General features: G+C 37.8%; 3 protein-coding genes and 1 pseudogene across 4 annotated transcripts; 2 read left to right on the top strand and 2 right to left on the bottom strand.

Annotated features, from left to right (window-relative positions):
• The first annotated feature begins 18,020 nt into the window (after window positions 1-18,020).
• LOC126628825 (glycine-rich protein A3-like) lies at window positions 18,021-28,922 on the top strand (annotated as a pseudogene).
• A 4,894-nt stretch (window positions 28,923-33,816) lies between these two features.
• On the top strand, window positions 33,817-39,076 carry LOC126628822 (uncharacterized). 2 transcript variants are annotated; one of them, XM_050298661.1, is made up of 4 exons: window positions 33,817-34,264; window positions 36,569-36,655; window positions 36,986-37,647; window positions 38,239-39,076. In XM_050298661.1, the coding sequence occupies exons 3-4, from the start codon at window positions 37,037-37,039 to the stop codon at window positions 38,930-38,932; spliced, it is 1,305 nt and encodes a 434-aa protein (XP_050154618.1). In that variant the 5' UTR covers window positions 33,817-34,264; window positions 36,569-36,655; window positions 36,986-37,036; the 3' UTR covers window positions 38,933-39,076. The 2 variants fall into 2 exon arrangements, with proteins under 2 accessions (XP_050154618.1, XP_050154619.1); XM_050298662.1 differs by lacking the exon at window positions 36,569-36,655.
• Window positions 39,077-39,529: 453 nt separating this feature from the next.
• LOC126628823 (tubulin-folding cofactor A-like) lies at window positions 39,530-42,272 on the bottom strand. The gene is made up of 4 exons (XM_050298663.1): window positions 42,111-42,272; window positions 41,178-41,336; window positions 39,908-39,994; window positions 39,530-39,830 (listed from the first exon to the last, which is right to left on the bottom strand). Exons 2-4 carry the CDS (start codon window positions 41,328-41,330, stop codon window positions 39,726-39,728), a joined length of 345 nt encoding a protein of 114 aa, XP_050154620.1. The 5' UTR covers window positions 41,331-41,336; window positions 42,111-42,272; the 3' UTR covers window positions 39,530-39,725.
• Window positions 42,273-48,913: 6,641 nt separating this feature from the next.
• On the bottom strand, window positions 48,914-66,123 carry LOC126628824 (glutamate receptor 1.4-like). The gene is made up of 6 exons (XM_050298664.1): window positions 65,842-66,123; window positions 64,594-64,797; window positions 50,689-51,995; window positions 50,056-50,359; window positions 49,532-49,902; window positions 48,914-49,308 (listed from the first exon to the last, which is right to left on the bottom strand). The coding sequence occupies exons 1-6, from the start codon at window positions 66,119-66,121 to the stop codon at window positions 48,955-48,957; spliced, it is 2,820 nt and encodes a 939-aa protein (XP_050154621.1). The 5' UTR covers window positions 66,122-66,123; the 3' UTR covers window positions 48,914-48,954.
• Window positions 66,124-72,089: the final 5,966 nt, after the last annotated feature.

Here is a 72,089-nt window from a genome sequence, read left to right as displayed (position 1 = left end):
CACGACCCGTTAAGATAACAGGTGTTACACGAAAATGACACAAACATGACAGACACGACCTGTTTGCCAGGCCTAGTATAAACCCAGTTACATCCCACAGGTTTCTTGCTAGCTGGCAAGTCTGTGATCTCCCAGGTAGCATTCTTCTTCAAATACTCATTGTTGCTTGCCAATATGGATCAGCTAATGTAACAACCCGTCCCGATTTTATTGGAATGAAGGAGGTATTTTCGTTAAATTTGACCTTGGGCTAGATCTTTTTCTTTTAAAATTGTTTTTGGATCTTAATAGGTGAGCCCAAGGGGCCCACCTCCTGATTTGTCCCTCGGTTCCCTTCCCATTTTCTTTCTTTTTATGATTTTTATAACTATTTCTCTCTCTCATCTCTCTTCTCCCCGTAACCTCATATTTCTCTCCCTCTTCTTCTGCTTTCTTTCACTCTCATATATGACTCTCGGACCTCTCTCTTCCTCTGTCATCTCTCTCTCTCTTCTTAAGTTTGTCACTCACATAAGCAACAACAACCCCAAACCCACACCACTGGACGTAGGAACCTCGAGAAAACTTAAGCAAACCTTCATGGAACCCCAACAATGACGGTGTCACTGTTCATCTTCTCCGACGTGTTTCGTGTTTTTCCAACATTGGTAAGCTTCTAGAAACCCTTGGGTTATGTTATAAGGTTATATCAAAGGTTGTTTTAAGTGGTGTATATGTGTGAACCGCAGAAAATAACTCGGAGTAGCTTTTCCAAATTTTTCGGCAAGCACCACCCTTTTTGAGGCAATTTTCAGCCAAACCACAGTGAGTTGGCAGACATGTAAGGTATCAATCTCTTTATCTCGTTGAGTACTACAACTTTTCTTTTTGAATCACCCAATTTCGTTGAGTATTGAAGAAGTTATGTTCATTTGAATCTTACCTAGTTTTCGGCGACCTCCGAGGCTTTCAAGGCATTTGCCGGCCAAACCACAGCGAGTTAGCCGTTGTACGAAGTACCATTCTCTTCGTCTCGTCGAGAACTATGAATTTTGAATCCCTCGATTTGGTTGAGTAACGAATTAGTTATGAGCCTTGGAAAATCAACTTAGAAACCAGCAAAAACTTGGCCTGAAAACTGATCACCCCAACCCGTTAACACCCAAAGCCCTTAACCCAATTATTAAAACCCATCAGAAAACCTTCAGAGCCTAGCCCATTTTTCCCTAACCCAAAAAACTTTTAGTTTAGGCATTTGGGCCTTGGAACCCAGCCACTTTTAGGACCATAACCCAAGCCCAAAACCCAGTTGGAACCTTCCAAGAATAATCTCGTGTTGACTTTTGTTGACTTCTTCAAAATTTACCTGGGACCCCTCTCATAGTAAATCAACGTCCTGAATCCGTTTTTGATGTTTGCTTTCCCAAATTAAATTGTTTGGATAGAGCTTCATTAACTGTACCATTTATGTGCTTTGGTGCATATATTGTGACAATTTTGTCTTCGCTAGTTTATGTGGCTCTTCAGCAGCTAAGTATTTGTGAGTGGACCCCTTCTAAAAATGCATTTTTTAATAATAGAAATGCATAAATGAAAAGCATGATTTAATGATTACGTTTTATGAGATAACATGCTTACTGAGCCTATTTTGAATTATTACTATTTTTCCTATAACCCGTGTTCTTTATAGAATATCTAATGAATGACAATATAATATTTAAAACATGTTTCAAACACCTCTTTATAGTATAGACGATGGATGACTTTATATGTTCAATGGTTTTGTACTTACCTAGTGGTCCCTATTCCACTACAGGGCGAGGGATAGATTCCGTCACGGGCGAAGTTATGGTGTTGGCATAGGGCCTAAAGGTTATTTTCCTCTGGCAATTAGCCCAGGGACGGGGAGCTGGCACGGGGCCTAAAGGTGATTTTCCTCTGGCAATTGGCACAGGGACGGGGAGCTGGCACGGGGCCTGGGGTGAGATTGGACATTCACTAGCGATTACGATATATACGAGATATGTTTTGAGACATTGCACAACATGCTAGGTTTCGGAAAACCTATTTTAATCATGTTATATAAGTTTTCATAAAACCTGGGGGTTAGTATGTTGATAAATGTTTTATTATATCTATATCAACTTGATCCACTCATGTTTGTTTTGCGCCCTTTTCAGTACTAGAATCGAGACATACAATCCTCGCGTCAAGGCACTTCCGCATCAGCATCTTCGAGTCCTCTCGGTGTAGGACCCATCTCTTTGTTCATTCAATTTTATATTAATTCATTTAACGTTCTAGTTAGTTGTATGCTCTAAACATGTTCCTTAAATGCATATTCATTATATTTAAATTTATAAGTCTTATTTATTCCTTATTCTCAGCCTTTGCATTCAATAAATGGCTTTCGTCACCGTCGGGTGTCAGCCAGCACGTGCCTATCCTGGTGTTCGTGGAATATCGGGATCGGGGCATGTCAACTAAAGCCTCATGCACATTGTTAGGAATACCTCGAGTGACACGGTGAGGGAGACAACATGGTGATGGTGCATCTGGGATCGAAGATGATTGGTTATGGTCATTAGGGCTCAAAAGTGGCGAGACTGACTGTGAGATAGCATGCATCACTGGATTGTCCAATGGTGAGGAAGGCAATGAGTTGTCTAGTCACATTAGCTTATTCCTTGCAAGGCTTTCAACATCGTTTTCATGTGAATGATCACCAGTTATCTCCAAAACATTACCACTTAATTCCACATCATTCACATCACTATTTTCACATGAATGATCACCACTTGTCTCCAAAACATTACCACTAAATTCCACATCATTCATAATATTTGTATCCGGAATTGTATAATCAAGAGTTTGAACTTCTATTTGATTCTCCCCTTAAAGTGTAGACTTGAGATTGCCAAAGTGTAACTCATGGTCATGAAATGCAACATTTATAGTAATAAACAGCTTTTTTGTTGGAGGGTGATAACATCGATATCCTTTTTTACTGGAGGCATATCCTACAAACACACACCGTAAGACTCGAGGTTCAAGCTTACCCATCTGCTGTTTGTGGGTGAACAAAGGCCACACAGCCAAACACGTGAGGTGGAAGATTGGGGATTGCGGGAGCATCAACATGTGAAGAGAGAACTTGAAGTGGTGTCTGAAATTCAACTGATCGAGATGGAACACGATTAATAAGATACGCAGCTGAAGTGAGAGCTTCTCCCTAGTAGGATAACGAGAGACACACCTCGAGCAAGGAAGCACAAACAACCTTCAGAAGTTGACGGTTCTTGCGTTCTGCAACTCCATTTTGCTGTGGAGTATATGAGCATGTAGTTTGATAAACAATACCATGATGATTGAGAAAGGCATGAAGTTCAAAGTTCACATACTCACCACCTTTATCACTCATGAGAACCTGTATTTGTGACTTATATTGTACTTGCACCATTTTGTGAAATTGTTGAAACAAAGAAGGACTCACTTTTAAACTTCATTAAACAAACCCAAGTCATACATGTGCAATCATCAATAAAAGTAACGAACCAATGAGCACCACCAAATGTAGCAGTTTTAGAGGGTCCCCACACATTGGAATGAATTATCATAAATGAAATTGAACTTTTACTCAAACTAGATGGAAACGAAGTATGATGACTTGTAGCCAATTCACAAACACCACATTTAAATCTAGAAACATCATTATGAACAAATAAGCTAGGAAACAACCTTCGTAAATAACCAAAAGAAGCATGACCAAGTCAACGATGCCACAACCAAACATCTAAAACTTTATTCCTCTCCCCCTCAGATCCTTCCACGGCAAGAGCTTGAGTATTGGGTACTATTCGATGTCAGTTCTAAGTAGTAGAGCTTCCCTTTCCTAATACCATAACCAATCGTCTTGCGAGTCCGAATGTCCTTAAAAACACAAAAAGAAGGCCAAAAAATCACAAGGCAATGTAGGGCGACAATTATTTAAGCAACAAATAATAAATTATAGTCAAGAGAAGGAACAACAAGTAAAAAAATCAAGATTAAGGGTATCAACAAGAGAGATAGCACATTCCCCAATAATGGGGGCAACATTACCATTAGCAACATCCATGTTAGTTTTGGTGGATGGGTTTAGTGTTTGTACCTATCTAGAGTCACAAGTCATATGTTTAGTAACACTAGAATCAATTATCCATATATTATTCAGAACAGATACAGAAACCTTTAAAGTCTTACCATCATTACTTATATGACTAGAATCTACCTTAACTTCGGCAATCAATGCACACGATTTGTTACCGCAGAGATCACGAGTCTTGTCCCAATTATCAGGATAACTAGGACATTTGCTAGGCTGGCGATATGAGGAATCTCCAAGAGTTTTGGACCAGTCATTATTGGTCATACTCTTGTGTCTAATTCGATCAAATCGGTTTGGAAGAGCACAAGCACAAATTGCCATTGTGAGTTGGGTGCAACGCTTGGAGGTGCCAAATGCAACATGTTTTAACTAACACGTTTCTGTCTTCAAACAACATCTTCCCTTTTTTTTTCCTTTTCCTTCAACTAACACATTTTAACCTTTTTTTTCCTTTTTCGTCAATCACACTTTGTTCTTCCTTTTCCTCAACCAACAGCAATTTAATGTGGTATGCAGCTGAGGATTATCAGGCAACGGTGGTTTGTAACAAGTCAAGTAGCAGCAAGTGTGGATCATATTGGTGTGGACATATATGGTACTAGTACGAGTTGTTGATCAGGTGGGTCTAACAATAGGTTCACGGGTCTGGTGCGAGTTTCGGACAATAGCAAGATTTCTAGGTTTCGATCTTGGTTCGTGGGCACGTGATGCAGCAGCAGGTAGTGGTGGGTGGATGCACGAATCGACTCAGTGAACTTGGGTTATCAACGACGGCATCACTCGTTGGTCGAATGGTACACTGCATAATTGGCTACGTGACAGGTGGTTCTAGGTTCTTTGGTCAGCAACGACGACTTCGCTTGCTGGTTGGATGACACAACACAAATGGTTTCGCAGCTGGTGATTTTGTTTCTGTGCACAGCGCACTGATTTTTCCTTTTTTCTTACCTAGGCTCTAATACCAAAAAGAGAATGTTTTTGGAATAGTATTGTGTGTATTCATCTCTCAAGGAGGAATTTATAGGATGTTACAATCATATCAATAAGGAAAGAAATAATTATAGGAAATCATACTATGCTAAGAATCCCAAGACTACATGAATATACACAAAAGTTAACACTATTTTCATATGGTAGTGGGTATGGATCATACCGTCCACAAGGATATGGATATCCCCTGCAAGCACATCATGCATACCCTTCTTCTGGTGGGTATCCTCCAACTGCCTATCCTTCTCATTGGGGATATCCACCAACTGGTTATCCAGGACCAAGTACAGTAGCGTCTTATCATTCTGCGTGTGCTCGAATCACAACCCGATCGTCCCTAATCTATTTTATAACTTTACCAGTTTTCTGGTTTATAATTATTCTGATTTATATACTTGGGTTCTACAAAATTATAGGTCAATAATATTCATGGGTATATTAATCAAAGACTAAATTCAAAATTTTATTGAAGGATGACAATCTGATTTTTCCCCTTTCTTTTCAATGAAAGAGATAGAGAAGAGAACTATATAAAGGAATATGGAAACCATGTTTTTGTAAATTAGCATGACAATAAATTAGACACGAAATGATGAAACAGAAGAAAATAAATAATTGTTATTGGTACTAAAAAAAAATCTCAAACAAAGGTGAAGGCTAAGAAGGAATGTTGTAAACCTTATACAAGGATATGACCGATGAAAATGGTGAATGGTATAGAATAGCGAAGCAGGAGGTGAAGAAAGTTGTGAGAGAAGCTAAGCTAGTGGCTTATGAAGATATGTATAAGCGACTAGATACCAAAGAAGGAGAGTTGGATATCTATAAACTAGCTAGAGAAAGGGAAAAGAAGACAAGGGACCTAAATCAAGTGAGGTGCATCAAGGATGACGATGGAAAGGTTCTTGCTACAGAGAACGCAGTCAAAGACAGATGGAGAGGTTATTTTCATAATATTTTCAATGAAGGACATGATAGGAGTACTTCTTTAAGGGAGTTGAGTAACTCAGAAGAGTGTAGAAACTACTCATTTTACCGCCGAATTAGGAAGGAATAAGTGGTTGTAGCTTTGAAAAAGATGAAACATAGAAAAGTAGTGGGCTCAGATGATATACCGATCGAAGTGTGGAAAGTCTTGGGACAGACGAGTATAACATGGCTCACAGACCTTTTCAATATGATTTAAAAAATGAAGAAGATGCCAAATGAGTGGAAAAAGAGCACTGTGGTGCCTAGCTACAAGAATAAGGGTGACGTACAAAATTGCATAAACTATAAGGGTTTAAGCTAATGTGTCAGATGTCAAAAGATAAATGTCAAATTTTAATTTGATGTGTCAGATTTCTCTTTTTCCAACCGATATGTTTTTTTATTATAAATGATATTTGTAGGACTCATTTTTTAAAAGAAATCAATTAAAATAAATTTTCAAGATCTATAATTAGTGCATTAATGAGATCCATACAATAAAATAATTAAAAATTATTTGACATCACATTTTCGCATATGTCAAATTTGACATATGAAAACTCATATGTCCATTGGAGCTTACTCCTACCTTCAAATTTGATTACATGACATTCCACTTAAGATTTGATATCTTTTTTTAAAGATGGTATTAGAGATGCTCTTAATAGATCATCTTCCTCCCATTTTACCCGTGCGTTTGACACAACAAAATATAAAAATAAATAAAAATAAACGCACAAGCATTTATTTGTGTGTATATATGGTCGAAGCCTCCAACGATCCAACTCCGCATGCAACAGGAGAACAATAAACAACGTTTCCAAATATTTGTCACACCAATCACAAATATTCTGCAACACCAATAGGTGAGCCTTCCATAATTTTCTCATTTTAGCTTTTGAAATCATGGTGATATTTCATTGCCTCCATGAATATTTCTTGTGGTTACGTATATTTTTCATTTTTTTTTCTTCTGGGTTTGTGGTTTCCTGATTTTTGTTGTCATTGTTTCTTTTTGTTGTTTGAAATTGATTGAAGTGATTTTGGCATGAGTTTCTTTTGGGATATCTTTTAGCATTGTGATAATCACTTAATTATTTTGGGTTTCTTATTTATTTTTTTCATGGTGATAAACCACGATTAACTCTGCCTGTGTAAGTTTATCTTACATTGCCGGTCCCAAGCCCAGGTAAAGGAGGAGGGGGAATGCGTCAGGTAGTCGACAGCCGGCACTCCTAGTTTACGTCGAATCATTATGAAAATGAATCCAGAACGAAATCGCACTAAAGCTAGGGCGTCACCCGTAAGTGGCGCGCTGTGTGGCCCGAGCACAGTGATAAGTGAGCAAGGGTCGCTGTATCTCCATCGGCACCCGGATGCAGTGTTAAATGAGCAAGAGGGCCATAGAAACTTCTTTTCGAACGACTCCACTCAAAGTTGTTTGGGAGCATATGCTCCTATCAACTTTACACAGAACACACAAAAGAAGTACTTTGATCCTATTAGACGGGGGAGGTTGAAGAAGCTAGGACAGAAGGGTAGAGTTCAAGAGAGTAGAATGCGTTTAGGAACGTGGAATATAGGAACCCTAATGGGAAAATCTATGGAAGTAGTGGAAGTTATGGTGAGGAGAAGGATATATATTATGTGCCTACAAGAAACTAAGTGGGTTGGTCTTAAGGCAAAGGATCTAGAAAAGTCAGGGTTTAAACTCTGGTATTCGGGCACAAATAGAATGAGAAACGGTGTTGGCATCATCGTGGACAAGACCTTGACACAAGATGTTGTAGATGTCAAGAGGGTAGGAGATAGAATCATGGCAATCAAGATTGTAATAGGACAAGAACTCATCAATGTGATTAGTGTGTACGCACCTGAAGTAGGGTTGGATATGAGTTCGAAGGAGAAATTTTGGGAAGACCTTGGAGACTTGGTGCAAGGAATTGCTCAGACTGAGAAGTTATTTATATGAGGAGATTTAAATGGACATGTGGGCAAGGAGACCGGCAACTATGGAGGTTTTCATGGTGGCCATGGTTTTGGGGAGAGAAACGAGGATGGGGAAGCTATCTTGGATTTTGCAATGGCATATGATCTCTTCTTAGCCAACATCTTCTTTAAGAAGAGAAGAACATGTGATCATCTACAAGAGTAGGTCGTCAAAAACACAAATAGATTTTCTTCTAATGAGGAAAGGGGATCGTATAACTTGTAAGGATTGCAAAGTTATACCGGGAGAGAGCTTGGCTAATCAACATCGCTTGTTGGTGATGGATGTACATATCAAAAGAGTGAGAAAAAAAAAAAGACTTGGAAGTGCCCAATGACTACATGGTGGAATCTAAAAGGAGAAAAACAAGTCATTTTCAAAGAGAAAGTAATCACCCAATGTGTGTGGGATAGAGAGGGGGAAGCTAGCCAAAGGTGGGATTCCATGGCTAGTTGTATCTGAAAAGTAGCAAAAGAGGTATTAGGAGAGTCCAAGGGCTTTGCTCCACACCAAAAAGAATCTTGGTGGTGAAATGAGGAGGTACAAACAAAAGTGAAGGCTAAGAAGGAATGTTGTAAAGCCTTATACAAGGATAGGACCGATGAAAACGGTGAATGGTATAGAAGAGCGAAGCAAGAGGCGAAGAAAGCTGTGAGAGAAGCTAAGTTAGTGGCTTATGACGATATGTATAAGCGAATAGATGCCAAAGAAGGAGAGTTGGATATCTATAAACTAGCTAGAGTAAGGGAAAATAAGACAAGGGACCTAAACCAAGTGAGGTGTATCAAGGATGAGGATGGAAAGGTTCTTGCTACAGAGAACGCGGTCAAAGACAGATGGAGATGTTATTTTCATAATCTTTTCAATGAAGGACATGAAATGAGTACTTCTTTAGGGGAGTTGAGTAACTCAGAAGAATGTAGAAACTACTCATTTTACCGATCGAAGTGTGGAAAGTCTTGGGAGAGACAGATATAGCATGGCTCACTGACCTTTTCAATAGGATTTTGAAAACAAAGAAGATGCCAAATGAGTGGCGAAAGAGCACTTTGGTGCCTATCTACAAGAATAAGGGTGACGTACAAAATTGCATGAACTATAGGGGTATTAAGCTAATGAGTCATACAATGAAGCTCTAGGAGAGAGTCATTGAGCATAAATTGAGGCAAGAGACACGGGTTTCGGACAACCAATTCGGGTTCATGCCAGGACACTTAACCATGGAGGCAATCTATCTTTTACGAAGATTGATGGAAAGATATAGAGAGGGGAAAAATGATTTAAACATGGTCTTTTATAGATTTGGAAAAAGCGTATGATAGGGTCCCAAGAGACATTCTCTGTAGGATTTTGGAGAAGAAAGAAGTACGAGTAGCATATATCCAAGCTATAAAGGATATGTATGAAAGAGCAAAGACTGCCGTAAGAACACATGAAGGACAAACCGAAAGCTTCCCCATAACTGTAGGATTACATCAAGGCTCATCCTTAAGTCCTTACCTTTTTGCATTGGTAATGGATGAGTTAACAGGACATATTCAAGATGATATTCCTTGGTGTATGCTTTTCGCAGACGATATAGTGTTGATAGATGAAACTCAGGAAGGGGTAAATGTGAAGCTTAACCTTTGGAGAGAAGTGTTGTAGTCTAAAGGTCTTCGCTTAAGCCGATCAAAGACAAAATATATGGAGTGCAAGTTCAGTGCAAATGGAGGCCAAAATGAGTTAGGGGTGAGGATCGGAGATCAGGAAATACCAAAGAGCGACTGCTTTCGCTACCTAGGATCTATCTTGTAAAAGAACGAAGAATTAGATGGAGATCTCAACCATAGAATACAAGTTGGATGGATGAAGTGGAAGAGTGCATCTGACATGTGTGACCGCCGTATGCCACTCTCAAGGGAAAATTTTATAGGACGGCAATAAGGACAGCAATACTGTATGGCACAAAATGTTGGGCGGTGAAGCATCAACACGTACACAAAATGGGTGTAGCGAAGATGAGGTTGCTTCGTTGGATGTGTGGGCACACGAGAAAGAATAAGATTAGGAATGAAGATATCCGAAGTAAAGTAGGAGTAGCCGAAATTATAGGAAAGCTGAGAGAAAATTAGTTACGGTGGTTTGGACATGTGCAAAGAAGGTCTACTGAAGCTCCCGTTAGAAGATGTGACTACGGGATAAAGGTTCAGGGTCAAAGGGGTAAAGGAAGACTTAGGAAAACTTTGGAAGGGACTCTAAGAAAAGACGTAGAGTACTTGGATCTAACAGAAGATATGACACAGGACCGAGCACAATGCGTTCTAAGATTCATATAGCCGACCCTACTCAGTGACTTGGATTTTTCAAGTCTCCAACCGAGAAGTTTTCCTCACTCGAGAAATTAAGGGAACACTACCTCAACCTACATGCTTCATTCACAAAGCTTCAACATACAAGCTTCAACAAAATTCAAAGAACTTAGTGAAGAAGGCTTTGATGTATTTAACACAATACGTTGAAATGAAGCAAAGTTTATTTATTGATATCTTCGATAAGTTACAAATATGTACATATACATGAGTTAAAATAAACAAACAAGAGGGGGTCTTCACAAAGGTTGCTTAGAAGAAGTCTCAGCAGTCGGTAAAGCCCCAGAAAGAGAAGGCACCGGAGGGTGATCACTCGGAGCCTCAGTACTGGACAGAACCCTAGAAGGAAGAGGCATCGGAGGCTGATCATTTGGAGCTTCATTACGTGGTACAGCCCCAGAAGACGAAGGCAATAAATACCTTTGGAACAAACCCACAAACCTCTGATGATCAAGTAAAATCTGACCATCAGATTCTTTCACTTGGTCAAGCTCCCTCTTCATGTTTGTACTATAGTCATGTGCGAGCATGTGCAACTGTTTATTCTCATGCTTGAGCCCTCTAATCTCTTGCTTAAGACTTATCACTTCAGCCGCCAATGATTCAACTTGGCGGGTTCGAGCAAATAGGCGTTAGGCCATATTCGACACAGAACCCGCACACTGAACACTGAGAGCTAGAGAATCCTTAACAGTCAACTCATCAGACCATTTGGAAAGAAGTCTGTTATCTTTGGGAGTGAGAATGTTCCTGGCCACCACCGCAGCGGTCATATCATTCTTCATCATGGAATCCCCAACGGTAAGATGACCAGTAGGGGATAAAAAGCATGGGCGCCATATGTTGTTTGGAGAAGGCGCGGTTGCCTCTTCACCAAGGTTCAAGTCAAAACGACGGTCAGAAGGGCCAGACATTTTCAAAGGTGTTGAAGAGAGAAAAGGTCGGACAAATCAAGATCCTAGAAGTGCAAGAATGGAGCTTCTACTGGTGGAGATTCAAGTGTACTTTGGAACTTAATGCCAGCCTCTATAAAAATCTGCACTCAACGAAGCTTCAGAAATCGAAGAGGCGCCTGCTCAGAAATCAAAGAGGTGTTTGCTTTCTCAAAAGCTGGGCTGCTCAGAGACCACGAGGGCCGATCTCAGAGATCGAATAGGCGTTTGCTTTCTCAAAAGCTGGGCTGCTCAAATACCACGAGGGTCGATCTCAAAAATCGAAGAGGCGCTTGCTTTCTCAAAAGCTGGGCTGCTCAGAGACCACGAGGGCCGATCTCAGAAATCGAAGAGGTACCTGCTTTCTCAGCCTTGTCAGCACCTGTCACATGCACACTCAGCTTTGCGGAAATTATGGGCAATCTGTCGAAGATTTCTGGTGAAGTAGAAAGCACGTGAATCTTACTGTTCAATCATCCACTTTCCACACGCAACATCAGCTCATGGGTACCATAGATAACTTTGCCAAAGATCTCTGACAAAGTTTAGACACGTGAAGTTTGCAGCTCCCACTACATCGCTATGACCAAGAAGGGTAAGAGAATAGCAAAGAAACAGCACTAACAAAGTTTAGACACATAAATTTTGAAGGTTTAGCTACCATATTATTACCCACAAGGGTAAAGGAACAGCACCACTGCTAGATAATTGGAAAGTCCCTGTGTGTCAACCTGTGTGCTCTGTGGCAAGGTAGACTAGCAAAAATGCCCAACCTTTACTCACATTCGAGAAAACACTCCCAACAAGATTGCTTGCTCCAAAATCAAAGAGGCACCGCCCTCCGAATCTCGAGAGCCAGACTCCCAACAGGATTACTTTCTCAAAAATTGAAGAGACACCGCTCTCCGAATTTCAAGAGCCAAAGTCCCAGCAAGATTGCTTTCTCAAAAATCGAAGAGGCACCGTTTACCGAATCTCGAGAGCCATATCCCCGACAGGATCACTTGTTCGAAAACCGAAGAGGCATCGCTTTCTCAACTTCGAGAGCCAGATCTCCTTGGATAAAGCTTGTCTATAATCTTCACACGCAACATCAGCTTTCTAGATACCATAGACCACCTTTTCAAAGTGCTCTGACAGAGTTAAAACACGTGAAGCTGGCAGCTCCCACTACAGTGCTATGACCAAGAAGGGTAAAGGAATAGCATTACTACTTGTTGTTAGAGAAACTCCTATATATGTCGACCTCCATCCTTAACGAACAGGCAGACCTGCAAAAATGCTCAACCCTTCCTCTTATATGAGAGGGCACTCCCAACAAAGCCTCTCGAAATACTCAGCTTTCTTTACCCCCGATAATACCTCTGCAAACAAGCTACACCAGAGCAAGAATATCTCATATCATCAGGGTTAAAAGCAAAAGTATCCCATATCATGTTTTTTCCCTGTCTTTTCCTTTGGCCTTGTTCTTACCTGCAAGACAAGGAGAAAAAGAGCAATCAGTCAGCACTTGGAATCAAGCTTCCAGTCAGGAACTGACTGCCTGGAACCCCTTACCTGATTACTTGCTTGGCATTGCTCTCAAGTGCTCATCTTCAACATCTTATGCTTCCAGATAAGATACCACATCTGCCTGAGGAATAGATAGGGTAAGTGAGAATGATACAAGGAAGCATGTGGAGACAAGCGTAACAGAACACATGCCGATACTTCCACTACTTTGTCAACAGTAAAAGTATCCCATATCAGTAGGGTCGAACGTACTCTAGATTTGATGGACTTGTTTTGACCCTCAAATTCTTCAGTCGGCCTTATACTCTGGAGGTAACCAAAAAACCCTCCAGCCCAGTTCAAGAATAAGCCTTTGGAAAGTTACTTCTTCAAAAGCAAAAGTATCTCATATCATCTCTTCTCCTTTTCTTCTCTTTATCCTTCATGCTGCCTACAAGATAAGGAGAATGAGAACAATCAGCAAAAACTCGAAATCAAACTTCTGATCTGGGACTGATTGCTTGGAACTCTGATTGCTTACCTTGTCTGTCACCTCTTTCAGTAGATCCCCTAGCTCGGCGACTTGGGGGACCCTACTACATGGTTTATATCACGCTTGACCAAGCCTGAAACTACAAGTAAACTTCAAGTGAAATTGATACATTACCTTGTGCATCTCCACCAGTTAAAGATACCACCCCTGGACCGAGGAAGAGTACTTCCAGAGAAGATGCCACATCTACCTATGAGACAGATAAGGCAAGTGAAGACGATACCACACTTCGGGTACTTAAAAGTTTTGTGATTACTCAGCGGCTTGGATCTTGCAAGTCCCCAACCGAGGAGCTTCCCCTCCAACCAGGAGGTCAATCACAGAGCGACACGTGTCGACATCAGAAGCCAATCATAGCGCGACACGTGTCAACATCGGAAGCCAATCACAACACGACACCTGTCAATGTCAGAACAAGGCTAGAAACTCTCTTCGATAAAAGGATATCATTCTCCCAAAATATTTCCTAATGCCATTTGTACTAAATCATTCATTTGTACCCACTAAAGGAAAGCTTGAACCTATGTACTTATGTAAACCCTTCACAATTAATGATAACTCCTCTACTCCGTGGACGTAGCCAATCTGGGTGAACCACGTACATCTTGTGTTTGTTCTCCTGTCTCTATCCTTTTACATACTTATCCATACTAATGACCGGAGCAATCTAGCAAAGGTAATAAACTTAATACTTTCTGTTGTACCAAAGTCCTCACTGATTTTGTGCATCAACAATCCTTAAGTCCTTACCTTTTTGCATTGGTAATGGATGAGTTAACAGGACATATTCAAGATGTTATTCCTTGGTGTATGCTTTATGCAGACGATATAGAGTTGATAGATGAAACTCAGAAAGGGGTAAATTCGAAGCTTAACCTTTGGAGAGAAGTGTTGGAATCTAAAGGTCTTCGCCTAAGCCGATCAAAGACAGAATATATGGAATACAAGCGGGATGGATGAAATGGAAGAGTGCATCTAGCGTGTTGTGTGACCGTCGTATGCCACTGAAGATCAAGGGAAAATTTTATAGGACGGCAATAAGGTCGGCGATACTGTATGGCACAGGATGTTGGACGGTGAAGCATCAACACGTACACAAAATGGGTGTAGCGGAGATGAGGATGCTTCGTTGGAGGTGTGGGCTCACGAGAAAGGATAAGATTAGGAATGAGTGGGTTGGACATGTGCAAAAAAGGCCTACTGACGCTCTAGTTCGAAGATGTGACTACGGGACAGAGGTTCAGGGCCGAAGGGGTAGACGAAGACCTAGGAAAACTTTGGAAGAGACCTTAAAAAAAGACTTAGAGTACTTGGATCTAACGGATGACATGACACAAAACCGAGTGCAATGGCGTTCTAGGATTCACATAGCCGACCCCACTTAGTGGGAAAATGCTTTGTTGTTGTTGTTATTGTTGTTGTTGGTGATAAACTACGATTGAAATATTTGTATTTGCTTGAGATGCATCATGCACCATTTATTTCATATGATCTTACTTCCCTATATTAACTACATTCTAAAAGATGAAATTGGTACAGAGGAACAAGAAGACGATAGAGAGAAACAAAAGAGATTGTATTGATTGATTAGAGAAAATGTATACAACTGAACTTAAGAAAATGATAGTTATACAATCCCTTATATAGCTATATAACCCAATTACAATAATACCCTTCTAAATATATTTCTGTTATATCAGTTATTACTCCCCCCTCAAACTAAACTTGGAGTATCCAAGTGAAGTTTGAACTAGCCAGGTATTTGAGACTGATCTAGAACTACAAGACTAAGATGGCTGATGGAAGTGGTCTGCCTTCAATTGCTTCTAAACCTCTACAAAGACAAGCTTATACGATGTAATACTTCCTTATGACCAAGCAATGGCCCTTGGTAAAACTAACATTGATGTTGATCGTATTGCTGCAGGATTACCATGCGTTAGTGAAAGAAAGAACGATTCGACATAACACAAATTCCAGACATTTATGGCCTGTACAAATACGATCTCCTGCATAATGCACACATCAATCTAGAAGGTCTTGATGAGCTGTTCAAAGTTGCTCAGTTACTTGCAGATGGAGTCATCCCAAATGAGTATGGTATTAATCCAACACAGAAACTCAAGATTGGTTCAAAGATTGCTCATTGTTTGTTGGGTAAGATAATGATTGACCTGAGGAATACTCGCGAAGAAGCCATCAGTGTTGCTACTGAACCAAAGAGTGATCAGGATGAACATTCAAAGCCAACCAATACTGAAAAGGAAGATAAAGAGAAACCACTAATCTGCAATTACTGTTACGAATCAACTTAAAACTGTCTTGGATACATCTCGAGGCATCTATCTCTCATGTAAATGACAAGATAGGCAAGAGACTGATGGTATGTGTTGTTACCAACAAATTGTTACTAAAAAGCTAACGACATATATGTATAGCTTTGAGGCAGGAAAGGATAACCGATCATGTTTAATAACTGCCCCAGTGGTGTAGCCCGTTGGTGTAGCCATGATGAAGACACAAGTCAATCCACAAATAAAAAAAAATTAAAAAAAAAAACAGAGGAATTCTTCTAAGCAGCAAGAGAATGACACTCTTGACTCAAATGTTAAGGCAACAAGAGAATGACACTCTTGATTCAAATTCTAAGGCAACAAGAGAATGATACTCTTGGCAAATTCTATGCAACAAGAGAATGATACTCTTGGCAAATTCTATGGAATCAAAGAAAGAATGATACTTTCTTATCCATCAAGAAAGAATGACACTTTCTTGAAATCTCATAATCCAACCAACTTCACAAAAAAAAAAAAAAAAAAAAAAAAAACAACAACAACAACAAAACCGCAATTTTCAACTTAAACCCATATCGGCAAGATCACTCCGCCAACTTGCAGTGGTTCCTTTGACCAAGTAATTGTAGCCCCAATTTATAATTGAGCCCCACCAATTTGCAGGTCTTAATCTTCACCAGTTTTAGTATCAACATACAATTTCAGCAGCGATTACAACAGAAGCAATTACAACAGCAAGCGAAGAGCAGGTGCAGTCACAGCACCAAGCCACAACCAAGTAGTAAAGCTGTAATTCTTAACCAGCAACAAAAAAAAAATACTTGAAAAAAAACCCATAAAATATCCATTCTAATTGTTCAAGAATTCAGAGAAAAGGGACTGAAAACATAACCTTCACATGAAACTTTTGAGTTGGGTATTTCAACAAGCACCTGGAGTGCACCCATGTTTGATCTTTCTTCTATACCAGAGAATAAAGAATTCACTGACCCATTTCTTCAAACAGTTGGAGTGCACAGAATTAGAACATGAAGAGCTCTCATGATTTGTAATCTTGAACAAACAAACACCACCAAAGAATTCAGACATCAATTTAAGTAGACCACCAAGAAGAAAGAACTATATCGAAGACACCTATGAATCCCTGCACCGACTGCCCAACACTTTCACTGTCATCACTCTGCCTTAGGACCACCGCTTCTCGCTCAACAATGTCACCGTCACTGCTTTCCCAATTTTCGATGTTGGGTCGCTGATAATTTGTTTTGGAATCGACAGGTTCTTGAATCCTTACTTTAGGATTTCGGGTCCGATTCGAAGCTACTCCCCCAAGAACCTCAGTTGCTTGGCCCTCAAGGAGGTTCCCGATTAGAGGATGGAGCTCAGAGATCCAAAAGGGTGCTTTGTCATGGCGTCATTTCTTGAACTGCAATTTCATGGTTCAGTCTTCAAGTTCTAGACGATGCTGAATGCGATTGCTCCGTTTAACCAAGTTCTGATGAAACGAAGAAATCAAACACTAATCAACCCAGAAGTAAAAGAACGATCACGGAAGCACCCAGAAACTTATCCGAACATCTAATGAAAATTTGGAAAGAAACTAAGCTAGAAATAGATGAAAAATAATGGAAAGTTGAACCACCAGAATCCATGGCGTGATCCTGGTGGCTCTGATACCATATTAACTACATTCTAAAAGATGAAATTGGTACAGAGGAAGAAGAATGATAGGAGCATATTAATGCGCCTTAGTTAGCTAGTTCTTATGCATCTTTGTTATGTTTTCTTCGTTAAAGTAGTCTTTTAAGCTACTTTCATGTGTTTTCAGGTTTAAAGGACATATTACATGAAATGATGCAATTTGGAGCTTTTGGAGCAAAAAGTGAGCTTGGAATGAAAAGGACATGCTTGGAACACAAGGTTGGGATGAAATTGAAGAGTTCGAGATTTGAGGTTTCCTACTTGAAGTAGGAAAGCTAAGCCTAAAAGTTTCCATTTTGGGTTGATCTTTCCTAAATCGGAATTGGCAACCAAAGTTTCTAAAGTTAGAAGTTTCTATTCTTGGAGGTTTCCAATTTCGAGAGTTTCTATTCTCGGCTTTGGGCTTTTGGATGACCCATCTTTGCCTCTTGGACCTATGCCGCACCTAACCCTAACCCTAGCCCACTTAATCAGCCGCACCTAGGCCTTGTTCACATGAAAAAAATCTGATTACTTACCCTAAGCCCATGCCGCACCTAATGTTCTAGAAACCCTAGTTTTTGGTGGATTTCCTAACCCTAGCCGCACCTAAACCCTAGCCCATTTGTCTAACCTGATTTCTTTAGGGTTTGGCTGCCTATATATATGTGTTTTACCTCCCTTGGCCGAACACAACCCTCTCCATAATCCAGAAATTAATCCTTCACGCCAGAAACCATTCCCCATCTTCAACAGCACCTATCCTTCATCATTCACCATATTTTCTGACCCAAAACCACCCTAGCCGTCCCATACACCTATCCTACACACTTTTCCACCATTCTACACCATCCATAACCCCCAAAAACCATCACAAACCCCTGTGCCGCAACCAAGGAAGAGGAGGAAGGTTCTTAGATGTTCCTGCTGTGCAATTTAGATTGCTGGAATTTTTAGGTGTGATCTTTCTTATGTTTTAAATGTTTCAATTCAATAAACTTTGTGTTGTGAGTATGAGGAACTAAACCCCCTTAGTTGGGGGGTGATTCGAAACCATGTACATGCTTGCAATTTGATTCGATTACATTCAGTTGTTATTTCATGAGTTATGGATTCAATTCGTTCATCTATTTGATTGATAACTTATTTGTGTATGTTGATTGAGAGTGCACGCTTAGTTTTCATGCATGAATATGATGCTAGATTATGAGGGAGTTTCACCTAATAGTTACAATCTTATAATCACAAGTAGTGAAGATCGCTTGAAAACGATCGCGTTGAATGAATTCTTAGCATAAGTTTCATGCAATTCATAGTAACAAATGCTTCGTCAATGCTTATGTTTTTCATAGAACGTAATGATTCTTGCTTGTATCTCTATTATGCAATTCATGTAGGGAACTTGTAGGGAATGTTTTGGGTTGTCGTATGCAATCATCCAACTTAATAACTTGTGGAAAAACTGAGGGTTAATTAGTGCAATTCACGGTTAATCTGGGGCGTTGAGTATTTATAATTTATTGGAAGAACAACTGAAAATTGTTTTGTTTGCAAGTGTGACATGTGTGGAGAAGAACCTCCTAACTAGCCTTTTATCCATCTATTTCACCAAAATCGTTTTGACAATCTGTTTAGTTTCAAGTTTCTGTTTTGTGTTAAATTTTCGTCCAAAACAAATCCCCCTTTAATTTGAAGTCTTAGATTAGTTAGAAAGTGTTTTGATTTGTGTTTCTAAGTATTTTGATTCAAGTTTTCATCAAATTTCGTCCAAATTAGTGTAGGTGCTCAAAACTGCCCAGAAAGTGGTTTTTAGGCAGTTTTGAGCCTTCTAGTTGCTGTTTTGAGTTTTAGGTTTGTTTAAGTGTTTTAACCTTTACTTTCGCATTCTTTAAGTCTAGTTTAGTGTTTTAAACTTTGTTTTTGAGTTTTTAAGTCAGTTTCCAAGTGTTTAGCAATCCCTCCTAATCCCCGGTTTAGAACGATCCCTACTTACATCTTTGCTACAATTTGACAAAAAGAGGGTTTAATTTGTGTGCTTAATATATTTCGCATCAAATTTTTGGCGCCGTTGCCGGGGATTAGCAAATTTGCTAATCCCTTGGATTGTTTTTGTTTCTTTTATTTCACTTTGTTTCTGACTTTGTTTAAGTTTCTGACCTAATTTTGTTTCTTGTTTCTTAGGTACTAATGTATGACTAGAAGCTCTCAACCGATTCGTACAAACATCTTGGATTTTGACGACGATTTTGAGAGGAAGTTAAGAAGAGCTAGAAACCAGCAAGAACACCATCCACCCAGTTCCAAATCTGACCTTGAAGAAAACGTACAAGAAGAGGAGGAGGAAGCCACGGCAGGGATATTTGAAGAAGTCCAAGGCATGGCCATGGACAATCGTACACTCAAGGAGCTTTCCGCCTCGGGTTTGGATAATGCCGCACCCTTGTGCATCCAATACCCCGTGGCTGCCCAAGGTAAGACGGATGAGTTTGAATTAAAGTCAAGTTTGCTTCATCATATTCCTAAATACCATGGCTTGTCCATGGAAGATCCTAACAAACATTTGAAAGAATTTGAAGTAGTTTGCTCTAGTATGACTCCCGTCAATGTTGACGGAAATATCTTGAAGATGAAGGCTTTTCCATTCTCTTTGATGGATAAAGCCAAGGATTGGTTATACGAGTTAGCTCCCGGCACTGTCACTTCTTGGGAGAGTATGAAGAGAGCGTTCTTGGAGAAGTTCTTTCCAACTTCTCGCATCATCCTCCTACGCAAAAAGATAAGCGGAATTCAGCAAGAAGAAGGTGAGTCTTTTCCTACATATTATGAACGATTTAAATCACTTGTTGCTTCTTGTCCACAGCATCAGATGAAGGAGGAATTGCTCTTGCAATATTTCTACGAGGGCCTCCTACCTCTAGAACGTCAAATGCTTGATGCTTCGGCGGGCGGAGCATTGGTGGATAAAACACCCATGGCTGCCAAGGTCTTGATTGCTAATAGAGCGTTGAACGCTCAACAGTACGAGGGTGTAGGCCAAAGAGGACCCTCACGGCACCAAGTACATGAGGTAAGTGCGACTTCCGATCTTCATTCACAATTGGCTAATCTTACTTCTATTGTTTCACAGATGGCCGAGGGAATGAAGATGCAAGGACCTATGGTATGTGGTGTATGTTCTATACAAGGACATGTCTCCGAAAAATGTCCTCAACTCATTGAGAATGGCGGATGGGAGAGTGCGAATGCCATTGGGTTTCAAGGCAAAAATCAGTCAAGGCACGATCCATACTCCAACACGTATAATCCGGGGTGGCGAGACCACCCAAATTTCAAGTGGAGGGATCCCCAACAACCTCAAAACCAAGGAGGCGTTAGGCAACAACCCCCGGGGTTCTTTCCCAAAACCTACGGCCCACCCCAAAATCAAGCCCAATCCGGCCCAAGTGCCTCAGGTACGTCTCTTGACAATGATGCACTTCTTAAGATACTAACTAAGTTGTCTAATGGGCAGGAAGATCAAGCTAGAGCTATGCAAAACCAAGACAAAAGGGTGGATCAACTTGAGAAACAAATTGGGCAGATTGCCGAGTTTGTAGGTAAGTTTCGAGATCCAGGACAACTCCCTAGTTCCACCATTCCAAATCCGAAGGGAGGTTTCGAAAGCGCAAATGCAATCATGCTAAGGAGTGGAAAAGAGATTGGGGCAGGTTCTACACCATCACAAACAGGTCCCCAAAGTGATGTAAATGTGCAAATTGAAGAGGAGGAATCAAGCATGCCCACGGCAAGGGAGGTTCCATCTTTGCCGCAAGCTTCTAATGTCCCCAATCTGTCCAAATCGGCCAATAAAGGTAAGAATGTGTCAAATTCGGTTCCTACTAATGTTTTTCCTTTGAATGTCCCCTTTCCTAGCAGATTTTTGCAATCAAAGAACGAAGAGGAGGAAAAAGATGTTCTAGAGACATTTAGAAAGGTGCATGTCAACATTCCCCTCCTTGATGCCATAAAGCAAATCCCGAAGTACGCCAAGTGTTTGAAGAAGCTTTGTACAACGAGGAAGCGGATTCGGGAGAAGGAGGTGGTACATGTAAGCGAGAATGTCTCTGCAATGTTGCAAAGGAAGCTACCACCTAAATGTAAAGATCCAGGTACTTTCACAATCCCTTGTGTAATTGGTAATACAAGATTTGAACATGCTATGCTAGATCTAGGTGCATCAATTAATGTCATGCCATATTCTGTTTATGCATCTATGAATCTAGGAAAACTTAAAAATGATGGCGTTATAATTCAATTAGCCGATCGATCTAATGCATATCCCAAGGGAGTGTTGGAAGATGTTTTGGTGCAGGTAGACCATTTGATTTTTCCTGCAGATTTCTATGTGCTTGATATGGAGGACTCAACCCATTATCCACCATCACCACTCTTGCTTGGACGACCATTCATGAAAACGGCTCAAACCAAGATTGATGTGGCCAAGGGAGCCGTAACTATGGCCTTTGGTGGTGATATGATTAACTTTAAGATTCCTGAATCAATTGAGAATACTAATGATGTTCGTTCTTGTTGTGCCATTAATGTAATTGAAAATATAGGGCATGAATGTTCAACACTAGTCAAGAAAAATGCACCTCGAACTACCATCGAGGAGGGAATTGGAGTGAGCAACAAAGAATGCACGGCCTCAACCTTGAAATCACCAAATTTGGCCGAGTGCAACCTTTGTGCATCTGTCCATTGTACTCCCACTCCTATGCCGCACCTAGGTAAGCCACCTGATCCAATTTCAATTCCCATTTCAACTAATCGGTTGTTACCTTGTATGGTGCAGGTACCTAATCAAAGTCAATATGGTGGGAGAGTTCGTGTTAATTTAGAGAAGCACAACACGACACTACGAAAGGATCATTATCCCATTCCATTCAAGGACCCAATGCATGAAGTGGTTCGAAGGACAAGGTGTAGAGGAAACACCCCTCCATGCCGTGGGGTTCAATAACCTTCAAAGGAGCATTGTCCGGCTGCAAGACGTTAAAGAAAGCGCTACTTGGGAGGCAACCCATGCAATTCAACAAAGGAAGACCAAGGAATTACTCCAATTCCATATTTGCGTTCCTAAACTCTTCCCTTTGTTATTTATTTCGAATCTGCCTATTTAGTTGTTTTAGTTGCTGTTTGTGTGTTTCTTTTTGTTTAGTGTGATTTTATGCTTGAAACATTGAGGACAATGTTTGATTTAAGTGTGGGGGGGGTAACTAAGTGTTTTAGATGCAAATTTGTGGGATTTTATCACCCTAAACTTGAAGACTTGTTCCTTGCTGTTTTTAAGTGTTTTTGAGCAGTTTTGATGTGTTTTAGTGTGTTTTGAAGTAAAAATCCGAAAATTACATAAAAATTTGAAAAATTTGTTTTAAAAACCCAAAAAGAGTTGTTTTTGTGTGTTCGTTTGTGTCTTAGGGTACCTTCCAACACAATGATGAGGATTCGGTTTTTAATTGCATGACTGTTAAAGAGAGTGATTAACATGGATGAAAGTTTGATTTACTCTTTGTTTATGCTTGGTTGTGGTTATAACTTATGAATTCACATGCAATCATAAAGAAAAAAATCAGTTTTTGTAACATGCTTAAAGGAAGGAACTCGAATTAACGCTACAACCTTGTGAGACTTGAGCCTAAACGTTTATTTGGAGAGTTAAAATCTGTGCATTCTTTGTTTCCTAAGTCGTTGCATGATCTCATTATTCTTTGCTTGGTTGCTACTTAGAAGGCGTTTCATCATTTAGTTCCAAATGCTAGAACTCATGCCCATTTCATTCAAAGCATGTTATTGATTTGCATAACACATATTCAAGATGAAGTTGTGTAGTGACCACCACCTTAGCCAAAAAGCCATGAATCCCCTATGTCATTATGTTTTGTAGGTTTTAACCCCATTGAGCCTTGTTTAGCCTTTTCTTCGTTAACCCACATTAACCTCACCTAGCCTAGTTTAGGACCATCTATACCCTTGTTCTTAAAGCCTAGTAATGCATGATTCGAATTGAATTCCTTTTGATTTATGTTGGCAGAAAACAAGTGTGGGGGAAGTATTTCTTTTGGTGATTTTGTGTGCCATAGGCATGTGTGGAAAGAAAAGAAAAGAAAAAAAAAATTCGTGGAAAAAGAAAAAATGAAGAAAAAAGTGTGAAAAGTATGAAAAAAGAGTTGAAAAGATGTTAAAAAGAGTTTCAAAGTATTGTTTGTTGAAGTAAGGGTCCAAAGCAATGAATTCGGCCCTAAAGAGTTATCTAAATCTTTCCCTTGTGTTTTAAAGTTAATTTCTGCAATCTAAGTGAATTCTAAGCCTCAATTTCACTACTTCGCTTACTAATGCTTGAAGAACGTTTGTTTTCCCTATCCTTTCTTTGTTAACCAATACCCCAAGCCCCGTTACAACCCTTAACTTCTATCTTGAGTGTTATGTGTTTCAATTTGTGGAGTTTGAATTTGGTATGAGCATATGGTGTCACTGGTTCTCGCATCTAAGTAGTAGCATTCCATTCATGAGTTCATATCTAAACATGCTTCTTAACTCTAGAAATTGCGTTCTTTGTGAAACATATATGTGAGCATTCGTTTTCATATCTACATCAATCTTCTCACATATAACTAGTGTAGGGTGTGGAGTTAGAAAATCTGAGTGAAAATAGAGTGTATATCTTGTAAGGAATTGAGGGAATTCTCTAAGGCATGTTACTACATTCAAAGCATTGTTTTAATTGATTACTTGTGAACTAGTAAGTGGTGGCTTTAATTAAGTATGTGCTTGTGTAAAGATGACTCAAATCTGTGGGGATAGCAATCTTTAACATGTCATGTGCATTGGAAATCCTTGAGGCAAACGTTGGAAGGTTTAGGTTTTGTTTTGATTAGTTGTTTCGTTTTGTTTTCTTTCTTTTGTTTGTTTTGCTCGAGGACTAGCAAAAGCTAAGTGTGGGGGAATTTGATAGGAGCATATTAATGCGCCTTAGTTAGCTAGTTCTTATGCATCTTTGTTATGTTTTCTTCGTTAAAGTAGTCTTTTAAGCTACTTTCATGTGTTTTCAGGTTTAAAGGACATATTACATGAAATGATGCAATTTGGAGCTTTTGGAGCAAAAAGTGAGCTTGGAATGAAAAGGACATGCTTGGAACACAAGGTTGGGATGAAATTGAAGAGTTCGAGATTTGAGGTTTCCTACTTGAAGTAGGAAAGCTAAGCCTAAAAGTTTCCATTTTGGGTTGATCTTTCCTAAATCGGAATTGGCAACCAAAGTTTCTAAAGTTAGAAGTTTCTATTCTTGGAGGTTTCCAATTTCGAGAGTTTCTATTCTCGGCTTTGGGCTTTTGGATGACCCATCTTTGCCTCTTGGACCTATGCCGCACCTAACCCTAACCCTAGCCCACTTAATCAGCCGCACCTAGGCCTTGTTCACATGAAAAAAATCTGATTACTTACCCTAAGCCCATGCCACACCTAATGTTCTAGAAACCCTAGTTTTTGGTGGATTTCCTAACCCTAGCCGCACCTAAACCCTAGCCCATTTGTCTAACCTGATTTCTTTAGGGTTTGGCTGCCTATATATATGTGTTTTACCTCCCTTGGCCGAACACAACCCTCTCCATAATCCAGAAATTAATCCTTCACGCCAGAAACCATTCCCCATCTTCAACAGCACCTATCCTTCATCATTCACCATATTTTCTGACCCAAAACCACCCTAGCCGTCCCATACACCTATCCTACACACTTTTCCACCATTCTACACCATCCATAACCCCCAAAAACCATCACAAACCCCTGTGCCGCAACCAAGGAAGAGGAGGAAGGTTCTTAGATGTTCCTGCTGTGCAATTTAGATTGCTGGAATTTTTAGGTGTGATCTTTCTTATGTTTTAAATGTTTCAATTCAATAAACTTTGTGTTGTGAGTATGAGGAACTAAACCCCCTTAGTTGGGGGGTGATTCGAAACCATGTACATGCTTGCAATTTGATTCGATTACATTCAGTTGTTATTTCATGAGTTATGGATTCAATTCGTTCATCTATTTGATTGATAACTTATTTGTGTATGTTGATTGAGAGTGCACGCTTAGTTTTCATGCATGAATATGATGCTAGATTATGAGGGAGTTTCACCTAATAGTTACAATCTTATAATCACAAGTAGTGAAGATCGCTTGAAAACGATCGCGTTGAATGAATTCTTAGCATAAGTTTCATGCAATTCATAGTAACAAATGCTTCGTCAATGCTTATGTTTTTCATAGAACGTAATGATTCTTGCTTGTATCTCTATTATGCAATTCATGTAGGGAACTTGTAGGGAATGTTTTGGGTTGTCGTATGCAATCATCCAACTTAATAACTTGTGGAAAAACTGAGGGTTAATTAGTGCAATTCACGGTTAATCTGGGGCGTTGAGTATTTATAATTTATTGGAAGAACAACTGAAAATTGTTTTGTTTGCAAGTGTGACATGTGTGGAGAAGAACCTCCTAACTAGCCTTTTATCCATCTATTTCACCAAAATCGTTTTGACAATCTGTTTAGTTTCAAGTTTCTGTTTTGTGTTAAATTTTCGTCCAAAACAAATCCCCCTTTAATTTGAAGTCTTAGATTAGTTAGAAAGTGTTTTGATTTGTGTTTCTAAGTATTTTGATTCAAGTTTTCATCAAATTTCGTCCAAATTAGTGTAGGTGCTCAAAACTGCCCAGAAAGTGGTTTTTAGGCAGTTTTGAGCCTTCTAGTTGCTGTTTTGAGTTTTAGGTTTGTTTAAGTGTTTTAACCTTTACTTTCGCATTCTTTAAGTCTAGTTTAGTGTTTTAAACTTTGTTTTTGAGTTTTTAAGTCAGTTTCCAAGTGTTTAGCAATCCCTCCTAATCCCCGGTTTAGAACGATCCCTACTTACATCTTTGCTACAATTTGACAAAAAGAGGGTTTAATTTGTGTGCTTAATATATTTCGCATCAAAGAAGACGATAGAGAGAAACAAGAGAGATTGTATTGATTGATTAGAGAAAATGTATACAACTGAACTTAAGAAAATAATAACTATACAATCCCTTATATAGCTATATAACCCAATTATAATAATACCCTTCTAACTATATTTCTGTTATATCAATTATTACCCTAAGTTACATAACCATCATTAAATTATCTTTAGTTCAAATTCTTATACCAAAAGAAAAGAACGTGTGTCGCAAAAGTTAAAGAATTATTGTTTAAAGATCATAGGGTTTATATCTTGTAGAAATTGGAATTAGAATTCCAAAATTCTACACTCAGGAGACTGTTTCCACAGCATTGACGCAAACTCTTACATTTGGTTACTTGAACTGCTGATATTTCATCCTAAATTGTTATATAAATTTATGTACAATGTTGTAGAGTATGTCCAACTTGGAAATTTTTTTTGCAGTTGAATTTTTGCAGAAAAATTGTTGCTATTTACTATAAGTAAACGGTCGTTGTTTCATTTAGGAATCTTCAGAACAAAATCTTGGCCGTGATATGAACACCTCTCCATAACATAACTTCTTGATTCTGAACTTTGTCAAAGTAGTAAACTTTTCCAAGAAAGAGTGAAGTGATTTGGGTTGCCTTATGCATGGCTGTTGGCTGTGTTTGCTTCTTTCATGTTTTTGAATGTTAATTTTTTGTAGGCATTAATTTGAAGTTGAAGTAAGATGGGAGGGGGTACAGCCAACAACGATGAGTCTACCGATCACAGAGGGCTGTTTTCAAATATTGCTGGATTTGCTGCTGGACACATGGCACGGCCTGGATCACACCATGGATATCCCCCAGATGGATATCCTCCCCAACATGGGTACCCTGCTCAAGGTGGATATCCTCCCCAAGGTGGGTACCCTCCTCAAGGTGGTTACCCTCCTTCCGTTGGCTACCCTCCATCTGGGTATCTTCGCGGACCTCCCCCCGCTGGATATCCACAAACGGCCTATCCCTCCCCTAGTGGATATCCACCAGCCGGTTATCCAGGTCCATCAGCTCAACATCATTCAGCTAACCGAATCGCTGTCACTTAGTTCTCTTGTATAATTTATGATACGTGAGTATAGTTCATTTTCAATCGTATTGGTAAATTTACCCTCAGCGGTCCTTCCATGCATTTTGTTAATTTCCTGTCTAAAAGAATCTGCAAGTGTCGTAGCAAAATTTTTCATCCTAACAGTCATTTCATGACCCTCCGAGCCTACCCTAGTGTTGTCCAAGAACTGAACCACTCAAGCAATCCAAACTGATGAATGTTTTGTAACTTTCAAGGTTCTTCTCGACCATTATTCTGCAGTTAAATTTGGTTCTAGAAAAGAAAGAAAACAAGGTTTACTGAACCAAAAAGATGCTGATGACCATTCAAAATGAGAATTGATAGAAAGCTGTTGGTAGAGTTACATACACCCTTCTCTTTGTTTTAAAAGATGACGAGCATCAATTTAGGGTTTAATTAAGAATATTAGTGTTTTACATCATTTTATATCTATAGAAATTCATGTAGTACATGTAGTGTTCCCTTCCTCTTCAGGGTTTGGCTATAAGATGTTAGGGGCATGTGCGGAAGATAGGCCCTCACATAAAAAAAATCCTTATATAACAAAGCTAGTTTATATGTCTATAGTTGTATTAATAATGGATCTAAATAGAGCATTAGTACTCGTGAGTTATAGTTCAAATAAAAAATAATTATAAAAACAAAATAAAAAACACATTTAGAGCAAAGCCAACAAAACAAAACTAAAACACATAAAAGTGATTCTCATATACGAAGGTCATTATTTCTCTTATTCATATTCAGATTCTGTAAAACACATAGATGATATCATTTTTTAGGGCCCCTTAAGATTGGAGACCCTGTGCAAGGGCACCTACTTACTTGCACATTCCAAAAGCTGCCGCTGTTTCTCCTTTTTCTTCCGTACAATATGAGGACCGTTAAACACGGCTTATTGCCTAATTTTAATAATATTACATTTCTCCACTAGACCCTGACGAACATCAGATATATAGGAAGATCACAAAAAGGGACTCATTAGTAGAGGCATGGATCATTGCAATTTTCGACTGACGAAAAAACAATATATATTACAGGTCATGGATCACCAGGTATGGGAATGGGGGCCATGTTAGCTGGGGGTGCTGCTGCCGCAGCTGCTGGCTACGGAGTTCACCATCTTGTGCATGGGAGCCACCACGGTGGAAGACATGGTCACGGCGGCTATGGGGGCTTTGGTCATGGAAAGTTCAAACATGGGAAACACGGAAAATTTAAGCTCGGTAAATTTGGCAAGCTTGGAAGTTCAAGAAATGGAAGTAAGAGTTCATCTATTGGATGGTGATTAAAAATTCCAACTTTATACAGGAGTTCACTTTTCTTTTTTTTTTTTAGACTCCAACTTTGTATTAGAGTGTTATTATTGGCACTGTAAAAAAAATTCCAAATTTCTATATTTAAAAAGAAAAATACACTTATGATGAGTGTATTGAGGTTTTACCCTTATTTTGTACTGTATCTTATCTTTCTATTATTTTGGATTTTATTCTTGAAAGCACAATAAACATTAATCTAATATTTTACCGAACCTAGACTTTAATATTGTTTTAGCGTTTTTCATTTTCATAAAACAATTTGATAAACGCATTTTGCACCTGTTTTTGTATTTGCAAAACTAAAAACTGTTTTGTAATTACTGAACGGATCCTAAAATAATATGCAATAGTTTTTTTAATTTTTTTTTAGTTTTGATTTTATTGCGTCAACATTTCTTTTATATCTCTTCCACCATCTTTCCTCCAAACTTCTCCCCCCCCACCCCCCAAAAAAAAAAAATCTCTTCTTTATATCTAACACAAAAATAAAAATAAAAAACGAAATATGCATCAAACTAGCCCTTAATATACTATAGCTCATTTTAGTCGGACCCGTTTCAGAATAATATAACTATTTGAATCGTAGAAATCTAGTTAAGCTCTTATTAGTTAAATAGTAGGCCAGCACTCAGCAGCCAAAGTCTTGGTTGTTGAATGACTTATGCAAATCTTTTTCCTACAGGGAAAAAAATCACAAACATAATTTATGAACAAAATATACAAATAAAAACCAACTCATGCAGTCAAAGTCAAGAATCAACCACCGTTTGATCACCTACTCTCCAACAGGTTTTGCATGGTTCCTGGTCCCTTGCTAGGTTCTTGTTGCTAGTTTTGATATAATTTTATTTCATTTTTCTTGTTTTCCTTTTAATTTATCCAAAAGAATGGAAAGCAAAATTGCGCAACTTTTTGGTTTGCATGTTCCTGGGGATTGAGTGGTTTAGATGAGGGTCCACATGATCCTGCTCTCACATGCACTACAGATGTCCTTATGTGCATATCCCTTTTAAACGATTAAATGTCGCTTTGTTGTGTTGACTACTTGTGGTATTTGGTGACAATGGCTAGATTATAATGCATCTTTGCTTGTTTACAACGCAGTTAATTAGAGCAGTGTGTTTGTTTCTTTGCTTTAATCTATTTTATATAAGATGCTGCGTTTGCTTGCTTGCTTGCGTTCATCTACCCTACAATATGATGAGTTTACTTGCTTTCGTCATTCTAATCATTAAAATAATGCAGTTTGTTAGAGCAATGTGTTTGCTTCTTTGCCTTAATCTACTCTATTAGATGATGTGTTTGCTCGCTTGCATGCATTTGTCTCCTCTTTACAGAGCAGTAGAGTAATTTAAAATGTTATTTTATCAAGAAAAAAAAAAGGCAAGTGATTGGTTTCTACGAATTTCTAGAAGCCATACTTCTATATATGTAATGACAGTTTTCCTTTAGGACATGAAAACTTACTTTGGGTTCTTCGAAAATGAATGAGAATTAGAAAGGAGCATGATATCATAGTTAGAACTTAGAATGGAAAGGTTGATCAAGCCAAAGGCGATGCTCGAATGGGTTTTCCTAATTGTCACTGCAGTACCTAATTTTTAGCACACTTTTGGACTTTAGGTCAAATAATACATCAAAGTAGAGTCGATGGCTCTAAAAAATACATTTGTAAGAGTTTGAAATCAAATTAGGAGTTCGAGACCTTTGTTCGTTTCTACTAGACCAACCTCATGGGGTTAATTTTGAATCATTTAAAATGCATCTGTCATGCATGCTAATTAAATATTAAGAATGTTTGTTCTAAATTCGAATCTTTTAACAACTTATTAAGTTGTATAAATATGTCGAGTATTTTCTAATAAGACGGGGCATGTGGACTTGTGGTTTGGGCGAGGAAGATGCATGTTAGCTTGCTGCTGATAATGTGAAGCAGTCACTCTCTTCATTTCTTATTTGTGGGAACTAGTCACTTTCAGCAATTAGTCAACTGTCTTGCGTTTCCATTGCTGAAAACAATTGGGTTAAATTAGAAATCAACATGATTATAAGCTATAAGTTATATCATTATTAAATTAGATATATACGTCATTATAAGGTATATCATGCATCATCTAGTTATCGTTAAAGGAAAATTTTAGGAAACATACTAAATTTGGGGTGAGCGTAATCTAGTTTGGATCGATTTCAATGACAGAAACATGTTATAATTTAATAACTATTTTTTTTTTCAAGTTTTAGTTTTTTAATTTTTAGCTTTTAGTTTTTATTTTTTTAACTAAAAACTTGTTTGGCAACTAGTTTCAATTTTTGGTTTTGAAAAAATTAAAAACAAAAAATTAAAAGTCGTAGTTTTGAAAACTAAAAGAGTAGATTTAGATTTAGATTTTCAGTTTTTCTTTTTTCTCATTCAATATTGAAGGTAGTTATCAAACGAGTTTTCAGTTTTTAATTTAAAATATATATATATATATATATATATGAAAACAAAAACTACAAATTGGCAAGTGATGAATTGTTATAGTGGTTAGGACATTCCTCGTTAATCCACTGCATCTTCTCGCCTCCCCTTAGAGTAAGAATATTGCTTATACTAAAAAAAATTGCAAATTGAAAACGATGGTTAACAAAGGATCTATTAGCAATACACCCTGAATTATGCATCTTGACCTACTTTACTGTATGAACTTTGAATTTGGTTATGAGCTTTCCTAAATTTCAAATCGTGTCAATATTCCTACCGTCGTTTGCACTATAAAAGCATTACGATTATGTACCATCCTATACACACTTTATGGTGTCATTTTGCGTTGGAACTTTGTGTGAGCTACCTCTTCAAACTCTTCTTTTAAAGATTTTGCTTTGCCTATTGGCTCTATTTTTTTCAAAAGACAAGAGAAAAGTGGCTTTTTTCCCATCCCCATTCCCCACCCTTGCTTCACCCACGGTGTCTGTCTGCACTCCCTGCCAAATGAAAACGAATATTAATTTTGTTGGACTTGGATTGTTTGCGCTCCCCATCTCATACCCTTACATGTTCTCATATATTATGTGATTATGGTTAAGCCACGTCAACATTTTATATTGATTTTTTATAAAAATAATAAGACAAAAAACAATTGGAATATAAAATGTTGACGTGGCTTAACCGTAATCACAAAAAATAGGAGGACATGGGGAGGGTATGAGATGGGGAGGGCAGACAATCTATATCCAATTTTGTTTAGTCCTTAACCATACATGCGCATCAAGTCTCTTTGCAATTTTTTCTTTTCTTTCAATTTTCCAATCTTTCCATTTCAATTGAATGTTTAAATTAACTATCACATGATCTTCAATATTGTACTTTAAGGTAATTAAAACTTTGAATTTACATTTTTCTTTTCAATAATTTATTATTCAATGGATTATTTTAATATTTGATTTGTTAGTGTGATGTTGATTCAAGGAAAAAAAAAAACAATTGGCTTTGTTAAATTTATTATACTCGTCAATCAAGTTTTATTGTTCTTTACTCTCTTGATCATCAAGTTTTATTGCTCTTCACTCTCAATCTTAAACTCTTGACTACAAATGTTTAGTACATTTGCGTCTAAAAATGTGAGACGTATAATATTTAAGTAATGTTTGTCTATTTATCTTCTTTTGATATTCATTTTTAATGATATTTGATGTGAAATAACTTTTTTTTATGTATTTAACGAATTTTTTTTTACACATATCAATGTACAAAGAACCGAAAATCAGAAAACATTAAGCCTCAATGCGAAAACTTATCTAGGACCGCAAACCTGTGCCACTTTTTTAACTCAATGCATCTCAATTTCAACTCTTTCATTTTTTTAGTCTAACTTATTAATTAGTACTAGGACCGCAAACCTATGCTACTCTTTTAACTCAATGCATCTCAATTTCAACTCTTTTACTTTTTTAGTCTAACTTATTAGTGAGAGTAATAATAAGTAATCTGAAAAAAAAACATGAGAAGAGGAGATGAAGTCAGAGTTGTCAAAGAAAATTAGAATAGGGAAGGGACCGATTGGAGGGAGGGAATTCAACTGCTAAGCAAACAAGTGTTGGTTACAGCTGTATTCACGACCACCGCTATCCCTCTCATCTGCTCATCTCTTACTAATATTTCTTTAATTCATTAAATAATAATCCATGTATTAGTAATAATAACACAATAATCATCTTCACTCTCGTGGTCACTGGTCACCAGAAAATAAAGTTATCTTTTTGGCAAAAAAAATAAAAAATAAAATATGCGGCATTGGATTTGATATTGAACGTCAAAATTAAAGTGCATTTTTAAATCACTAAATAATTAAGAGAACGTTTAATTTTATATATTTATTTTCACATGATGTCAGCCCATTTTTATTTATGATTTTTTGTCGAGAGATTGTTACTTTTTTTTTTTTTAAGCAAAATTTTATACCAAGAAAAAAAAAAGCTTGAAATATCTTATAAGATAATGTTTGCCGTAAAGTATATTTTTGTTTTGGAATATCTTATAAGATAATGGTTGCCGGGGTCACAATTTACGTTGAAGGAGTGGTTTCCACCCATTTCAATTCACTATATCGCTTCTCTTCTAAATTATTCAATCTAAACTGCTAAAATAAATAAGAAAATGCAAGAGGTGAGAAGATGAGTGCAAAAATGACTGATGTGGCCTTTTTACTGTTGTGATAACTTGTGTTATTTTTTGGTTCAACGTTATTTCTTGGTTCCAAGTATATGACACTATAAGCATGACAAAATATTGCCATGTAAACGAGAAATTTTTTAGTGTACCGAAAATAAGGCACGATAAAACGAGTGTAATATTAAAGTGGGTTAGAAACTTGAAAAAACAATTACAATTACTTGGATTATGATATTTTGTGTAACAAGTCGTGTTATTAGTACATTAAAAATTTATTTTCCATATATACGAAAAGGAGATTATTTTCATTTAATTTGTTTATGAATTAAATAAAGAAAACACCGGGAATTAAAATGAAAGTAAAATACGTTATATAGTGATGACTGATGCAGGTGGAGCTCTGGTGTGCTGTGTGTCCTTTTGATCCCCCCACAGCCTACTACGTGATATCCAAAGCCGACTCACAGTACAGTAAGACACCCAACAGCAGCAGTTCCCACTTCCCATCTCTTTCTCCCTCTGTGTGTGTGTGTGTGTGTGTGTGTGTGTGTGTGTCTCTCTCTCTCTCTCTCTCTCTCGCTCTCTAGTGTTGCTGCTGAAGTTCACATCAATCATTTACTCATATATTTATTGCACCCACATTCGGTTCGTTCCTTTTCCCTAAAAGAAGAGCAAGAGATTTGTCCTATTGGGTAATCCAGTTTTTGTCGTTTCTCTCTCTCTCTCTCTCTCTCTCGTCCTTGTTCTTGTTCTTGTTTTGTTGGGACTTCTGGTTCTCTGCTGCTCAATCAGTGGTTTTATTTCAGCTGCGCAATATTTAGGTACTCCCGCAATTCTCATCTCTTTTTCTCTTTTGTTTTTGTTCTGTCGTGATGCTTGCAAATTAACTTTGTTTGAGTGACTCTTGACTCTGCTTTTTTATCTGTACTCTTAATGTTTCTGATATTTTGGGGGTTCCATTGTGCTGAATTGTGTACTTTGTATGGAAATTTTTTGTGGGTTGAGCTTAGTTTGATGAAATTTGAATTGGGTTGAGCTTAGTGTGTTGAAATTTGAACTGTGTTGGTTGGCTTGTTTTAGCTTCAATGGTCTGTTGGATGCATGAGTTTTGTTGTTGAGTATGTTAGTTACTAATTAGTAGTTATCCACTTGCCCCGCTAATTCAACTTCTGATTAAGGGAGGGTTCTGAAATTTATTGGTTTGATTAGTCGTAGATTTCTATGCAACTGATTCTTAGAAGCCTAATCTTTGCTGTTCTGATGGGAAACTGGACGAGACGATACGAGTAATGGAAATTTTTAGATTCAGGTCAATCCACACAAAAAGCTTCATAATTTGAACACAGCCAAGACAATCTGCTTAGGTGAAGCATTGTTGACCTCATTGATTTGTTACTTTCTTAGATTTTGTAAGTGCATCTTCTTTTCCCTGTTTATCTGTATAGAGTGGACTGTGGTTGGCTTGAATTTAAAGGAATGCCAAGTTGGTTTTAGGTAAATGTAATTTGACCAGAGTTTACTAAATTAGTGTGAAATTGAGTCGAAGACTTGTCACATGAGGTAAAGAGGGCAAGTCAATTGCGTCCTGTGAACAACCCTTACAAATGACACGAGATGTTTTACCCGGAATGGAAACTTATCTGTTGTTAAATTGGCTTGAATGTTTATTTATTTAAATGGAAACCCTGCTTCACTTACTGGCCAGTGTTTGATAAAACGCCAAATGGGCCTTATATTCATTACTTCTTCACCAATAACATCGCTCTTTGTATAAATGCATAACTAATTGTGTGTATGAGATACAACGCGTGGCATGCTGCTATGGTGTATATTGAATCCACCCGTATAATAACTCATGTACAATCATTAATACAGTATGATGGGTTAAAGTTCAACATTTAGGACTTATGTATTAATGATTCTACATGAGTTATTATATGGGTGGATTTGATGCACTGCGTCAGCATGCTACATGGTCCATCAGATAGCACAGTAACTTCTGTATAAATGAACTGAAACAGTGTGAAAGTATCTTATATTAAGAACGTATAGATGCACTACGCCAGCTTTCTTTCTCTTAGTAGTTTTATGTTTATAAATCCTTCTAAGAAAAAGGTATGATCCTATCTTTTGTTAGTATCTTCCTTATATATGGGAAATCTAGCAGAAAACTAATCATGTGTATAAAAACTATTTTGAGCTACAATTCTCAAGGCCTGAAGCCGAATTCCATCATTTATAAATTTGGGTTTGTGACATATAATCCAAGTCCACTGAAGTAATTGTATTTTTTTTTCTTTCTGTATAACATCATCGAATAATTCGTTAGAAAGTCATTAACTTCATTAGGAACATTACATTACGTTAGTTGATTTGTAGCGAGACTGTTTGATAATGAATGTTCTGGGATATTGCGTGAATTGTCAGATAAAATCCTGAATATGATTTGGCATTAGTTCGAAATTAAATTGATCAATTACAGCTCTGCAGCTGTGCAAGTTAAAGACTTTGTGTAGCTTTGAAGTTAAAGACTGTGTAGCTTTGAAGCCGGGTTCTTGCATACAATCAAAGCTTCTTCTTGCTGAAACCGACTATGGGTTGTTATTTGTAGTTCTCCTTTGATTTATTCCACCCAATTGATTTATCTGCTTCTATGACTTGTAATGAAATATTGAGGAATCTCTTATTGGCGTGCAAAGCTTTGATTATTTTCTCACTGTAGCCCCCTTATATGGCAGGGAGTTAGTTCTGAGAATTCGCTAAAAACTGAAAAGCAAAAATCAGATAATGTTTTTTACTTATGTTTCTATTTTGGAGGTGAGCTATGCCAAAATTGTAATGTTACCTGCTTTGGTGAGGTTTAGAGCTATATTAGAGGTTTCAGATCTTTCTCTCCTGGTCTTATAGTGTTGTTTCTCGACGTTGTTGTCTAAATACTTGTGGTTCTCCACTGAATGTCCATATCTGGCTCTGTTGTCACTCCATATCCGTTCAGTTTATTAAAGTTGAGAAAATTGGATCGAAATGGTGAAAGTCACAGATCCTGTTTAGATATTCATAACAGTACTTGTTTTTACTTGTTTATTCTTCAAATATTAAATAGTTATTGTCATGTGGATTGTTAGGCATCTACTAAGGCGCAAATGGTCAAGGGATTTGAAATTTTCAACAATTGTTGAGACCTCTGAGTACATAAGGAACGGTCACTGTGGATGAATATACCTAAAACCTTCTGTTTCTCATCTTGCCAAAAGCCTTCGGCGGCCTTTCAGATAGTATTTACGTTTTTCTAATGCTGTCATGTTGAGCACTATAACAACGTTTTTTTTAGATAATAATAAAAGCAATATTTATTATTCAATTTTGTTGACTTAATGTGATGCTGTCTTTATGCTTTCCTTTTATTGTAGAAATAGGACCCTACAAAGAGAAACTCTTAGTCCCCCACATAACAGTTTAACACCCTATGACATTGATATGCCATCGAATTTCATTACTTAATTTTTTGTTATCTAATTGTCACTATTCTGTTGATGCCACAGGTTGTCCAAGATCATGGCTTTAGATATAATGGGGAAATTTTTGTGACCAGAATGGATCCTCAGGCTTTCATTAGGTTGTCAATAGGCTCACTTGGACTAAGGATTCCTGGAACACCTTTAAAGTCTGAAAAATCTGGTATTCATGCATTCTCTTCCCCATATTCGTGTGAAATTCGCCTTCGAGGATTCCCTATGCAGACAGCATCAATTCCCTTAGTATCTTCTCCTGAAGCTGCTACACCTGATTCTCATAGCACTGCCTCCAGTTTTTATCTTGAAAAATCTGATATTAAAGCACTGCTGGAACCCGGCTGTTTCTACAATCCTCATTCCTGTCTGGAGATCGCTATTTTCACTGGGAAGAAGGGATCCCACTGTGGTGTAGGGACCAAAAGGCAGCAAATTGGGACATATAAGCTTGAGGTTGGTCCTGAATGGGGGGAAGGAAAGTCAGGGGTTCTTTTCAGTGGGTGGATAGCAATCGGCAAAAACAAGCAGGAGAATGGAAAATTGAGTGCGGAGCTTCATTTGAGAGTAAGATTAGATCCTGATCCGAGATATGTTTTCCAGTTTGATGATGTGACAAAACTTAGTCCTCAGATAGTTCAGCTTCAAGGCTCCATTAAACAACCTATTTTCAGCTGCAAGTTCATCCGAGACAGGTTATGTGACTTATTTTAACTTTATAACTTACAATACTTGTTTAACATTTTTGAGGAGGCTACAGTTTAAGATTTCAGAACTTTTGTTTGTCAAAAGTTTATATTGGTTCTAGATTCTTGTTCGATGAACAAGGAATGCCGAGTTGTATGGTTTTGACTGCATTAGTTTCAAGCGGCAATTTGTCGTTTTAAATTTACAGATTGCAGTGTTAGATACAACTTGGCGGTGCCTAAAAAAAGTTTGTTGATTATCTTGCCACATCATTGTCATACGGTCTTTTGTATTAAAAAACTCACTGTACTAGTGTCATTTTCCCGAGTCCCCTTGTTTGCCTCATCACAAAACAGCTTCTTTCTTATTTTCTATTTGATTTTCAACATGTGCCTTGTCAGGAATCAACGTGACCTACAATGTTACATAACAAATTTCGGATTAATCAGAACATTTTAGTTTTATTAATGAATATCCAGGAAGTATTCGATACAGTATCCAACGCTCCAAATTTCCTTTCTTGCTATGAACAGTTTGGTTTTCTAATTTGAATTCACAATTGTGTCGATGTAGTTTTTGATAGTTTAATGAATATACAGGGTTCCCCAGGTGGATCCATTGAGCACATACTGGTCAGGTGCTGCTAACAATCCTGATCTGGATACAGAGAGAAGAGAGAGAAGGGGATGGAAGGTGACAATACATGATCTCTCTGGCTCGGCTATTGCAGCGGCCTTTATAACAACCCCATTTGTTCCAGCAACAGGATGTGATTGGGTTGCAAGGTCCAACCCAGGAGCTTGGTTGATTGTTAGTCCTGATGCTTGCAGGCCTGATAGCTGGCAGCCATGGGGAAAGCTTGAGGCATGGCGTGAGCGTGGCATCAGAGACTCCGTTTGCTGTCGATTTCGCCTTCTGTCAGAATGCCAGGAGGCTGTGGACCTCTTCATGTCTGAAATCCGTATCAATGCTGAAAAGGGTGGAGAGTTTTCCATAGACACAGACAAACAGATGCAGGCAGCAGCGGCAACAGCAGCCGCCAGTCCGATACCAAGCCCACAAACCAGTGGAGACTTTGCAGGTTTGTATCCAGATGTTGGTGGTTTCGTCATGAGCTGTAGAGTGCAAGGGGAAGGAAAAGCCAGCAAGCCATTGGTACAACTAGCAATGAGGCATGTGACTTGTGTGGAGGATGCCGCCATCTTCATGGCTCTTGCAGCTGCAGTTGATCTCAGCATAGAGGCATGTAGACCCTTCCGGAAGTTGAGGAAACCCTCCTGCCCTTCTATATGATTCCGTGCACACAAAACAGCTATAGTTTTTATTGATTGATGTAACATCTGGCATTGTGTACAGGAAAACTCTTATTTAGAACTCTCAAAGATTGTTTAAGTACTCATTCATGGTAGCAGTAAGCCAACACGGCGTCGTTATACATCTCGTTGGGCAGTATGCTATTTTATCATGGGAGGATAGGCTTTGGGAAAACATAAAACTTTTTTCTTATAAATCGAACTGAAAACTTGGTGAATTTCTTCATTTCCTCAGAGAAAAACCCTAAAAGCCTAGGAAATTCTAGAGTCGTTGGCCCTTAAGCAGAATTAGGTGCCCGAAATTCGTTTAGGCCAATACAGTTGGATGCCTTGATATGCAAGAAAACTTATGTATCACCGGTTGTGGGTTGTATGCAACTGGTTACACGTACAATTTTCTGTTGTTAAGCAAATGTTCAACGAGGAGTACACGGTAAAACCAAGATGTCACTTAAAAGAAAGGGAAGAAGAAACATTAGGTTGGTTCTTTTGATTCCATGTCGTTCTCACACGTTATGGACTTATTCGGGAACAGATGGATCCAGCAGGAAGGAAAGGGAAAGAATAGAAGAATAACTAGTATCAAATCTTTTGTTTCTTCATTCAATAGCACAGTTGCAAACAAACTGAAATTCAAAGATTGTCGAGGGAACGGAAAATATCAATACATGCAAGAGAATAAGGATCCATAGAAAACCATCGTATGAAACAGAACAAAAGACAATGGAGATCCAAAACCACGCGATGTTAGTAACGTTACAACAACCATGACATTACGCTTCTGTTGTCTGAAACAGTGTATCAACTTCTCCAATAATGGTTCGAGCTTCTTCAATTTCAGGGCCTTCCTTCTGGTTCAACTCTTCTTCTACTTCAGCCTGAAAGTTATTATCTTGCTCAACAAATTGGGGCTATCGGAGTCATTAATTGAAAGGTTAACCAAGACTGTACATACCAAAATTCCTTTCAGGTCAGCTAATGAGGCCTCCAAGCGTTTCCGGCAATCAGGAATCATCATCCTAGATTCAGCCAGCACATTTTCCTGTAAGGAAACCAAGAAGACAGGAATTTTATTTGGAAGGAATATGCTTCTATCCATTTAACTACTATAACCTATTTAGAACTAATGGGTCCCCGAAAAAAAAAAAACATAGAACAGTCAATCAACTAATTTATGCATTTTAAACCTTCATTCTTCTGTCAAAAGCTTGTAAATCCACAATTTTTACACACAAGCAAGCAAACAAATAAGTTATCAGCCAACAGGAATTTGGTTTGAAAAGTTTACTACTAGAATTACTGAAAAATAAGAAACAAAAATTTAGGAGTTATTTTTCTACTACTGCGGTACAGGCTTGGCAAGTGACATTCCACATTTATTCATGGGTGCAAAGTACATCTTACCCATTTCTGAACATTCTAAGGTTACAATAACAATATAATGTTAAGCAAACAAGTAGAACAAGTTGATTGATGCCGAAAATATTCAAAAGAAAAACGGCAACCTAATTTGAGAAATCTTAACAAAGCTGTATACTTAGCAATCCAGTAATATATATTCACTACAAAGGAATGAAATATACCTAAAAGGCTAGAACACATAAAATCCAAAAACAGTTGATAACTGACTCGCATATGACAAACAGAATATATGACAGGTTGCTGCAATCAAGACAGCTAAAGCAACATAGAGAGAAGTTCAGGAACTTATAAGTTTAGAAAACCCAGAAACCATGTTATTCCTAATTGTACAAGGGTGGTGCTATCCAAACACCCATTTTTACCTCTCACACACCCCTCTCAATTTCCAGCCATTGGATCGAATGAATTGAAGAAGATCAATGGACAAATTAACAAGGGTGTGTGAGAGGCAAAATGGGGTGTGTGAAAAGCACTATCCATTTTACCTCTCACACACCCCTCTCAATTTCCAGCCATCGGATCGAATGAATTGAAGAAGATCAATGGACAAATTAACAAGGGTGTGTGAGAGGTAAAATAGGGTGTGTAAAAAGCACTATCCATTGTACAAATCTTGATTGAACAAATAAAAATCTTGAATTACCACAGAAGAAATTTGTGGGTTTCAACTAATCAAATGTCTGCGACAACAATAGTTTTATGAGGAGAAGAACTGCCAGATTATATTAATTAAAAGAAGATGACAACTTAATGACTCTACATGGTGTCTGATGCATGTCATGACTCATGATTCATGACCAAACCTGTTGCTTCAGGTCATAAGGATCAGCTCCTTTCTCTTTCATGTCTGCTGTTTTTGCAGCTTCTCTCTCAACCTCTTTCTCATAAGAATGAAGCTCCTTAACGATGCGTTTGCAAGTACCAGTCTTGATTTTCAGATTTCTTAGGGTTGCCATGGTAACCTATCAAAAGAATCACTTTCTTGAGCATGTATAAAATATGGGACCATAATAAATATTCACCTCTCCCAGACCCTGCGTAAAGCGGGAGCCTTGTGCACTGGGTACGACATTTTTAATAAATATTCAATTTGAGCTTTCTTTTCATCAACACATGCTATTTCAATGGATTTAAACGAAAGATACGATTCACGTTGTCCTTATTCACGTCAACAACTGGCGGAGCCGCGGAGCCAGGAATTTATCGTAATGGGTGCAAAATTAATAATAACAATAGCAGTATGAAACAGAAAAAAGACTTGGATTAACAATATTTCATTCCTACTAGAGCATATATTACTACACAAACGGGCACCAGTTGCCGCGCTACACTGGAGTTGTACAATGGATAGAACAGATCATGGTATAGTGTTTCAAGAAGAAAACCCCATAAATGGTAAACATCTCAAAGGGGAAAATACAATCTACCCAATGTCTGATTGTTAACTTTAGCACATAAACAAGCATAAAATAAGCAAAATGCAGACTCAAAGGCATACAATTTTGAGTTTTAAAAGGGTAAAGTAAACAGATCCATCAGTGGCCGAAAGATTCGTGATTAAGATAGCATTTGGGGAATTTCTTTCAGGCATTTGGTCGAACACATAAGAGGGTTGGGGGCAAAGTCCAAAACCCTTGAAAGAAATATATGAAAAACGTGCCCAGTGAGGGCAGTGATCTAACATTCAACAATCTAGATGAGAGACAGAGAGAGAGAGAGAAAGAGAGAGAGAGTACCTGTTGTAAATATAGGAGCTTTTGGGTGGGATGCTGCTCTTACAAGTGAGGGAGAGCAGTACAGTGATGGCAGCAAACTAGAGACGAAGATGAAGTGGACAAAACCCGACTCCGTATTCTTTCGCCTCTTCCTCTCTTTCGGGTGTGTTCTGCTGTGTCCAATCCTCTGTGCCAACCCTGTGACTAGTCTAGTTGTTTGACATCTGTCCCTTGACTTAACACCCACATAACAGGGGATAATATCACAAACACCCCGAGGATTTTCTTGTTTTCATTTTCACGAAACTCCATTAGGTTCTAGAAATTACACTAAAGGTCGGTTTGAGATTGCTGTGTTTAAAAACTTCTTCTGCTGTACTTTATAAAAAAATACTTCTATTATAATTTTTTTTCTTAAATTGGTTATGTTGTACTTTAAGAATAATCAGCTGTAAAGTAAATCAGATAAGCGTTTAGTTAACTGTATTTTAAACGTGCTATGAGTTTGAAAAGCAATATAAAATTGTTTGGTAATTTTTTTTTTTTAAAAAGTAATATGATTGTATATAATGACAAAATTGACATAGTAGTAGGAGTGGGGACAACGACAGCAGTGGCGGGTTGGTGGTGGTGATTGCAGTGGTGGTGATTGCAGTGGTGGTGATGATGACGGTGATGGTAGTAGCAGTGGTGGAGATATGGTGGTGGTGCTAGTGGGATGTGATGGTTCAGTTGCAGAGTTAACAATGGTGGTAGGGAGGTTGTAGCACCGCTGGCAACGTTGTGGTGATGGTGGTAGTGTTGGCGGCTATGGCGGCAATGATGGTGGTGACTATGTTAGTAGTGACGGTTGTGATTGTGGTGGCAGTGGTGGCGGTTGCGGTTATGGCGATGGCGGTGGCTGTAATGATGGTGGTGACAATGGTGGTAGAGGCGGTTGTAATTGTAGACACAATGGTGGAGGTTGTGGTTATGGTGGTGGTGGTGGTGATGGTGGTGGTGGCAACCTTAATGGTGGTGGTAGGTAATAACATCACTTTATTCTCTAAGAAATAAAATGTGTGTGGAATGCTAAAAATGTCATTTTCAAAAAATTAATGAAGTTATTACAACAATTGAAAATGTTCATTAAAGGCTCAAGTCAGCCATTTATTAAAGTAGCTTCTAAAAGCTGCTGTTTTGACCACTTATTACTACGATCTAATCATATTCCTCTTCACTTATAAGTAAGAGGTCTTAGGTTTGATTTTAGCTAAAGACGAATTTGAATCATATTATTGCTAGCTTATTGTGAGGCTTAGCCCACTTCCCCACTAGTGTAGATAATATCGTTTGTTCAAAAACAAAAAAAACAAAAAAATTATCCAACTATTTGCCCTATTTTGCAATATGTTCTCAAAACTGGGGAGACGTTACCCCTATTGTATATCAGGGGGCTTACAGCTTTTGATATTTGCTCCTTCAATTGTTCCTCTTTTTTACTAGTTCTATTATATATGTTAGAATTAGAAGAAAATGTAGTACAACAATGGAGGATATGCTGCAATGACTAGAGTGAGAGAGAGGGAATGAATGAGAGCAGAGAATATGACTCTGCAATTCTTCACACACGCACTGTTTGATTGCTTACACTGTGAGAGAGAAACATCTCTCTACACATAACAGTTACACTTCCAATCTTTTGGCAGTATTCAAAATTACATCCAAGTAATCCTAGTCATCCATCTTACACCCTATGAGATGAAGACACATGTACACTCACTTACTTAAGAACTAAGAGACTTAGATAAGAAAGCATACAACCAATTTAGCCAAACATCCTAGCAATATAAGCTAGAAATACAACTACCACATCAGATCACAATTTACACACTAACAGCCCCCTTTAAATTGTGAACTGATTTAACTCCAAGAAGTTCCCTCAGATAACTGAATTGTTCTCTTGCCAATGCCTTTGTAAAGATATCAGCAATTTGCTCTTTTGTAGGACAATGCAACAGCTCAATTACTCCTTGCTGCAATGCTTCCTTTATGAAATGGTATCTCCTGTTGATGTGCTTGGTCTTCTGATGAAAAATAGGGTTTTTAGTGATAGCTATGGCTGAAGTATTATCACAATTCATTGGTGTTGCAACTGTTTGCATTTCACCAAAGTCCTCCAAAACAAATCTCAGCCATGTAGCTTGTGCAGTTGCTTCAGATGCACTAATGTACTCTGCTTCAGCTGTTGATAATGCAACACATTGTTGCTTGACTGAAGACCAAGAGAAAACTCCACTGCCAAAGGTGAATGCATACCCCGATGTACTTTTCATATCATCTTCTGAACCGCTCCAGTCACTGTCACAAAATCCCATTAAGATTGCTCCTTTGCCTTTCTTGTATTCCAAGCCAAAATCAAGAGTCCCTTGAACATATCTTAGTACTCTCTTTGCTGTACCAAGGTGCTTGTTGGTTGGACAGTGCATAAACCGTGATAGCAGACATGCAGCATACATTATATCAGGTCTAGTTGCTGTGAGATACAACAAACTGCCTACAATTTGTCTATATTGAGCTTCATCCGCAGTCCCACTTCCATCCTCTTTTCTCAATTTATCACTTGGAACCAATGGAATACTCACTGACTTACAGTCTTGAAGTCCAAATTTCTTCAGTAGAGAAGAAGCATATTTTCTCTGATGAATGAAAATATACTCCTCAGTTTGCATTACTCCCATACCAAGAAAGTGATGTAAGAGTCCAAGATCTGTCATTTCATATTTGAGCATCATATCAGATTTGAAATCATCCATCAATTCCTGACAACTTCCAGTGTATATTATGTCATCAACATAGATAGACACAATAATCATTTCTGAACTTTTCCTCCACTTGGTATACAGAGTTGCTTCACTAGTGCTTTTCTTAAACCCACAGAGTGTAAGGTATGAGTCTATTTCACCATACCAGGCCCTTGGTGCCTGCTTCAGACCATACAGTGCTTTATGTAACCTGTAGACCTTATCTTCTTCCCCTTGTACAATAAATCCATCCGGCTGATCAACATACACTTCTTCTTCTAGTACCCCATTCAAGAATGCCGATTTTACATCCAATTGAAACAACTTCCATTTGTTCTTTGCTGCCAGGGCAATTAATGTTCTGATTGTATCCAACCTTGCCACAGGTGCAAAGGTTTCATTATAATCAATTCCGGGCTTTTGTGCATAGCCTTTTGCAACAAGCCTAGCCTTGTTCTTTTGAACTGATCCATCTAAATTCAATTTAGTTTTGTACACCCATTTCACACCAATCACAGGTTTATCAAATGGTCTTTTCACTAATTCCCAAGTCTTATTTTTCTCAATCATGCTGATTTCATCTTTCATAGCTTTCTTCCAAGCTTTATCCTGTGCAGCTTCATAATAGGATTCTGGTTCAACAATACACACATGACATCTTTCATAGATTTCACTCAAACTTCTATATCTCAAATGAGTATGATCAATCTGAGATGCAGAAGTTGAGTCACTAGCACTTCCAGATTCAATGAGTGGAGAATCTGTAAGTTGAGTCTGAGAACCTTCAGCAACAGCTTGTTCCATGGAATCCGAATCCTCATCAGCTTCTTTCATCTCTGAAGATTCACTTGCAGCAATTGGAATGTACACTTCTTTGATCTTCTGTCTATCCCAATCCCATGTACCATTCTCATCAAAAATAACATCTCTTGAAATGATTACTTTCTGATTTTCAGGATTAAGCAATCTGTATCCCTTTTCACAAGTGCCATATCCAATAAAAACACCAATGACACTTGTTTCATCCAGCTTCTGTCTCAGGTTTCCAGGAATAAGAGAATAACCTAATGAGCCAAACACTCTCAAGTGTTGAATTCCAGGTTTTCTTCCACTGAATTTCTCAAAAGGTGTCACATTTTCCAATGCTTTTGTAGGACATCTATTTAGCAAGTAGACAGATGTAACTACAGCTTCACCCCAAAGACTATAAGGAAGACCTTTCTCATGAAGCATACACTTTGCCATCTCCACTATAGTTCTATTTTTCCTCTCTGCAACTCCATTCTGTTATGGAAAGTATGCAACAGTAAGCTGCCTCTCCAAACCCAAAGCTTCACAAAACTGTTCAAATTCATTTGAGGTAAATTCTCCTCCTCTATCTGTTCTCAATTTCTTCACTGAAAAACCACTTTGAAGTTCCACCATAGCTTTGAATTTCTTGAATACATGAAAGACATCTGACTTGTGTCTCAAGAGATATATCCAGCACATCCTCGAATAGTCATCAATGAATGTAACAAAGTATCGATTTCCACTCATGGTTGGTGTTTGCATAGGACCACACACATCTGAGTGTATAAGTTCCAATGGCATTCTTGCTCTCCAGATTGACTCCCTTGGAAAGGACACTCTATGATTCTTACCAAATGCACATCCCTGACATACACCTTCACCGTCATGCATTTCAGGTAACCCAAGAACCATATCATGCTCCTGCAATTGTTGCAAACTTCTAAAATTCAGGTGGCCAAACCGTTTATGCCACATTGTACTACTCTGATGCACATTGGTTTTCAGTACCAAATGATCGTTTGACTTGAACACAAGTGGAAAGCATCTGTTTCCTTTTTGTTTCACACTAACAACTAAATTTGCCAGAGTTCTATCATAAAAAATATCCACCTTATAATCACCAAATAACAGAAAATACCCATGTTCAGTCATCTGCCCAACACTGAGAAGGTTTTCTGCAATTCCAGGTACCAACATAACTTCTCTTATGTACCTTTTTCCTTTATCCGTATCAATGACCAAGGTTCCTTTGCCTTTCACATCAACAAGAACCCCTGTGCCAACTTGCACTTTTGCCTTAATACTTCTATCAATTTCCACAAGTAACTCCTCTCTGGAAGTCATGTGATTACTGCACGCACTGTCAATATACCAGGCATCACTCACAGCTTTCACTTCAGTTGATTGCTTGACCATGAAGAGATTTCCAGGTTCTCCCACCTTGTTTGTAAAGTTTCTTTGCTCTCCCACTTTGTTTGCAAAATTTCCTTGCTGAGCATTTTTGTTTTGATTGCAGATCCTAGCAATATGACCAGGTTTTCCACACTTGTGACATTTAATCTTCCCTTTTAGCCAACATTCACCATAGTGAAGTTTATCACAGTATTTGCATGCCCCTCCAGTGTTGTTAGCTTCATTTCTTACACTTGGAGTAAACCTGTTAGTCCACTGCTTCCCTTTGAACTTGAAGTTCTTCGGATATTTTGATCCACCAATATTGGTATGTTGATTACCAAATTTACTATTCTTAGATGAGATATCTAAGCTAGCAAATGCACGTTATGTGCTACTCTCTTCATGTCTGATTAATCTCAGTTCAAACCCTTTCAATATGGCAACCACATCTTGTGCATCAATTACATCAATATCTTTAGTATTTTCTATAACAGAAGCAATGCTATCATATGTTTTGGGTAAACTGATCAATAGCTTTTGCACAATTCTCTGATTACTAAGATCTTCTCCATAGCTTCGCATCTGATTTATCAGATCAAACAACCTAGCTAAATATGCAGCTAGAGATTCACTTTCACTCATACGGGTATATTCAAAATCACGACGCATACCTTGTAATTTCACAGATCGTACCTGTTTGTCCCCTACATACTCTTGCTTCAGAATATCCCAAGCTTCTTTCGCAGTTTCCAAAGTTGCAATGCGTGGAAAAATTTGATCCGATACGGCTCCCTGAATGATTCCAAGAGCCCTTGCATCCTTGACCAGATTTTCACTCCGCAACTTCGTTTCCACCTCAGTGAGGTCTCCTTCCCCTTTCGCTGAAGTGGTAAAACTTTTTTCAACAATATTCCATAACTCGTGAGATCGGAAGATTGTTTTCATTCGAATCTGCCAGAAATCGAAGTTTTCTCCGTTGAACACCGGAGCTCGAAGCTCCCCTCCACCAGATCCAGCCATGTTAGACTCAGATCACACCTCTCTCTACTATTTTCTTTGCAACGATGTGTTGCAAACACTTGCTCACTATCTCTCACAGAATCGACGCCCAGAGATTCAGACCCAACAAGGCTCTGAGGCCATGTTAGAATTAGAAGAAAATGTAGTACAACAATGGAGGATATGCTGCAATGACTAGAGTGAGAGAGAAGGAATGAATGAGAGCAGAGAATATGACTCTGCAATTCTTCACACACGCACTGTTTGATTGCTTACACTGTGAGAGAGAAACATCTCTCTACACATAACAGTTACACTTCCAATCTTTTGGCAGTATTCAAAATTACATCCAAGTAATCCTAGCCATCCATCTTACACCCTATGAGATGAAGACACATGTACACTCACTTACTTAAGAACTAAGAGACTTAGATAAGAAAGCATACAACCAATTTAGCCAAACATCCTAGCAATATAAGCTAGAAATACAACTACCACATCAGATCACAATTTACACACTAACAATATATACATACATTCACTCATACACTCTGCATATTTCTTGCTATCCATGCTTATTAATGATCTATGTGCCATATTTGATTCTTGTATAACTTATTAAGTTGTGGCTGCTGCTTTCTTTCAGATTTTTAATGTTAACATCATCCATCTTTTTTCAGGATGTAGCAAGATTGATGAGCAAGATAAGCTTATTTAGGTCACCTAGTAAGTTAATAAAACTAAAATGAAAATAAAGAAAAATACATACATTCCATTCAAAAATTCATAAGAGCTCTGAAACCCTAATTGGTCAATTAGTAAGTTAATACAACAATGTATTTGAATTCACTCCACTAGTTGCTACAAATAGTTTATAGCTAGCATCGCATGCAATACTAGTTTTCTCCATTATGACTAGAAACTTTGTTAGACAAGAACTTCCTTACAAACTGCAGCTTTTCTCGAACCAGGTTCCGACATTTGCATTTCTCCAGGACATGCCATTTTTCATTGAGTGAGAAAATAGTGAATAAGGAAAGAGCAAAAGCTGAAGCAACCCCACTAACGAGGAATAAACCGCGAAAGGTGCTGAAGTTCAGAGCATTGGGATCATTAGTATTCGAGTCGTCATATGTAAGAGGTCTTTTACTAAGCCAAGTTTGTTCCATTTTTAATAGTTTTCCTTCTTCTCTTAGAATTTCAATTTGCCTTGATATGTCATGGACCAATTGCGAACCTTTTGGGAAGACCTGATACAAAACATGAACACGAATTAATCAGCTTATAATAAATTTCTGCTATCTGGCCTAAAAAAAAGTTTATTGAAAGTTTGTTGTATAGTTTATTAAAATTCTGATTTCACGTTAATTATCGAGTAGAAATACATCTTCAAGCTAAAAAATATCATGCTTCTTCGCTAATTTTAGTGCATATTAAATTAATGCATGTCAATTAGGGAGCGAGGTTACTAACAAAGCCGAAACCATTGGTTGTAGACTCGGTCTTAATCATTGAGTAGCCAGCGGAATACTTTGCAAGGAAGGCCTTGATGTATGGAATCTCGTCAACGATAGCAGAAACACCACCATGCTTACTTCCTCTTGATAAAGCATCAGCATATTCTTCAATTGAACCATATAATGTAATGCTTTTGAACCTCGAGGGGTTCTCTATAACTTGAGGGGTGAATGATTGGTAACCTAAATAGTTCCCCGAGTTTAACTGTATTTGTTTGACAGTCATCATTGATGCTAATGTTGCAGTGTAACTGGAAGTCAGTATAAGCACAACAAACACCCATATGATCACTACAAACTTTGCCAAGTTGCTTAGTATCTTCTCCCCTGTATGAATTAACAATAAAGATCTTAATATATATATATATATATATATATATATATATATATATTTATTTATGAGTTCAGCATTTCTTCATTAGCTGAAGTAAAAGTTGTATAATATTAACCGGATAAGTGATGAGATTATAGAGCACTTACTATGAGCAAACACAAGGGTTGAGAAGGAGAACCAAAATATTGTTCCAATTTGCTGCAATGGCGTGCCTTGGAATTCTTGGTTGACTGGACGCTCGATTACCCACACAACCAAACCGGTTAAGATGAAAAAACAGGCACTTGTTATCCAAAGGTCTCCTGAAAGAGGTTTCAAAAAAATCCACATGTCTTTCTTTTCGTTTTTTATTAGTATTCCCACGCCTAAGTCAGTGTATGGTATTGTAAAATCAACATACTGAGATCTGTTCGATATGATTGTCGTATCTCCCACAACAGCATCGTAATTCTGGTGTACCAGTCCACACAGCCCCCAACCACAAAGACAAAATAATTTAATTAGAAATTTCATAAGTAATCAAAAGTAACTCACAATGAAAGATCAAATAGTTCTCGACTAAAAACTGAAAAGAAATACCAAATAATTAATAATTTAAACATAGATCTTTTCGGTTACCAACCACACATTTTTTGAAGAAAGTGTTTTGAATAATGTTATTTGTATCACGTTTACACATCACTTTGCAAGTGGAATCCAAATAGCAACACTCATATTAAAATTGAATAGATTTTTTAGATTATGTTTTTTACAGTTAATTTCCAAGTAACCATATATACCTGAAGATAAACCTGGTAGACAAGATCATTGTATGTCCCGGCCATATATCCACCGGCATTTTGAAATGAAATAAACTCATAATGTACTTTATACGGCAATCCTCTAACTGCAGCTTCAAATACGTCTATACAGAACCCTGAGAAGTATGTTCTATTGGTTTGAAAATCATGGTCCACACGCACAAATTCCTTGAACCCACTATTTGGTGGAACACCAACTCTTAGTTTTATTTCAGTACTCAATTGCAGCTTGGAACCCTTCACGAAGGTTGATGACCCTCCAGGCCATATGATTGTCTTCAGATCGTTAGCAGAAAGTAAATTTCTTCTGTTATTAATTTGGTGGAATGTCTTGTAACAAGGCCAAAATCCAACCCTTCTCTCCCCTTTTCCTATCACATTTACAACCTCAAATGCACTTGAAATTAGCTTCCCATTTGGATATTGAATTTCTCCACCTAAACCTGTAAACCTAGTATGCAATATCTCCCGAAGAAGAATAAGGCCCTGTTTGGTAATATTATTCGAATCCATTAGGTTCAATAGTCTTGTAGAATATTTTGTCCTTGTCCTCTCTACTGCTTCTGCTAGAGCCCAAGTTGCATCATATGCCCAAATTTCATCTGGACTTAACTCACCTACTTCCATATTTTGATCTTCCGTGTATAACTTCCTCCTCAACCTTGAAGTAAGTTTGTGGAGGCGGGTTGATGCTGGAATATAAGACTTAAAACCCAACAGCCCTTCCATTGACTCAACCACAGATGAGTCCGTGGAGGAATGCAAGAAACTAAGGCTAGTTGATGTCATAATCCAAGCATACCCTTCACTCATCATTCCTAACTCTTTCACAGTTAGGAGAAAGCGAGGAACGAGCAAGTGTGACATATGCACCACAAATACCGTAGTCCTCAACTTCATGATGTTGCGGAGCTCCTCGCTGATCTGTTCATTTGTCGAGGAGGCAGAAATGCAACTTTTATATGCAACATTAACATTTGCCTCTTGTAAGGAATGGATCAAAGAGGGAATGATATCCCTCCCATAATTTAAGTTCTCATATAAAAGGATAACATCCCTCCATCTGAAAGCTTCAATGAGGGCACTTATTCCCGCAGCTTGAAAAGTTTCATCCTGTGTGATCTCGACGAAGAAGGGATATTTTCTAGGTGGAGAATGACTCGGTTCAGAAAGAGACATTATAGGGACTTTAACTTCTTCTGCTAATTCTGCCAGTAGGTTTGCTTCGATTCTTGTTTGTGCACCAATTATTGCTTCCACTTTGATGTTATCCAAAAGATTAAGAGCTGCAATTGTTGAGGATTGTGCGTAGAGTAAAAAAAAAAGTATTTAATGATAAATAATTGTACCTACTACGTACTAATTCAACTACCTGGCAAGATAACCTGTTAAGATAGCTGTTAGTTAGACTAATTAACTGGAGTTGACCTTGTAATCATTGGTTTCATGTAATTACTGTAACTGGTTGTATTAGGTTATTTGTTCTATACGCAAATCAAGAATTTTTTTTCTGTACACCTGTACACCGCCTGTGGTGGTACTAAAGTTCTAAATTTAGATTGGTAATTTCCTAGACAATTAGACAAGAGTTGACTTGTAATGTTCGTTTATTAGCCTAATGGGTTTTTAGAAATAGGAAGTAAAGACTATTGATCTCTTGTACTGCAGGTTGGAAAGGTTTGGACTTGTGTTGGTCATAAAAATTAAATAGCCTACATGGCTAGGAGGCCATGGCTCGGATGCCGAAGTACTAAGAGCTAATTATTTCCTTTGGTGCCTTGAATATACTAATGCGAGCGTGCCAATTCCCTGCCCAGCTCGACGGGGCAAATAATCTTGATTGGTGATGCGGTGAAATGTGTTGTTGAATTATGAATCAAGCGACTTCGACCAAGGAATGAATACTCTCGGCCTTGTATTCTAGAACCTAAAGATGATGCAAATCGCTATGAAGTTCTGAATCTTCTGCATCAGGTTCGGCAGCCTCAACCATATTTGATAAATATAGGTCTGTCGAATTAGTATCAAACCATACGGACAAAGATACTTGAAAAAGATGAGTGTCTTAATCGTAAAAGTGGTTTGGCCGTCAATGAGTCGTACTCTAAATGTAACCTAGGAGTAACCAATTATAGGCCATTTCACTTCGTCAAGAAGGATGGTGAAGTCACTCTTTCGATGAAAGAATTAAAGACTCTTCACTACCTGAGACTTGAGATAATAGTCAGTCGTAGACTTGGGAGAATCCCCGTCTATCTAGTTAGTCGAGACTCCTCAGACTTCAGTCCTGTCTATTCAGTCGGTGGTCTTCACTGATTGCTTTAGGAAAATCCCATCTATCTATTCGGTCATTGTCCGTCGACTGCCAACCCAAACTCGTTTACCCATTCAAAATCTAAGCTAGCGGTTAGTGAAACAGTTAGTTTTCACAAAAGGGTGTGAAATGGTTTTGCGTACTCCGTCACCATCAAGTCTAACCTTCTTCGACTCGAACTAGAATTCTGAACCTAGTCTTAGTATGTGGTCAATTCATACTTAATCCAGAAATCCATCTTGACCCTCAAACAAATAATTCAAATCTTATTAGAAACCATTCATGATCCTCAAACAGTCTTACTTCGTCTAGGACTCGACCACTTTATCAATACTACACTACCATGCCGAAATTCAAAGCCTCCTTTCTCGGCCACATCTCCTCCAAACATATACATGGCCCAACCTTTAGTGTTGTTATATCCCGTACGCCCAAACTATGTATGTCGCCTTTATATGTGAAATCTCATCCCCTGATTTTCACTATTTAAATTTTTGTATTTTGGATTTACACGAATTTATTTTTCTTTCAATAAATTTTAGAATTTTTGTTACTTATAAAGTTTAATTTCTCGTAATTAGCCGTAAAAGAAATTCGTACACCCTTTGGGATCATTCGTGGACTTTGCTGATAGAGCTTTATCAACGCACATGTAGGCTAAAATCGTTTGTGGAACGGAGTTTTAACAAAGGAGAAATAAACGAGCAAAAGGAAGGGCAAAATAGTAAATCAGACACTATAAATAGCAACTCAAAACCAGCCTTACTATTTTGGGGAAAGATAACCCGCAAGTTGACTAGTTGCCCCTTCCCGACGACCATTCCATTTTCCTGCAAAATTTCAGAGGTCGATTCTAATGTTTTCTGGGCAAATCGTATTGACCTCCACTTGGGTTAACTCCCCTCATCCCAAGGATCATTTTTCACCCAATATTTTCTTCGTTTAGTGACCGCTCTCGACAGATCAAGGCTCAACTTTTTGACGGGGATCTACCTCCTTCGTTCACCTCGACGCCAACCACAACCACTAAGACTCACTGCAACCTCATTACAAACCAAGCTTTGGTTTGGACATTCGAGCTCTGATGAGACCACGTTGAGGGTGCATCCATTCTCGGATCCGACATCTTCTTGGCTAATTTTTGTTAGTTTATAGATTTGATGCTGTTTTGGGAGCTTTCTTGTATAAAAGAAAACAAGGAGTTGCAGAGAGTATTCACAAAGATGAGTGAACAAGAAGTTTCATTTCTCTTCTTTCTGGCAATCGAATGGACATTACCGAAAGCACTCACATTACAGAGCATTAGCACATTTCTCTCTCATATCAGAGAAAATACATCACAACCATTCATTTCATCTATCCTATGAGATAGCTACAGTTGTCACTCTATATCATTAATTCTCACTTAATCTAGAGCATCCATTTGGAATGTAATCCAAAGGCTATAATTAAAACAGGTAAACTGAAATGTTTTATTTCAGCTAAAAACACTTAAACACTAACACTCCCTTCTAAGTGTTTAGCTGAAATCACTCCTAAAGCCTTCCTCAAATACTCAAATCTATCTCTTGCCAATGCTTTTGTAAAGATATCTGCAACTTGTTCTTCAGTTTTGCAGTAAATCAGATCAACTTCACCATTTTGCAGTGCATCTCGGATGAAATGAAATCTTCTGTTTATGTGTCTTGTCTTATGATGAGCCACTGGATTCTTAGAGATTGCAATAGCTGAAGTGTTATCGCATAGAATTTGAGTAGGTTCCACTTGTTCCTCTCCAAAATCTGATAAGACAAACCTTAACCAGATGGCTTGTGCAGTTGCCTCTGCAGCACTAACATACTCTGCCTCTGCAGTGGACAAAGCTACACTGCTTTGTTTGATTGAGGCCCAAGAAAATGCTCCAGAACCAAAACTAAAAGCATATCCGGAGGTGCTCTTCATGTCATCTTCACTTCCTGCCCAATCACTATCACAATATCCAATAAGCACAGCATCCTTGCCTTTTTCATATGCAATTCCATAGTCCAGTGTGCCTTGAATATATCTTAGCACTCTCTTTGCAGTTCCCATATGTTTCCTGGTTGGATTATGCATGAACCGAGCAAGTAGACTTGCAGCAAACATGATATCAGGTCTTGTAGCTGTTAAATATAACAAACTACCAACTATCTGCCTGTAAAGACTTTCATCAGCTATTTCACTTCCATCTTCTTTGCTTAATCTTTCATTTGTTGCAAGTGGAGTTGCAACAGGTTTGCATTCTTTCAATCCGAATTTCTCCAACAGAGTCCTTGCATATTTCTTTTGATGCAGAAAAATACAACTCTCAGTTTGAATGACTCCAAGCCCCAAGAAATGATGCAATAGTCCCAAATCAGACATTTCATACTTTCCCATCATTTCTGTTTTAAACTCATTCATCAATGCAGCTGAACTTCCTGTGTATATGATGTCATCTACATACAGAGAAACAATAAGTATTCCTGCCTCAGTTGCTTTGATGTAGAGAGTTGCTTCACTTGGACTTCTGTGAAAACCAGAGTTGCAGAAATGAGAATCAATTTCTTTGTACCAGGCCCTTGGTGCCTGTTTCAACCCATACAAAGCTTTCTTGAGCTTGTAAACCTTGTCTTCCTTGCCTCTAATCACAAAGCCAAGTGGTTGGTCTACATATACTTCCTCATTTAGAACTCCATTCAGAAATGCAGACTTCACATCAAGTTGGAAAAGCTTCCATCCTTTATGTGCAGCAAGCCCAATTAAAGTTCTAATAGTGTCAAGCCTTGCCACAGGAGCAAATGTCTCATTGAAATCGATTCCAGGCTTTTGAGAGTATCCCTTAGCCACTAACCTTGCCTTATTCTTCTGTATAGACCCATCTAGGTTCAATTTTGTTTTATAGATCCACTTGACACCCACAACCGGCTTATCAAATGGTCTATCAACAAGTTCCCAGGTGCAATTCTTCTCTATCATGCCTATTTCTGCTTCCATTGCCTTCTGCCATGATTCATCTTTTACTGCTTCCTCAAAGTTCTCAGGCTCAATAATGCACAGATTGCATTTTGCATATATTTCTGTCAAACTTTTGAACTTCAAAGGAGTATGATCATAGTCTTGAGGACCTGTGTTACTCTGCATTTGCACCAGTCTTGAATCATTTTCAATTGACTCATTTGCTTCAGATGAAGATGCTAAGAATTCATCATTTTCATCACTCTTATCACTTGAATTTCCTTCCACATTATGTTCACACAATTTCTTTCCAGGTATGGATACACTGATGATTTTCTCAGATTGTGACTCCCAATCCCAGCAAGCATTTTCATTGACTATTACATCTCTTGACACAATTATTTTCTTTGAGATAGGATCATAGAGTCTATACCCTTTCTCACATGTGCCATATCCCAAAAATATGCATTTAGTACTTGTTTCATCCAATTTCTGTCTAACCTGTCTTGGAATGTATGCATAACACACAGAACCAAAAATCTTTAAGTGTTTAATCCCTGGTTTTCTTCCACTATATGCCTCGAAAGGAGTCTTCTTATCAAGAGACTTGGTAGGACATCTGTTCAAAATATACACTGATGTATTAACAGCTTCTGCCCAGAATTCAAATGGGACACCCTTTTCAATCATCATACACTTTGACATCTCAACTATGGTTCTATTCTTCCTCTCAGCTACTCCATTCTGCTGAGGTGTGTATCCCACTGTAAACTGTCTTTCCATGCCCATTTCTTCACAAAATTCCCTGAATTCAACAGATACATATTCTCCTCCTCTGTCACTTCTCAACTTCTTCAATTTATATCCACTTTGCAATTCAACTGTGAGCTTGAATTTCTTGAATACACTAAACACCTCTGACTTGTTCCTTAAGAAGTAAACCCAACACATCCGAGTGCAGTCATCTATGAAGGTGAGAAAATACTTATTTCCAGCCTTTGTAGAAATCTGCATGGGTCCACAAATGTCAGAGTGAATGAGTTCAAGAGGTTGTGTGGCCCTCCATGATGCTTCCTTTGGAAATGCATCTCTGCAATGCTTCCCAAAAGCACACCCTTCACATATCTCATTTGTCATTTCAAGATCCGGCAAACCCAACACCATATCATGCTCTTTGAGTTGTTTCAAACTGCTCAAATTCAAATGTCCTAACCTCCTATGCCAGATTTTAGAAGACTGAAACACACTAGTCTTTAGAGCAACCTGCATCTCAGGTATAAGTCTCAAAGGAAAACTTCTATTTCCCTTCATTGGTATTCTAGCTATCAGATTAGACATTGAACTATCATCATATATCTCTGCAGTTGTACCTCTAAACACAAGAAAGTAACCGTGTTCCATCATTTGCCCTACACTGAGCAAATTTTCTTTTAACCCTGGAATTAACATCACTTCTTTGATATATCTCCTTCCCATTTTGGTATCAACTACTAAACTTCCTTTCCCTGTGACTTCAATGAGCTGTCCTGTACCCATCTCTACCTTAGCAGTCATATTTCTATCAATGTCAATCAGTAACTCCTCCCTTCCAGTCATATGGTTACTACAACCACTGTCTACATACCATATATCTTCATTTTTCTTCACATTAACATTATTGCAGACATAGAACATGGTAGGAGTATCATTGACTTGATTAACAAAATTCACATGTTGATTAGTCTTCTCCTTCTTGACTCGGCAATCTCTTGCAATATGCCCCAACTTATGACAACTATGACACCTTGGTTTATCTTTGAACCAACATTCACCAAAATGCAATTTATCACAATGAATACAGGGATTCTTAGCTCCTTCAGAAGTACCTGCAACTTTTCCAGTTTGATTTGCAGGTCTATGATCTCCTTTCTTCCATTTAGACTTCCAATTCTTCTGTGGTTTGAACCCTTGATTCCCATTGTATTTATTCTGTTTTGAAGCAATACTGAGACTAACAAATGCTTTCTCAGTATGAGATTCATCATGCCGATCAATTCTTTGCTCATAACCTTTGAGAATAGCTACCACATCTTGAACATCAACAATATCTAGATCCTTAGTATTTTCAATCACAGAAGCAATACTATCATAGGACCTAGGTAAACTTATTAGCAACTTTTGAACGATTCTCTGATTACTTATCTCCTCACCATAGCTTCTCATTTGACTAATCAAATCAAATAACCTAACTAGATATGCAGAGAAAGCTTCATTTTCACCCATTCTAGTATATTCAAAATCCCGGCGTAAGCCTTGGAGTTTCACAGCCCGTACCTGTTTATCTCCCACAAATTCTTGTTTCAGCACATTCCAAGCAGCATTTGCAGTCTCTTGGATTGCGATTCTCGGAAAGATCTGATCCGAAACCGCGCCTTGAATGATTCCAAGTGCCTTCGCATCTCTGACTATATTCTCCTTCAATAACTTGCTTTCAGCTACAGTAAGTTCTTCATCCTTCTTCGTCGAAGTTTCGACACCATTTTCGACGATATCCCATAGTTCGTGCGATCGGAATATTGTCTTCATCCGAATCTGCCAGAAATCAAAGTTTTCACCATTGAAAACCGGTGCACGAAGATCAGCTCCACTCGATCCAGCCATGTGAGACGAGATCTAAGATCACTACACTTTCTTCTCCGCGTTTTCTTCAGTGAGAACTCAACGGTCAGTTCGAGCTCTTCACTGTGAGCTTCACAGATTCACGCCCAGTTGCAGAGGATGCAACCTGGCTCTGAGGCCATGTTAGTTTATAGATTTGATGCTGTTTTGGGAGCTTTCTTGTATAAAAGAAAACAAGGAGTTGCAGAGAGTATTCACAAAGATGAGTGAACAAGAAGTTTCATTTCTCTTCTTTCTGGCAATCGAATGGACATTACCGAAAGCACTCAGATTACAGAGCATTAGCACATTTCTCTCTCATATCAGAGAAAATACATCACAACCATTCATTTCATCTATCCTATGAGATAGCTACAGTTGTCACTCTATATCATTAATTCTCACTTAATCTAGAGCATCCATTTGGAATGTAATCCAAAGGCTATAATTAAAACACGTAAACTGAAATGTTTTATTTCAGCTAAAAACACTTAAACACTAACAATTTTGACTCATTTCGGCCAGACTCGCACTCCAACGAAGGTAGGAAAATTGTTGTACTCTTCAAGAGCTTTATTTTAACATATTTGAGTCAACTTTGGTATTGGCTATATTCCAGCGAGTCGTTGCCACAGGCCACCGCGTTCAGCAGTGCGGCGACGGCGATGCATGAGTCCGATAAACCACTTTTTTCTAGTTAGCTAATTTTGATGCCCTAAATTTTTTTTTTTCACATCCGTTTGGCGAAATTCGATCTTGTAAACCTAGTTTCGCAATTGACCGCCACTCAACTTTTGTAGGTGGCGAAGATCAGACGGTTGGATCATTATGGAATTGAAGTATGTTATTGTAGATGTATTGTGTTGACCTTAGGAACTTGTGGATCAAAAATCCAATATGTGGATATTTTGGGTTGGATTCCGTAGGGTTGTTGACTTTATTGTTGACCACATTCACCTAGAGTTGACTTTTGGTCAAAATGTCTTAGTTCTTAAATATTGAAATTATCATTATCATAGACCCGATAGATCCTAGTTGGCTTACTTTGATTAGTATGCCATCCTGAGGGATATACATCTCGGTTTGCATGTAGGTGAAACCTTATCAGGTTCATGTTTATTGTGCTTCTATATGTGAGTGACTTTAATATATGCGGTATGGTTATTACCTGAAAATTCTCATGCTATTATACTTAGTGGATATGAATGGATTATAAAAAGTGTTTTCTGCTAAATTGTTTCTTTTAAATTTAGTCATCAATTTATTTTATGAAATGTGTTTAGGTATGCATATTTGATATGTTTGTTAAACGAGAGGGCGGGTAGGTTATTGTTAACTCATTGCTATGGGGAGTTGTGACACCGAACTCGTATCGTATCTAGTTCTCTTGATTTGTTTTATACTAGGATCCTAGAATTTTTGTTCGGTTTCGTTAAGTAGTCTGAAACCGTGTGGTCTATATGGGTTCTGTTAATTGGTCTGGAACCCTATCTTTGTAGGATTTTGTTGTGTAATCTAGAATCCATTTCCTTATCATTTCCGTTGAGTGGTCTGAAACCCTATCTTCATTGGATTCCATTGAGTGGTCTTGGAATCTCTTTCCTATCATTTCCGTTGAATGGTCGAAATTTCTTTCCTTATAGATTTCGTTGAGTAGTCCGAAATCCCTTTCTCTATTCGATTGTGTTGAGTTTTCTAAGATCCTATCTTCATTGGATTCCGTTGAGTGATTCAGAATCCTTCTCCATATTTGTTTTGTTGAGCGCATGGTTGCAGCGCCCGGTGGGTGGGCCCAAATACCCAATTTTTCCATTAATTGCCACTCGAATTTTGGAGCTAGCAAAGATTTGACCATGGGATCATTATGGAATTGAGGTATGCTATTGTGAAGTATTGTGGTACCTTAGGAACTTGTGGATCGAAATCAAATTTATGGATCTTCTTGAGGGGATTACGTAAGGTTGTTAACCCTACCATTGATCACATTGAACGAGGGTTGACTTTTAGTTAAAGTGTCCTGAATCGTTCTTAAATACCAAAACTAGATTACTAAAGACCCGATAAAGCCTACTGGACCTACTTTGATTAGCAAGCCATCATGGGGATGTGAACCTCAGTTTGCATGTAAGTGACGGCTTACCAGAATTCACGAGGTTATTGGGCTTCTACGTGTATGCCAGTGACTTTAGTATATGTGGTATGGTTATTACCCTGAAAATTTTCATGCTAGCATTCTTATTGGATATGGCGTGGATTTATAAAATGTGTTTTCTGCTAGATTGTTGCTTTGGAATTTAGTCATCGATTTATTTTATGAAATGTGTTTTGCTATGCATATTTGAAATGTTTGTGAAACGAAATGGCTAGTAGAGGATCATCAACCCATTATTATGGGAAGTCATGACACCAAACTCGAATCATGTCAGGTTCCCTTAAGTTGTTTTAAAACAGGTTCCTATGATTCTGTTTGTTTCCGTTGAGTGGTTCATAAACTGTGCTCTGTCTGGGTTCCATTGAGTTGGTCCAGAATTGTATCTTTGTTGGATTTCCTTAAGTGTTCCAGAATCCCTTTCCTTATCGGTTTCGCTGAGTGGTCATGAACCATGCCTTCGTTATATTTCATGGAGAGGTCCTAAATCTCTTTATCTATCGATTCTGTTATGTCGTATGGAACCATATATTCCTTGGATTCCATTGAGTGGTCAGGAATCCTATCTTCGTTGGATTCTATTAAGTGGTATGGAATCCTTATCCTTATTGATTTCGTTGAGTGGTTTGGAACCTTGTCTTCGTTGAATTCTGTTAAGTGGTCCTGAATCGCTTTTATCTATCAATTCCATTGAGTGGTCTGGAACCTTATCTTGTTTGATTATGTTGAGTGGTCATGAATCCATTTCTCTATCGATTTCGTTGAATGGTCTGGAACCCTATCTCCATACGACTTTCATTGAGTTGGTCTGAAACTCTGCTATGTTTGGATTTTGTTTAGTTGGTATGAAATCTCACTTTCTATTGGTTATGTTAAGTTGGTCTAAAACCCTATAACTCAGTGGCGAAGCCACGTGAGGGCGAGGAGTGGCGGCCGCCACTCCCCTCACCGAAAAACACAGCCCTAGCGCTGGTTTAGCCCCTCCCCTCCCGCCGGAAAACCCAGCCCCTCCACAGCTCCGCTCCCTGTCTCTCTTCCTTCGAACTGGTTCTGCTGCACAGCAGCAGAGAAGAACCTTTCTGTTTTGTTTTAATCTGAGCAGAAATTCAAATCACTGAGATTTTCAATTTTCGAGTGATACAAAAATTTAATCGAGATTTTCCCAAAAAAGTGACGAAAAATCCTAATTTTCTGTTTTGGTTGGCATTTTCAAAGATTTTCCGGGAAAAGTATGTATTTATATGGCACTGTCAGAGTGCGTAAGCTGGACTGTGGTGTGACTGCTTTGATAGGTAAGCAGAAGGGCTTTGGTGATGGACGGTGGTGACGTGGAGCTGGTGGATAGGACGGGTGACTGGGAAATGCCGGTTTAGGGAGTGCGGATCCTACGTGGAAAGTTGTTATTGGATGGTGCGAGTCATTAGGTTGTGTCCTCGTGTGCCACCATCGATTTGGAAATTGGTAGACAAGTAGGGTGGTAAGATACCACTCTTGTCCTTGACATAAATGCATACATGGAGTAAGCTTAGGGCATGGTAGAGTAATTATCGACTATAACGCAAAGCACCAAATCATCACTTTTATGTCTTTATTCGAATTTTTTCAAAAGAACCTATCCTTTTTTAGGGATCCTGAAAATTCCGTGATCGTGATCATTCATCGCATATCGTGCGATCAATTTTAGCTAGTTACTATTTATATTTAATTTTAAATTTTAAATGATTTTTTACTGCATGATATACGATGAACGATCACGGTCACGAAATCCTCAGAATCCTCGAAAAATGATCCGACGAGGAACATTTTCCATTTTTAAATGACAAGTTTCACATCAATTTATTTATTCACCTATTAGTTTAAATGACAAAGTGAATTTTTGCTTCGAACTGGCTCCCCCCCCCCCCCCCAAACCTAGTAGCCAACGAACGGAACGGAACGGAGCCATCTCACAGGCTCACTCCAGCCGAGCCGCCATTTACTCGCACACTCACTCTCACAGGCTCATGAATTTCTGCGACATTTTCATGACCTGAAACCTCGTCGGCAACAATTGTAATTTGTTTGTATTGATTAATTATGGAAGACATTACTATATAAAAAGATTTAGTTGTTGCCATTTTTCTTTAACCTTGCATTCTTTTAAGTTCGCCCCTCCCCCCGAGAAATCCTGGCTTCGCCACTGCTATAACTCATTGTGAGGTATGTGAAGATGGAATGATGTATTGGTGCATCACTTACATCAGTTGTCTAGAACCTTAAATTTTTATGCCAGGAATGTCATGAGAAACGAAGGAGTTTATCAAAAAGTGAACTACAAAGGCTTAATCCCATCTTAGGGTATGTAGGCAATGCACAGAGGTTAGATGCAGCAATGAAATAAAAGAAAATTTACTACGATATGAACCATTGGGTTGGTTTTGGTCGTGTCTCGGAAGCGAGGCATGAGTTGGATAGGTAATTTAAGATGTCACATGTCGATCTTGAACATATCTCGGGATCGGGCGAGTAACAACTTTTAGTGGTATTAGAGCTTAGGTATTAGGTTCTCGTATCTTTACATTAGAGAGAGGAAGACCTTTGGGTATGTGTAAGTGTTATGAAAATTTCGAGGATGAAACCTTTATATGAGAGGAAGGATGTGAAATCCCGTCCCATATTTCACTATTAATTTTTTCGTATTTTGCATTTACGTGAATGTATTTTATTTTCGTTAAATTTTAAAATTTTAGTTAGTTACAAAGTTTTATTTTTCGTAATTAGCCATTAAAAATCTGTAGATCTTTTCGGGTCATTCGTGGACTTTCCAAATAGGCTCATTTCCACAAATGCATAGACGAATATTGTTCACAAAACGGAATTTTAACGAAAAAGATATAAGCGAGTAAAGGATAAGGCAAAATAGTACATTAGACGTTTTAAAGATGGGAACTTTAATGAAAAGCACCCGGTACTGTTCATTTTAACGAAAAACCACATTTTAACACTAAAAAGTCAATCCTGGTACTATTCACTTTACCCTTTATTTTGTCCTTATCATTAAAACTCAAAGTTTTCAAGCCCTTTTCATTAGTTTTCCTTTTAAAGATAGCAGCCCGCCAGAACCAGACTTACTACTTTGGGGGAAGCCAACCCACGTGCAGTCTAGAGATCACCTTCGAGAGATTTTTTAGTGTAACCGGGTACATGGGGTGGTACACCAAGTGTCACTAAAGAAATGGTGGAATATGTGTGCTAAAAAGTTAATAACTTAAAAAATAAAATTTCCCACAATTCCTATTAAAACACGTGGTGTACTATTTATGTTTTCGTCACAACTAAAAATTTCTCCTTGTAGACGGATCAACTTTGAAGAGTGTTAGGCTATTTAATTGGAGTTGACTGTCGTTGTAAACATTTCTTTTGGATATTCTTTCTCTTGCATAAAAATTGGACCTCCCCAAAATATAGTCTTCTACATATTTTGTCCTAAATCTCCAATTACAATCCCAAGTATGATCCCTTTGTTGACTAAGGAGAACAAATATTCTACTGGTTTTTTCTTTTTTGGGTCAGAACTTTTTTTGTTCGTAGCGAAGAGATCAAGGGGATTAGAGAAACAACATATATGAGATTTCATGATAGCTTCTTATAGTTACTATTTTTTCATAGAGCGATGAAGTTAGTGCGTTAAATAGTAAATTGTTAGGAAAGAAAAAAATTGGTGGGGATCAAACTTGCACCAAGTTACATAATTACCAAGTACAACTGCATACCACTATCTATAAAGCTAATTATTTAATGGTACGTAGCTGCCATAAAAACTTAAAAAGAAAAGATATGTGTAACTCACCAGCTGATAGAGCATGTAGAGGTTTTCCTTTGGAATCCTTGGTTCGTAGAAGCAGCCTTGTGGTGTAGTTTTTATGCAGCTGGTAAAAATCAGACAGGGCCGTAGAAATGCAACTGAGAATAATCTGCCCTTCCCTTGACCCCATGTCAAGAATCACACCCACATGAACATCTTCAACAACAATATTTTGGGCAAACAATAGACCTAGAAGGCTAAACAAGGTCACTACGGACAGAAAGATGATGGCTATTTGCTTCTTTGATTGAAACTCCATGTGCATGACTAACTCAAATTACTCAATTAATCAATACTTCTCTTGTATGGTTTAGCACCGCAGCATCGTTTCGCTTATATAGGGTTAAAGTCAATAAATAATTTCAAATTTCGGTATGTGTGTGTGTGACAATTGAATATAAGAAGGAAAATGTTCAATGAATATAAGAAGGAAAATGTTCACGTAGAGCCTTTTTTTTTAGTACCCGAAACCCAATTTTTTTTTTTTCTCCAGATTTCATAATTGGATTGAGGTTTTGAATAAGACGACCTTTTCATTTAAAATAAAAATCATAAGAAAAATTATGACTTAAGACATCTTCCTTGTTACTTCCCTTTAATATTAAATGAGTATAAGAAGGAAAACTACTACTGTCGACTTCTTCCTTGTTACTTCTCTTTAATTAATTATGGAGTAGCTAAAAAAATGAATCTGGGAGTAGCTAGCTGGGTTGGGGTGGTGCGGCGTTGGAAGCAAGATTCCTAAATAATTTCAGTTGTTAGGAAATTCAAGGAAGCAGCATGGACAGATTGACCAAGAGCCAGAACATGACAAGTGAAAGGGTCAAATGTGAATACTAATTCTTTCTAACGTACTTGAACAGGATCTGTTCTCTAGGTTGTACCTCTGCTACCTGTATCTTTGATTTCTAAGGAGACAGCAGTGATCCTTGGACCATTCAAGCAGTCGACAATATCTTTCTCAGCCATGTTAATGTTGTGTAAAACTAATTTTGAATCAGTTTTTACTTCTGGAAATAGAAATGAAATGATGATGATGAAGGTTGAAGAAGAAAGTCAATGTTTCATTTCTTTACTTGTCATCATCTTAATAGAAACGGCTACATTCCTTGATGTAAGAGAATGTTTGCATAGATCCAAATACAAGATACCATGAGATTATGGCACATGGAGATTCAATGGCATGTAAGCCATAAGCCATAAACTTAAAAAGAAAAGATATATGCGACTCACCAGCTGATAGAGCATGTAGAGGTTTTCCTTTGGAATCCTTGGTTCGTGGAAGTAGCCTTGTGGTGTAGTTTTTATGCAGCTGGTAAAAATCAGACAGGGCCGTAGAAATGCAACTGAGAATAATCTGCCCTTCCATTGACCCCATGTCAAGAATCACACCCACATGAACATCTTCAACAACAATATTTTCAGCAAACAAGAGACCTAGAAGGCTAAACAAGGTCACTACGGACAGACAGATGATGGCTATTGGCTTCGTTGATTGAAACTCCATGTGCATCACTAACTCAAATTCCTCAATTAATCATTGTTTGGTTTAGCACCGTAGCATCGTTTCGCTTATATAGGGTTAAAATTGTTGGAATAGAGGTGAAGCAAGAAAGTGATGGTATCTACATCTCTCAACAAAAGTACATGAGAGACATGTTGCAGAAGTTCAATAAGGACAAGTGCAATGTTGTCAACACTTCAGTTGCAACTAGATTGAAGTTGTCCAAGGAAGAAGAAGGTGAGTTTGTAAACTCAACCGTGTACAAAAGCCTCATTGGAAGCCTAAGGTACCTTACAATCACAAGACTGGATACCTTTTCTTGAAATACGTTCCCCGAGTGTTGCAACTGAAGTGGGAAAGAGAAAACACTTTAACTAAAATGGTCGATAGATAAATTTTTTAAAAGATATGTATAACATTAAGATTGTGTCTAATCAACATATGCCTCCAATGAGGAAGAGAAAACACGGGGAGGGTATATAAAGGCCACCAATCGTCGCCTACAACCGACATTGTTTTCAAAATATTTTAAAAAATTAAAATCTGTATCAGCTACAACCGACACCGGCTTTGAAAATATTTCTTTTAACCAACACTAACATTATGTCGGTTACAACCGACACCGGGTTTCAAAATTTTTAATAAAAATTAAAACCTATGTTGGCTACAACCGACACTATCTTTGAAAATATTTAAAAACTATCATTAGTGTCGGCCATAAGCAACACCAGTTGTCTTTTAACCGACGCTAACGTTATGTCGGTTAAAGCGACACATTTTTTTTTTAATGTGACACCAGTATTAAAAATATTAAAATCAATGTCGGTTATAAGCGACATTAACAGTTTATGTCGGTTATAACCGACAGTAACTCCAACACCATATTAAATGGGTGTCAGATGTCTTATCTGCCATTATGTTGTATAAAAGCTACACCACCCACCGACACAATAAGGCTCTTTTGTAGTAGTGAGTGATTGGGGAGGTGACCAAGATGAAAGGAAAAGCACAACTAGCTACGTGTTTTTTCTAGAATCAACAGTTTTCTCATAGATTTCAAAGAAGCAATCAATTGTTGCTTTGTCATCGTGTGAAGCCGAGGACGTAGCTACGGCCACAACTGTGTGTGAGGCAATTTAGTTAAGAAATCTATAGAAGTCAATGTGTCATCCACAAGTGGAATTGACTGTGATTCATGTGGATAACAAATCAGCAATCAAGCTTACAAAGAATCATGTTCAACATGGAAGGAGCAAGCACATCGATACCAGGTTCCATTTTTTTAGGAACCATGTGAAGCAAAAGACAATTGAGCTTATCAATTGTCACACCAAGGAACAAGTGGCTGATATCTTCACAAAGCCACTACCAATTGAGCCATTCAAGTTGTTGCGTGAAATGCTAGGCATGAAGGCATTTTGATTTGAGGGGGCGTGTTAGAAGTTCAAAGCAAAATAAATGCCAATAGTTACATATTGGTGGAATAGTTGGCGGCATAACCATCATTTCAGCTAGCATGTTTTTTTAACTTTCTATAGCTGCCTTGTTTTTTAAACAACATCAGCTATACTTGACTTTTACTCTGATAACATTCAATGCTATGTTTTAAGTTGTCTTGTAAAATCTCTATAATAGAGATACGTGCATGTACGTTCCGTATATCCCATTCCAGCAATAAGAGTTGTAAAATCTTCCAATATTTCAGAGTATTTTCTCAAAGCTTGCTGCTTCTTTCTTTCTGTCGGTCCAGTTTCAAAGTGAGTGAAGTGAGAGATGAGATAGTTTGTAAACTTATCATTTATATATTTTGGTATTGAGTTAGTAAACTTTAAATACCAAAGAAAGTCAATAAATAATTTCACAGGAAGAGCCTTGTTTTTTAGTACCTGAAACCCCAAAAGAAGTGAATGAGAAGAGATTTCACAATTGGATTGAGGTTTTGAATAAGGCGACCTTTTCATTTAAAAAAATAATAATTCATAAGAAAAATTATGACTTAAGACATCTTCCTTGTTACTTCCCTTTAATATTAACTGAGTGTAAGAAGGAAAACTTTCACTGTCAGGACTTCTTCCTTGTTACTTCTCCTTAATTAATTATGGAGTAGCTAAAAAAATGAATCTTGGAGCAGCTAGCTGGGTTGGGGTGGTGCGGCGTTGGAAGCAAGATTCGTAAACAATTTCCGTTGTTAGGAAATTCAAGGAAGCAGCGTGAACCGATTGACCAAGAGCCAGAATATGACAGGTGAAAGGGTCAAATGTGAATATTAATTCTTTCTAACGTACTTGAACAGGATCTGTTCTCTAGGTTGTACCTCTGTTCCCTGTATCTTTGATTTCTATGGAGACAGGAGTGATCCTTGGATCATTCAAGCAGGCGATAATCTTTCTCAGCCGTGTTAATGTTGTGTAAAACTAATTTTGAATCAGTTTTTACTTCTGGAAATAGAAATGAAATGAAGAAGATGAAGGTTGAAGTAGAAAGTCAATGTTTCATTTCTATACTTGTCATCATAACAGAAACAGCTACATTCCTTGATGTAAGAGAATGTTTGCACAGATCCAAACCTAATACAAGATACCATGAGATTATGACACATGGAGATTCAATGGCACGTAACAAGGACAGAGCCAAAAAAAGATTATTTGGATGGGCTAGCTAAGGAGGGTGTAGTCAAACTAAGATTTTAAAGGATTTTAAAAGTGATAGATTTGATAGGATTTAAGAGGATTAAAGATTCCTACAAAATTCATATGGATTTGAATGGATAGTTTGTAGATTTTGGTGGATTGTGATGGAAGGATTTGAAATCCTAGGGGGTGAGGTTGGATTCTTTTTAGCCTTGATTACATATAGAAATCCTTAGAAATCCTTTAAAATCCACAACTTATAGAAATCCTCCAAAATTTGAATACACTTAGATTTGGATGGATTTTAAAATCCTTTAAAATCTTTTAATTGACTACACCTAGATTTTAATGGATTCTAAAATCCTTTAAAATCTTTTAATTGACTACACTAGGATTTTAAAGTCTTTTAAAATCCTCTCAAATCCAAGTTTGACTACACAAAAAATTACCCTAAAATCAAATCGGTTTTTTTTTTTTTTTTTGTGCTACATACGTATTGTATGCAAAAATTTAAGTTTAACTTCTGTATTTGTATACTTAAAGTTTGTCTGGCAGGAACTCAATAAGCTTCACAATTGCAAACTAACAAAGTTACAATGAATCACAAAATTTCACATATATTTATATTTAAACACAAGAAGAAGATAGAAAACTTGATATCTCAATTACAACCACACAACTAGCACAAAGTAAAACACTTAAAGTAAAAGTAAAGACAATCTTAAAAAAGTTGGTTGAAACTAATATAAACCCCACTATCTCGAAGCAGAATAATCTTGAACAAAATGACATCACAATTTTCGTAGTAATTTTTATATTTTTAGTTGTAATAAATACTCACTGGGCTAGTTTCATTAAAAATAATTCTTCTTACTCATTTTTTTGTCTATTATATAGACTATACACTAAAGTATATATACATATTGCTACAAATCCTCCCTAGGCTATAGTTCACTATAGCCTTTGGTGTGGCTACGCCATTGGCATGTAAGCCATAAGCTAGGAATGAATCTAAGAGATACTCTTGGCATCTTACAAACTGAAACTCGGAAGAAAAAAGGACAAAATTTCGAAAAGAGAGCTTAGTAAGCTATTTAACTCTAACACTCCCTTCTAATTGGCTTACTGACTTTACCCCAAGAATTTTCCTAAGATATGTAAACTTAGACCTAGCATTCGTGTCGTGTTTTTCGTGTTATACCCAATATCTTAACAGGTCGTGTCGTGTAACATCTGTTAAAGTAAACGGGTAATATGACTCGATCCGAAATCGACCCGTTAATATTATCAGGTAATAGACCCGACCCATTACCCGGTAAAAAAACTTATTTTAAATCAATAAAGAATAAAAATGAAAAACATAATACTAAATCAGTATATGCATACCACATTGTCACATAAATATTACTCCAAAACATAAAAAATTTAAAAAATAAAATAAAAAACATTTGTCTTTTAGGTAATATATACTCCAGAGTAAGGGCCTAATGTAAAAACATTAGTACATAACTATAAAATACCAAATGTTCAAGGATATGCAAAATGAAAGGAGTTGTATTTCAAGGTTGAGGAACCTTGCACGTTTATATATGTTTTAACATTTTTTTGACTTGTACATTAATGATTATGAATTTTACTTATTTTGAACTCCCTTAAAAATACTATTCATGAGGATTTTATGGTTTTAAAATTCAAACTACGATGTACCCATACTCATAGAATAGAGGATGTTGATCACGAACCTTTGCATATTTTTTTTTATTTTTCGCAATTGTAAATTAATTATTATGATTTTTTAATGTGTTTGGTATTTTAAATTACTTGATACTTTTATTTTATGTGTTTTATAATTTTTTTAATCTCATTCTTTACCTATAGTATATTATAAATAAAACTTAATTTTTTAAATTCATATAGAATAATAATACAATGATACATATTTAATATACAATATATACATACCAATGTTCTAAAAGATGCTAGGCATTGGTTGGGCGGCGGGCTGGGGCCTAGCGCCTAGGTGAACTAGGTGGATTTGTGTAAATCTATTATTTTTTTTGTAAATAAGTGTTAGTTTATACTTAAAATATGTATTATGAAGTGTAACATAGTGAAAACATAGAGAACAAGATTATAATGTGTGTTCATTTAAGTCTACAACAAATCTCTTACAATTTATTGAAAAAAATAATAAAATGCAAAATGAAAGTTATCTATTTTCTGTCTAAGTGAGTCGCAACCTAGGCAGGTGCCTGGGCGGGTCTGGGCAGGGTAGGTGGGTGCTTAGGTGGTCTAGGCGGGCGCCTCAGTAGGTCTAGGTATCATTTCCTAATTTTTAAAACAATGATACATATACACTATGGCTGTTGTATTTATAGTAAGTTTTTTAGTAGTTTAAAAAATTAAAATCATCGAAATAATTTTTTCCTTAACATGTCGGAACAGGTTACTCACATGTCACTTTCGTGTAAACCTATGACCCAATTAGTTATCGTGTTGACCCGAAACCTGTTATTTTCGTGTCATTTACGTGTCGTGTTAACAAGTCGTGTAAGAAATTGTCAGGTCTATGTAAACTGATTTTTTGGCAGTGCTTTGGTAGTGATAGCTGCCAATTGTTCCTCAGTTTTGCAGTAGACAAGTTCAATCACATTTTCTTGCAGAGCTTGCCTTATGAAGCGATACCTTCAATTAATATGCTTTTGACTTTTGATGAAATACAAGGTCCTTAGTGATGGCAATTGCAGACTTAAGGAGAGGAGTGGCGTCAAGTTGAATTTCAACAAAATCTTCCAAGACAAATCTGATCCATGTAGTTTTTTAGCCCAAATTTTTATAGAGGGGTATGAGCATACTTCCTTTGGTGAATGAAGATGCTCTTCTCAGTTTGGATTACCCCGATATCAAGGAAATGGTGTAATAGACCTAGATTAGACATTTCATATTTTGCCATCATATGAGTTTTGTAATCACTCAACATTTTCTCACAATTCCAGTGTATACCACATCATCAACATATAATGAAACTATGAGTTCAGAGTCACCTTCAATTTTGATATAGAATGTTGCCTCATTTGTGCTTCTTGGAAACCCATTTGCAGTGAAATAGGGGTAGATTTCTTGGTATCAAGCTCTAGGAGCTTGTTTTAGACCATGGAGAGCATTTTTTCAATCGATAGACCATGTCTTCTTCTCCTTTGATAATGAATCACTCAGATTAATCCACATAAACCTCCCCATCTATCACTAGCTATCACTAGATTAAGGAATGTTTATTTGACATTAGGCTGGTACTATTTCCGTTCTTTCTATGCCACAAGTGCAATCAGTGTTCTTATGGTGTCCAA

The sequence above is a fragment of the Malus sylvestris genome, chromosome 7 (genome assembly GCF_916048215.2).
Source record: "Malus sylvestris chromosome 7, drMalSylv7.2, whole genome shotgun sequence".
Lineage (NCBI taxonomy): Eukaryota > Viridiplantae > Streptophyta > Magnoliopsida > Rosales > Rosaceae > Malus > Malus sylvestris.
Note: the sequence above shows the minus strand (reverse complement) of the source record. Positions and strands in the feature narration are given on the sequence as shown.

Bases quoted from the DNA above. Each gene is read 5' to 3' on its own strand.
- LOC126628822 (XM_050298662.1), top strand. From the start codon at position 37,037: ATGGATCCTCAGGCTTTCATTAGGTTGTCAATAGGCTCACTTGGACTA. The intron at 37,648-38,238 runs GTTATGTGACTT...ATGAATATACAG, and splicing joins TGCAAGTTCATCCGAGACAG to GGTTCCCCAGGTGGATCCAT.
- LOC126628823 (XM_050298663.1), bottom strand. From the start codon at position 41,330: ATGGCAACCCTAAGAAATCTGAAAATCAAGACTGGTACTTGCAAACGC. The intron at 39,995-41,177 runs GTTTGGTCATGA...GTTTCCTTACAG, and splicing joins CTTATGACCTGAAGCAACAG to GAAAATGTGCTGGCTGAATC. The intron at 39,831-39,907 runs GTATGTACAGTC...AATAACTTTCAG, and splicing joins CTGACCTGAAAGGAATTTTG to GCTGAAGTAGAAGAAGAGTT.
- LOC126628824 (XM_050298664.1), bottom strand. From the start codon at position 66,121: ATGCACATGGAGTTTCAATCAACGAAGCCAATAGCCATCATCTGTCTG. The intron at 51,996-64,593 runs GTGAGTTACACA...CAACAATTGCAG, and splicing joins TCTACATGCTCTATCAGCTG to CTCTTAATCTTTTGGATAAC. The intron at 50,360-50,688 runs GTATATATGGTT...CTGGTACACCAG, and splicing joins TCTACCAGGTTTATCTTCAG to AATTACGATGCTGTTGTGGG.